Source organism: Eschrichtius robustus, chromosome 3 (assembly GCF_028021215.1).
Source record: "Eschrichtius robustus isolate mEscRob2 chromosome 3, mEscRob2.pri, whole genome shotgun sequence".
Taxonomy (NCBI): domain Eukaryota; kingdom Metazoa; phylum Chordata; class Mammalia; order Artiodactyla; family Eschrichtiidae; genus Eschrichtius; species Eschrichtius robustus.
This window is the reverse complement of record NC_090826.1, coordinates 18,980,112-19,050,300: the sequence shown is the minus strand read 5'-3', so window position 1 is coordinate 19,050,300 and position 70,189 is coordinate 18,980,112. Positions and strand designations below refer to the sequence as shown.

Below are 70,189 nucleotides of genomic sequence, written 5' to 3'. Positions count from 1 at the left end.
AGGGGCCCCAGGGAGGATGGAGAGGCCGAGGGGAGGGCACGGGCCCTGGGACCCCGGCTCTCCCTCATTTCTCCCTCCAGCCTAAAGATGTGGCTGGCAGCTCCCCCGGTGTACGGAAGAGAGCTAGGGATCAGGAAGAGAAGGCACGGAATAGAAAACCCACGTGGCTTTCAAGGGGACGCACACCCTGCCTGAACGGGCAGCCCAGGTACTGCCACCTGGGATTGCAGGCCCACTGTTGCCACATCTTCACATTTTTTCCAGCGAAGTCAGAATTTCAGATTGTAATGTGAAATCTCCCATGTTTCAAATCTTGGCAACTAGTTTTTTTAAACTAAGCCCTTGCAGACCATACACGTCACATCGGCGGCCCAAGTCTGGCCACCAGAGCCGCATCTTTGTTAAAGCAGCCACGGCCGCTGCAGCGCCTGCACAGTCTGGGGCTCGCAGAGACAGCTCATGCCCATCCACCCCTCCAAGTCAAAGGCCAGATGAGCCTCTTCCTGTAAAACTCTCCGGGCCTCCCCTGCCCCCCATTCTTCCCCACCTTTCTCCCCGCGTGAGGCCCCTGGGGACCCAGAGCTGAGGAGCAGTTGAGCCACCACCTCGAGAGCATTCCCCAAGGGCACCCCAAATCCGAGTCAGCTGCTTCCAGAGTGCCCGCCTCCTAGAGAAGTCACAGCCTACCCGCTCTCCCTAGACACCCAGACTCTGGAAGCGGCCCTCAGCTAACAGGCCGGGAGCCCTGTCCCTTCACAGAGGCTCCAGCACTTAGAGGAATCCCTGGGAAGGGATACGGGGCTCACACATCTTGGAAAAGCCCCCAGATGGTCTACCCCTTCCCCTCCACCCCCAGCCCTGTGGAGGACCGCGGCACGCACGGCACCCTCGGGGAGCTTGAATGCACTCTAATGGGCAAACTGTTCTCCCTGCACAGAATGTCCAGCACGTACTGACCTTCCAGCCTCTGCAGCTCATCCAGGAGCACATCTTAAGCCCTGTGTTTGACCTCAGTGGCCCGAGCGGCCTGGCCCAGCCTGTCCAGTACGCCCAAGTCAAGGTCTCCGGGCCCATCGAGCCTCCAGGAGCCCCACCGCGACACAGCCTGTCTGAGATCGCCTACCTTGGGCAGCCGGACCTCTCCATCCTCCAGCCCTCTGGCGGGCCACCTCTCCAGACACTCCCCCCACTGTCCTATGCCCCGCAGGCTGCCCCTGAGGGCAGGCCCCTGTCCTATGCACCTCAGGTAACCCCCAAAGCTAAACCTCCCTCCTACACTCCCCAGGCCATCTCGGAGGTCCAGACCCCTTCCTACACCCCTCAGGCCACTCCGGACAGCTGGCCTCCTTCCTACGGGATATGCGGGGAAGGTTCTGGCAGAGACCCCCCACCTATGACACTCTCTGGTCCCAAACACCTCGGAACTAAAGGTCAGCTCCAGAAAGAGGCACCAGCTGGAAGCTGCAGCCCAGGTGGCCTTTCTCTGCAGCAGGTGACCTCCTTGGCTATGCAGGACCCCCAAGAAGTAAAATCCTTCCACCAGCATCTGGGGGTTCACACGGACAGAGAACCTGACTCTGATGTCATACGCAGAGGGGAACCAAGGACACGAAGCTACGTAAAGGGCCAGCTGCCCCTCCTCTCCTCTGTCCAGATCGAGGGTCACCCCATGTCCCTCCCTTTGCAGACTCCTTCCCGCCCATGTTCCCCCACAGACAAGGGTCCAAGTCCCTGGGGCTTGCTGGAGTCCCTCGTGTGTCCCAGTGACGAGGGTCCAGCATCCGAGACTGAGGCCAAGAGCCCAGGCCCTCGGGCCCCAGACCTGGAGTCACCCACGGAGCTGGACTCTCTGTTCAGAGGCCTGGCCCTGACGGTGCAGTGGGAGTCCTGAGCAGGAACAGGGTGGGCCTGGGGCTTTCTCCTGTCCCCACCCTCACCTCGCATCCTTGGCCGTCACTCCCGCACCCAGCGGCGCTGTGCACTCTGCAGCCCAGCTCCGGGTGGAGGCCGTTGAGGAACCAGCGGAAGGAGGTTGCCGGACCCCTGCCGTGGCTGAGCTCCCTCTGGAGCAAAAAGACGTGAGAAGGGCTCCAGCCAGAGGAGTTACAGAAGTGCATCATATACAAACGAGCAAGTGCAAATGAGCATGTGCACGCCAAGTTCTGCAGGGCAGGACGGACAGTCAGGGTGCAGGAGTTAATGGGGGAGCCTCCCGGAGATCCAGGGCCCTGGATCCTAATACGCTGGATGCAAAGTTCTCCATGAGCCTTCCTCTCTTCAGTCCTGGCCACTTTCATAATCTAGTTCAGCAGAGTGAGGCCTCTGCCTCCTCTGTGGTTCCCCAAAGGTGAGAAAAGGAGCCTGAAAAAGGACCCCTCATAGCAGACTGGGCAGAACCAGAACAACCTGCACTTCTGCCAAGTTCAGAGGCAGCCTGATGGCAAGACTCCAGGGAGGGGTGCGGCCTGCGGCTCATCCCCAACCAGGGCTACTGCCTGGAATTGCACCATTTCAGCTTCATTCCTCTGCTAGAGGCTTTACTCCAAGTGAAATGCAGGTCCACCAGGGACGGAGAACACAGAAGCCTTTTCTGTCAGCAGGAGTTTCAGACCCTATCCTGGCAGCAGGGTTTGAAAGGAACATGGGGCCATGGGGCAACTGAAGGAGACACAACTACAAACTGTACCTACTTCACAACTTTGGAAACTCAGCCTTGGATTCAACCCACCTGGGTTCAAATTCCGGACTCAGTACTTACCAGCCATGTGACTTCAAGCAAATGAATCACGGCTCAAGATCTCAGTTTCCTCATCTGTGTCATGGGGATAATAACACTGACCTCACAGGGTTGTGGTGAGGATGAAATTAGATAATGTCTGCAAAGTGTTTCATAGTGCCTGACTCATGGGCAGTGCCCAATAAACAGTAGTATTTCCTGTCGTGATTTTTTAAAAATAGGACAGTACAGGAGTGACCCACTCCCCCAATTCAGCCTGATTTTGGATCGGGCATTTTCTCATGGGCTTAAATTATCCTGATTTCCTCAGGATGCTCCAGGCCGAGCTGGAGGAGCTGGACTATCTAGGAGGGGGCGAGGGAAGGGATTGCAGGAAACAGGGTCCAGGGACAAATGGAACCTTCTCCTTGAGTTCACAGGTGGAAGCTGCTTTGGGGGTGGCAGCAGCATTCTCAGAGGACCTTCCTCCCCGACACCCCACCAGAGGCAGCACAGGGCTACCCTGTCCTCCTGCCCTTGCACAGGGTCCTTGTCCGAGCTTTCAGCACGCTGTCACATCCTTTGTATCATTGCATCTCACGTGACCCCTATGATGAGGAAACCGAGACCCAGAGAGGAGAAGGGGCTCCCCCCACAGGCCCCCACGGAGGCCGTGACACAGTTGGAGCTCAAACCTAGTGATTTTTGTCTTCATCAAGAGAAGGAACTTTCCACACCAGTTTGGATTCTTGTAGGATGAGACTCCTGGGGCATAAGGAGGGGAGGGCCCCCATGGGGTCCCCGAGGGGCAAGCGCCCCCGACCCCATCCTGTCCCAAAGCCCTGTCTGAACATTTCTGAGGAACAGCAGCAAAGTCCAGTTGCCCCGGTGAGACCCTTTCCGGAGCGTGCAACGCCCTCCCTCCTCTGTACCCAGTATGTGTCCCCTCCTCTTCCTCACCCCTCCCCTCCCTGCGACACAGCACCAGGGAACACTGTCCTTATCTGTTTGTAATTAATATTTAACATCTCTTCAGGGTCACTGGTTTAGACCCAATAGCTCCATAGCAGAGGGGTGGACCGCCCTCTCCAACACCCGCAAGCCCTTTCTCCTCCCGGCAGCTGCTACGTTGGCCCTAATGACTGCTCCCTTCCCCCCAAACTGCAAACAAGTCTGCTTCCTGTCACTCGGGGTGAACTTGGCCAAAGGTTGACTGTCTCACCTTGTTTAGTCATGAAAAACAGCTTAACAGCTGGACTCTTCTCACCAGGTGAGTGGGCCAGGGTGTCAGAGGATTTTTTACTAAAAGCCATAAACATCTCTTCCAACTCACAAGGCCACAAAGCTCTCTAAGCTCCTTGGGGTGACAGTCGTTCCTACGGTCCATGACTCTCTGGGTCCTGTGACCCTCGTCAGGCTGGCCCTGTCCCCACCAGGCTGCATACCCCCTCAGGTCTCTGGCCTCCCAGGCAGGCAGCTCAGGCTACCAGCTAGGGGACAGCGTGTCCAAGGCCCCAGAGCTGGGCTGGGACGTTAGCATTCCTGAGGGTCCTAGGCTTTGACTCCACCACCAGGACTCTCCACAGCCTGGCCCCACGCAGTCCAGAGAAAGGTGAGTCTGCGAGGTGTCACCTGCCTCTAAGGCAGGCAGAGTCCAGCCCAGGAGCAAACGAATAGTAGTCCAGCAGTGGCTGCACGAAGAGAAGTAAGAGGAGGAGGAACTCAGCCCCGCTGCTGGGAGGTTCCTGCCCTCGATGGCTCATTCCTCCATTAACCTGCCATGATAGGTCGCATTACTGATATTTTGCAAAGGAGGAAAATGTGGCTCAGAGGGGTTTCTTGCCCAAGACGGTTTCCTAAACTTGCCTCACCATGAGAATCCCCTGAGAAGCTTACTAAAAATACAGCTTCCTCAGCCCTAGCCCAGACCTCCTGAATCCATAGCGACTAGGGAATCCAGATTCTTAGTAAACTCCTTTGATGATTCCTCTTAGGCAAGTGGAGGGAACCATGCTCTTATACCAATAGTTTTCCTATCCTTTGGCCTCAAATCATCCCCCTAGAGCCACCCCCATCTCCTCCCCTGTATGGGAGTTGGGGAGCTGCAACAAGGGGTGGTATTTCAATCTGGGATGGCTACAGATCCCTGGCCTCCCAAACCCCCGGCCCCAAGAACACACAGGGGTTGCCTGAATTTCCACCCAGAGAATAGGGCCATCGGGGACGAGGGCTCCTCCAGAGTCCTGGAGGGCAAGGCTGGATCCCTCTGTGCCCATCCCCAGTCTGAGTGTCAGCCTGGACAGAGGGACACAGCTCTGAGACCCCATCCCCACACCCTCAGCCCCTCAGCTGATTTTCCCTTCCCACTCTAAGGAGGAAGGGGCATAAGGAAGATGCGTTTTGACCTGCTAGTATGAGAGGAACAGTAACTGGAATTAACTGAAGTGTGAGAGCAGCAGAGGGAGGGGAGACTAAAGCAGGGAGAAAGGAGGTAGTGGGAGAACGCATTGGACCAGACAGTTCTCCACTTGACCACCAGGTGGAGCCATCAGCCAAAGACAGTTTGGTTGCTGTCAGAAAATGGTGTGGAGGTTCAGGATGGGTGGCAGGTGGAATAGGGTTCAAATGACTGTCCGTAATATTCATAAGTCCAGGGAGGGCAACGAAAGGGGAAAAGAGGGGAGAAAGAATGAAATATTTAAGAAGTACTAGCCAAGAGTTAAGTACTATACCAGGCATTTCACGCATTTTAACCTCACTTGAATCTCATAAACATTCTGCAAGATAGGTATTCATTCATTCATTTTTGACAAGCATACACGGGGAATTCCCTGGCGGCCCAGTGGTTAGGACTCTGCACTTCCACTGCAGGGGCCACGCACGGGTTCCATCCCTGGTCGGGGCACTAAGATCCCGCATGGCATGGCCAAAAAAAAGAAAGAAAGAAAGAAAGAAAGAAAGAAAGAAAGAAAGAAAGAAAGAAAGAAAAAAAGAAAAAAAGCATATATCAAGGACCCAGTTGTATGCCAGGCACTGTTCCTGGGGCTAGGGATACAGTGAACAAGACAGGCAGGCAAGTTCCCTGTTGTCTTAGAGCTTGTATACAATTTGCAGATAAACAAACAGCCCAGAAAAGAGGCCAAGATCCCCTCATTAGTGAGTACAAGTGCCAGAGGTTGGGATTTTTTTTTTTTTTAATATTTATTTATTTATTTATCTGGCTGCACCGGGTCTTAGTTGCAGCATGAGGGATCTTCGTTGCAGCATTCAGGCTCTTAGTTGTGACATGCGGGATCTAGTTCCCCGACCAGGGATCGAACCCAGGCCCCCTGCATTGGGTGTGCAGATTCTTAACCACTGGACCACCAGGGAAGTCCTGAGGTTGGGATTTAAACCAAGGTTCATATAGCTCCAAGTCTGACCTCTGCTCAGCCTCATGGCCTGAGGGCTAGCTGTGCTCACATTAAGGCACATCAGGAGGAGGGAGGGCATCATTGGGTTAGGGTACATGGAGTACATGGGAATCCCACACCCAGAAGGAGGGGTGGAGAAAGCTCTCAGCACGCCTAGAGTCGTGCAGTTATTGGTGGAGCTCTCACTTAGCAAATGTTGCTGGGTGCCAGACATTGCGCCACAGGCTCCACATTCCCTAATTGAATCTTTGCAATCAGACTGCAAGGCAGGCATCATTGACCCCACTGCACAGGTGATAAAACCAAAATGGCTAAGTGACTTGCCCAAGGTCATAGAGCTAGTAAGCGGGGGCACCTCCATCAGGCTGCTTTGGGGGGAAGGGGTTATAGAACCAGTTTAAATGTCTGTCTCGTGCTGGATTGGAAGCCCACACCTCTTGGCTGTAAAACAGATTCACACTCACTCTTCACAATGAATGTATAAATGTGGGTCTTGGAAATCCCTTCCTAGGTTGGGTCAGTATAAAATGGGAGAGAGGGCTTCCCTGGTGGCGCAGTGGTTAAGAATCCACCTGCCAATGCAGGAGACACGGGTTCAAGCCCTGGTCCAGGAAGATCCCACATGCCACAGAACAACTAAGCCCGTGTGCCACAACTACTGAGCCTGCGCTCTAGAGTCCGTGAGCCACAACTACTGAGCCCATGTGCCACAACTACTGAAGCCCACATGCCTAGAGCCCATGCTCCGCAACAAGAGAAGCCACCGCAATGAGAAGCCTGCATACCACAACGAAGAGTAGCACCCCACTCACCACAACTAGAGAAAAGCCCGCGTGCAACAACGAAGACCCAATGCAGCCAAAAATAAATAAATTTATAAATTAAAAAAAAAAAAATAGGAGAGAGCCATCAAATGTTCTCTGCCCAAAGATGCTCTTAACCCTGCAGCCAGGGAGGAAGGGAGATGCTTAGGAAGGGGATTTCAAATAGGGCAGGAGACTGAGATTTTTTTTTTTTGTCAATATTATGACATAGTATGAGTGTGTTTCATGTTTGGTAATTGCAATCATTGTTGCTCTTGTTGTGGTCATCCATGTACAATGCTTGGTGTCAGTCTATTTATCTCTTGTAAAAATAAAATACAGTGTGTGTGTGTGTGTGTGTGTGTGAAAAAAATAAAAATAAAAAATAAAAAAATTAAAATAAATAAATAAAAATCAAAAAACAAAAAATTTTTTATTGAGGTATATTTGATGTACAATATTACATAAGTTTCAGGTGTACAACATAGTGATTAACAACTTTAAAGGTTATATTCCATTTATAGTTATTATAAAATATTGCATATTCCCTGTGTTATACAATATACCTTTGTAGCTTATTTATTTTATACACAGTAGTTTTTACCTCTTAATCCCCTGTCTTTATCTTCCCCCTCCCCCCTTCTCTCTCCCCACTGGTAACCACTAGTTTGTTCTCTATATGTGTGAGTCTGTTTCTTTTTTGTTATATTCACTAGTTTGTTTTATTTTTTAGATTCCACATATAAGTGATATCATTCAGTATTTTTCTTTCTCTGTTTGACTTATTTCACTTAGCATAATGCCCTCCAAGTCCATCCATGTTGCTGCAAATGGCAAAATTTCATTCTTTGTTATGGCTGAGTAGTATTCCATTGTATGTATACACCACATCTTCTTTATCCAGTCATCTGTTGATGGACACTTAGGTTGCTCCCATATCTTGGCAATTGTAAATAATGCTGCTATGAACACTGGGGTGCATGTATCTTTTCGAATTAATGTTTTCATTTTTTAAATATATTCCCAGGAGTGGAATTGCTGGATCACATGGTAGTTCTATTGAATTTTTCGAGGAACCTCCATACAGTTTTCCATAGTGGCGGCACCAATTTGCATTCTTACCAGTAGTGCGCGAGGGTTCCCTTTTAGGAGACTGAGATTTTGTCTGAAGAGCTCACTTGTGTATTCTCTCCCCAACACCCTCTCCTGAGGGGTCCCCAAGGCACTAGGAAGAATGACAGGCACAGTGCTGCTGGGCCCCCTGAGGCCCCAGGAGGAGGCCAGGAGGGAAGCTGTGTCTCTGCACTGGGGCACAGCCTCCCCCAAATCTGCTCACCCCCCGAGACCTGGCTCAGGTGTCTCTTCCTCATCACGTCCTGTTGTAACTGCCTGTCTCCCCGTCTAGATTAGGGCTTATTTCCTAACGTCAGGCATCTTATCTTTTTCCTTCTGCATCCTCAGTGCCCACCAGGCCTAGGTATGAATGAACATGAGGGGAAAAAATTGAGATGGAAGCAGGGGGAGCAAAGGTGGGGAAGAAAGTTCCCACAGTGGCCACTCAGGAAGCCTGAGAACTTTGGACAGTGAAGGAGGAAAAGGCTTCCCCTCCTGTCCTGGCTGTGCCACACCCCTGCACACACCCTCGCACATACCCCACTGTGGCCGGGCGGGGCTGGTCAGTAGCTGCTGGAGGGGGCTATGTAGAGAGATGAGAAGGAACCCACTTCCATTTTCACCAGTGATCACTTACGAGCACTAAAGACTCATTTGTAGGTCACATCCCCTCCATGTCTTCACAAAGTCTGGGGGCCCAGCCTCACTATCTCCATTTTCAGAAGGGGAATCAGATGAGAGAAGCTGAGGGTCTTCCCCAAAGCACCTGTCACTGTGGTGGGCGGGGGGAGGTAGAATTCAGATCAGAGCTCCCAGCAGCTGAGAAAACCTCCCCTGATCTGTTTTCCATGCAGCCAGGCCTGAGCTATGAGCTCCTTTCCACTGCAGCGGTGGGGCTAGAGCTGGATTGGAAGGGATGGAGCCGAGGGGAGGAGCTCTCTTTGGGAGGAGGTGGGGGTGGGGACAGCTCCACCTGTTGCCGTCTTGGCAATGCTGGACCCAGGGAACGGCCCCTCCCTCTGTCGCCCCCCCACCCACCCAACGTTCTCATCCGTTGTCATCACACTGCCTCAGAGCTGCTATATTTAAGGCCCATGCAGGCTCCAAGATCACATTCTTCTCCCGGTCCCCGCTGAGTCCAGGGCAAGAAGAAATCAAGGACCCTCTCATCCTCTGGAATCTTCTCCCCAGAGACACCTAAGTGGGCACGGCTGCTTCCGTGAGTCACCTCCAGGGATCAGGGGTGGGGAGGGAGACCTCCAGATAATGAGACCCTCAGCTTTCCATTGGCAAGTGGAGTGTGTGTGTGTGTGTGTGTGTGTGTGTGTGTGTGTGTGTGTTGGGAAAGGATCCTGGGAGATTTGGAAAGAAAAAGTATACATATGCTTAGGTATCACCCCAAGTGGAAATGAGAGGGGATTCTAGAAAAAATCTCTGCGCCATCACACTGTTCTGTGTGGCCCTGGGTCTTCTGAGCTGAGCCTTCTGTGATGTGAAAGCTACAAAACACACGCACACACACGTCATTTGGGGATGCCCTGAGAAGTGAAGTGGAGGCTTTCCTGCAGGAATCAGGCATCAGCAAGGACCGGGGTGGGCCGGCAGGTCCAGCAAACCTAGAGCAGTCCTGGCGGAGCCCTGCTTGGCCGGCCCGGCAGGCAGGGGATGAGAGCAAGCCCGGAGGGCCCGCATGGCAAGGCTGGGAGGACGTTCATCCAGCCTGGGCTCACTGGTACGAAACCGAGGCCAGCACTCCAGCCTCGGAAGCTGGTGGGGAGCATTAGGAGCACATCCCAGCCTGGGCAGGCGGTGTCTCTGCTCCCACCCACAGGACCCAGCTTTCTGCCATCAGGGCTCTGAGTCACTGTGGCTCGGTGCGCTTCTCTTCCACTCCTGAGGAATAAGAGAGGCCTCCTTGCCCCTTCTCACCGAGGGATGCCGTCAGGGGACCGGGCGGGGCAGGGCTGGGGGTGGGCGGCAGACAGACTGAGGCTTGGGAGGAAAGTGGAGTGGGTGGGGAAAGCCACACAGCAGGCTTTGCACCCTCTGGGGCTTTGCACCCTCTGGGGAGGGCAAGGGGGACGATTTCCCTTCCTGGCCAACCACACACTGCTGACCCCTCCGCAGCAGGCACACACAGCACTCTGGAGACAGGACTAGGAAGCTGCGATCGCCTCCTTGCTGCCTAATCCTTGGCCTCAGTCAGTGCTTTAAAAAGAATCGATGGCTCATCCACTAAAGCCAGGGGTCTGGTTGCAGGCGGCCCTGGAGGTCAGGGATGAGCGCCAGGCCCGCCCTGCTGCGCTAATCAGGAACAGAGCATTCGGGGAAGGGAGCCAGCAGCTGATGCCAGGGAACGTTAACCCTCAGCTGCTGGGGCCAGGGCCGTGTGTCCCAGGAAAGCCGGGAGCCTCCCTGCGCAGGGTGGTACCCAGCGGCTCTCTCCTTGGGCCGTGAGGAGGAAGGAACACAAAGAGCAGGCCAGTCATTCTCTGGGTGCAGGCAGACCCTCCTCCTCAGGAGGAGCCGGATGCGAAGCCCAAGGGGTGACTGTCCCGTTGTGTTCAGCCGAGGTCACTGCAGGAGGCCAAAGAAGCCTCACGGGCAGCCCTTGGTCCCGGAGAACACTCTGCAGTAACCCAGTCTGCCTTGGGTGTCCTTTGTGGATACCCAAAGGGAGCAAACTTTTAGGAACCGGAAGGATCAAATCCCACTAAAATTGACCCTTGGCAGCCTGAGCCCCCTGACACCCCAAAACAGGCCCTTTTAGGCCAAGGATCTCTGATGAGGTCAGCGGGCCCACCTCACACCTCATGGACTTAGAGAAATGGTCCCCCACGGGCGAGTTCACACCCCGGTCAGAACACAGACCGCACGTACACACTCCGCCGCGGCCTGCAGGCCCCGAGGGAGAGGCAGGGACAGGGCAGAGCCGGACCTCATAGAAGCAGACAGGAGAGGGCTGAGGGGGTGGTCCCCCCTTCTGCTTCCGCCTTCATGCCCAGGGTCTACATCAGGGCCTCCCAGGTCAGAGGCCTGCCCCCGAATTCCCACCTGGAGAAGGTTTGGAAGCCATTCCAGGGGTTCCACCAGGCATCCTAGAGCTTCAGTATCAGAGGGCCCTCAGAGGCCTGGTGGTGACACCGCACCCCAGATCTGGGAAAGAATTTAGTGCAAGAACCCAGAGCTAGCTAGCTGGGGGTCCCCCACTCTCCTCGCCTGCCTCTCCATGTCCTGGACATCAGAGTGCCCAATCCCTCACCGTCTGGGAAGCTGAGACCCGGAGAAGGGAGGGCCTTGCCCAGGTCATGCAGGGGAGGGGGGCAGGTGCCGGTGGAAGCCGGGGGCCGCTGGGGCAGCGCATGGAGTGGTGGACAAGCCAGGCTGAGAGCGCAAAGCCTGCCTCTGTCACCTGGGGCGGGCCCCCCCGCATCGGGCCTGAGCTCCCCCGTCTGCCCACGGGAGAGAGAACCCCTACCAGCAAACCTCCAGAGATGCTGGCGGACCCCACGGGGAAGGGCTGGGTGGACGCCTGGTGGAGTGACCGTGCACCTTGGCTCAGCAGGTTGTCGCTCTTGCAGCCATAACTCTGCCCCAGAGCCCGGGAGGTATGGGGGAGCCCCGGGCACCCGAGGCCGTGGCAGTGCACAGGCTAGAACACCGCCGGGAAGAAGAACAGAAGGAGGCGCGGCAACACAGCCTGCAGATGGGCTCCTCCACGCGGAAATGGACCTTCCGCAGCAGGTGGGAGCCTCGGGGACCCACCCCAGCCCCTGCCCTTCCCCCAGGGCCCTCGGTCTGACGGGGAGGCACAGCCCTGCTCTCTGGAGGCCCCAGTCTGCGGGGGGAGGCGTAGCCTTGACCTCTGTATACTTCAGTTTGAGGAGACAGGCACAGCCCTGCTTTCTGAGACCCGGTGTGAGGAGAGAGGCACAGCTGTGCCTGCTAGTGCCCTGAGGTAGGCAGGTGGATCCCCCAGCCAGACCCCCAGCCAAACCTGCAGGAGCCATGAACTCTCTTTTCCCGGGGGCAGCGAGGAAGAGGATCAGTTCAGCGCGGCAGACTACGCCCTCGCAGCTGCCCTGGCTCTGACGGCCTCCTCAGAGACATCGTGGTAAGTCAGGTGACCTTTCCAGAGAGCCCTGGGCTGGGAAGAGGTCATCCTGTCCAGTCCTCTGCCTCCCCACTGGGCTCCCACACTCAGCTTGAAGAACCTGCCCGAAGTTACACATCTAGAGTAAGCGGCTAGTCAGGGGTTTAAGCCCGGGGCTGACCGACCACAAAGCCCGCTGCACCACCCTCTGGATGAGCCCGCAGGCAGTAGTGAGGGACCATCCCCGAGGGAGAGGCTGGTGGGGGTCTGTACTCCACCATCCGGCTTCCATGGTGGGGAAGGAGGCTGGGGATGGGGAGAGGAGGAGCAAGGAAACCAGCCCAAATTTTGGACACGAGTCCCGAGATGGGAAGGCCTCTGAGCCCTAGAGCATCAGGAGGCCTGGGTCCTGGTCCTGGCTGGCCTGGAGCAAGTTACCCAGCCTCAGGTCCCTACCCTGTAGAATGGGGAGACTAAGACCTGTCCACCTGCTTGTAGTGAAAACAAGAGGAACAATGGTTTGTGAAAGAGCCTTATGAACTGTATCAATAATATTCATTACGCACCTTCTAAAAGCCGGACCCACTCAGGGTATTTTGGAGGCAAGAGAGGATTAGAAGTTGCCCTTGTCCTCAAGAAGCTTTAAGTGTGGCCGGCAGTGCTGGGCTTGGGGAAGGCAGGGCCAGGGCATCCCCACATCACCACCCCCAGGGTCTCCACCCCTGACAGCCTCCGTCACCGCAGGGAGGCCCAGCTGAGGCGCCAGACCAGCACCGTGGAGCTGGAGGAGCGAGGGCAGAAGCGGGTGGGCTTCGGCAATGAGTGGGAGAAGATGGAGATCGCCTTCCTACGGACCCGGTGGCTGCTGCGCCAGAGGCGAGACCGGAAGGCGCTGAGATGGCAGGTGAGAGGGATGGGCTGGGGCCTCCAGGGCCCTGGAAACTGAGACCCATCACATGCCATCCAACTCGACCTACCCCCTTCGCAAGAAGTGCTGGACATCCCAGTGCCCCTACCCTCTAGCTGCGTGACCTTGGTCAAGCAATAATTCTAACTGAGCCTCGGTTTTCTCATCTGTGAAATGGGTGTATGTGGTACCAATGCTTGGTGTCGAGGTGGGACGTAAATGAGATCAGGCTGATAAAGTCACTTTCCCAGTGCCTAGAACACAGAAGACCCTCAGGGAATGCTACTCCTGACAAATGTCAGGGATCTGAAGCCACTTCCATACCCCCTCCCTGGGCAGGACAACAATAGTTGTAATACTTACATGGGTGTTATCAGTGCCTATGTTTTTCGCATATTAACTCATTTAATCCTCACTGTAACCCCACAGGCGGGTGGGGGAATATTATTATCATCCCCATTTTGCAGATAAGGAAATGGAGGTCTGGCCTACGGTCTCACAGCTAGTAAGTGGCAGCGTTTGGCCTTGACCCCACGCCCTGCGCTCTGTAGCACGCTGCCTCTCAGCCGCTGGTGGGGGAGGGGCTCTAGCCCATGTGGGCCCGACTCCAGAGCCTGGGTGTGGGTGTTCGGGGGTGGGGGGGAGGTAACAGCAAAGACGGGGGAGAGGTGGTGCCCCGGCTCATAGAAGTCACAGGCCCCCTCCCGCCTCCAGACAGAGAAGAAGGTCCGGGAGGCCAAGGAGCTGAGGGAGCTGTGTTCCGGACGCGGGCCCTGGTTCTGTATCCCGCTGCGTTCCCACGCGGTCTGGGAGCGCACCACGGTCCTACTGACCTGCACCGTGCAGGCCTCGCCTCCACCCCAGGTCACCTGGTAAGCCCCCGGGGGCAGGAGAGAAGGGGTCCTTGCCCTGCCCCCACGCTCTGGGCCTCTGGGGGTTCCCTGAGTGTGAGTTCCTTACACCCAACACCTCCCTTCCAGGGACCCGGCCCCTCCCCTAGAAGTTCCTGCCGCCTTAGAAAAGCTGCAGACCCACAGACCCTGAGCTCTGCCCGCCCCAAACAGAGCAGCAGCTGCTGGGGAGGCTCAGGAGGGGTTATTCTTAGCTGCCTCCCAGCCAGCCTGGGGCTAGAAGTCTGGGCTGCCCGGGGAGTCAGCGCTTATAAAAATACGATTCTGGTGGCATGTGAAGGCAGCTGCTCTGAGCTGGACATCTCTGGGGCTGCAGGAAGATGGGAGGAGGCAGGGAGGTGGGGGCCCTGCAGTGAGAAGGAGCCCAGGCCTCGCTCTCTCTCTGCCAACTTGGTGTGTGGTCTCAACTATGGCTCTTAACCTCTCTGGTCCTGCCTCCATTTCCTGTTCTGTAAAATGGGTTGAAGACCTCCTGTCTGGCTTGCACGTGGTGAGGATTTAATGCCACGACAACGTGGAAGCCCTCAGAACTTGAAAGGTGCTGGGAAAGCAGGAGGTGCCTTTCCTGGGAATGAACACGTAACAGAACCACAGAGTCGAAGCCTTGCTGGCAGAGGCGGGCAGAGGCAGGAGCCTCCTGAATGGGCCTGGTGGAAGTGGGGGTGGAGAGTAGGAGAAAGTAGGAAAGTGATCATTACAGTTGGTTTTTCTTTTTTTTTTTCCTTAAAGCATATATAATGCCTCAGAAGTCAGAGAAAGAAAAAGAGCTTAGGCCAAGAGCAATCAAGAAAAGTGTTCTGAGGGAGGTGGCCTTGGGGCTGGTCATTGCCAGGTGGCATTCATTCAAATTCCTTGGGGACCAAGGCAGTCCGGTAGGAGGACTGCTCCCAACAGCCAGCCTGGGCTAAGTGGGGGTCAGCTGCTCAGCTGGCCTGGCCTGGCAGCCAAGCCCTGCCCTGCCTTGGCACTGAGGCCCACATCTAAGGCATTGCATGGGAGCCTCCTGGGAGGGAGTCTTGTTTCCACCCTTGCCAGCAAGGTTGCCACAACAAGGAGCTGAGCATTTCTTGTAAGTGGCAGAGGCCAAGGCCAGGCCCACCTCCAGCCAGAGGGACTCAGGTGGCCCCCGGGGCTCCTGGCTTTGGGATCTGGTTTCCCATCATCAATCACCTCCGGCAGGGCCACACATCATCCTGGGATTGGCCTCCAGAGCTCTGCCCAGGCCCTGGTAGAGACCCAGCCCGCCGGTCAGCAGGAAGATCCTGGCTGCCCAGGCTTGTCAGGCGAGTCCATTCATTCAGCAATATTGAGCACTTCCTGAATGCAGGAGCAACTTCAGGGCGAGTTAGGCAAGGCCCAGGCTGGCTGTGTTTACACTGCAGAAGTGGGCCCTGGCCACAATTCATTAATGTCAGAATCACTCTCCCAGGCCAAGTAGCCTTCAAAAGTAAAATCTCACACCAAAATATGGGGAATTCCCTGGCGGTCCACTGCCAGGGTCATAGGTTCGATCCCTGGTGGGGGAACTAAGATCCCACAAGCCGCATGGCCAAAAAATTAAAAATTAAAAAAATAAAGGGGGGGGGGAGGGGGAAAAAAACACCAGAATATGCAGGGGAAAAATAAACCTAGAAAAATAATAAAAATCTCACTCTTTTATGTGGGCCTCTCTGAGCCAGGCTCTAGGCTGGGTGCCTCGCCTTAGCTGTCTCACTTAATGCTGTTTTATGATTGGCTGCCATTCAGCCTCATCCTTCAAGGGCCTGCCGTTCAGGCAGGGGACTAGAGCCCAGAGAGAGGCAAAATGAGACCTCAGGTCTCTGGCTGTCCAGGTTGAGCCCAGAGCTGCAGCTGCTGCTTTTTCTGGGAAAGGCAGAAAGCTGGCCAGGCTGAGTTGTCTGGAATGTTCCTGACAGCTGGCGGGTGGGGGGGCTGACCTTGGCCCCCAGACCTGGGAGACGTGGAAAGATTGGGCATGCAGATTAGGCACCATCCTCCCCACAGGACACTTAGTTGGGCTCCTTTCAGAAGAGGTCACAGCCTGGGGGCTGTGTAGTGGGGCATGGGCACAGCACTGTTTGGTTGCTATGGAGACAAACGGGGCGGGGGCTGTCCAAGGAAGGTGATGTACTGAGGTTGGGGTGCCCTCTCTTGGCCAAGGCCTCCTCTTTGACCTCAACCAGCACTGGGGCTGACTTTTCATGCAAAGTTCTCATGGACACAGAGGCCCAGAGAGGGGGACTGATTTGCCCAAGGTCACACAGCAAGTTAACTTTCACAGACATTCACTCGCTAGCCCCGACTCCTCAGGCCTCCAGAACATACCCCAGTGGGCTGTGGACAGACACAAGGCCACCTCATTGTCCAGTGCCTGTGGCAGAGAAAACCAGACCCCAGAGTTCACAGAAAACAAAAGGAAGTATCCAGGGTACAGCCGGGCAGGGCGATCTGCGGGGCCATGCTCGGGAATCACCTGGGAAATTTTAAAAATTACTGATACCCAGGTCCCATGCCCAGGTGGCATTCATTCAAATTGAGCATTTCTTGTAAGTGAAATGTAAGCATTTCTTGTAAGTGAATCACTTAACATTTCTTGTAAGTGATTTCATTGATCTGGGCTTCAGACTGGGCATGGAGATTTTTTTAAAGGCTTAAATAAGATAGATCTTTTTTTTCTTTCATGTAAATGTCTGATGTAGACAGGGTAGGGCTGCTATGGCAACTCCACCCACAGATTCCTCAGGGACGCAGGCCTGTTCCCTCACACTGCTTCAGGGCACAGGCCTTCCTGGTTCGAGATGCAGCCCTCATGGCCATATTCTTGCCACAGAATGGAGGGAAAGATGATGGGAAAAGGGGCAAAGGATGTCATCAGAAGCTTGTACTTACTTTCTGCTGACAAGACTTAGTTTAGTCACATGGCCACACCTAGCAGAAAGAGAGGCTAAGAAACATGTTATATTTACTTTAGAATAAGAGGGAGAATGGCTACTGGAGAACAATGAGCAGTTTCTGGTGCAAATTCTCAAAGGCTTACGTTCAGACTCTGAGCATGGAGACTGTTAAAGCTTCCTCTGGTGATTTTAACAAGAACTGAGATCAAGAACTGCTGTCCTTGGGGTTGACAAGAAGGTAGGGATGGGGAACTTTCCTTGGTACCCCTTCAGAGAGGAAGGAAAAGCTGGGGCCTGGTCCTTGGGGGATACCACTGGTAGGGGGAGGGGCAGATACCCCTAATTACAGTTCCCTCTTCTCACCCTCCAGAAGAGAATGAACCCTTGAGCATCTACAGGAGGGGTTCCCAACCCCTGAACCATCCCCCTCCCCACCCCTCCCTGTCTGTGGAAAAATTGTCTTCCACAAAACCGGTCCCTGGTGCCAAAAAGGTTGGGGACCAGTGATATGTACTGCCTTCAAGCTTTACGTATCTTATCCCATTTAATCATCACAACAACCCTACAAGGTCAGTGCAATTATTATTCCCATTTCACAGATGAGGAAAACTGAGGTTCAGAGCAGTGAAAGTGCTGCCCTGGGTCACACAGGTAAGCAGCACAAAGCCGAGGTTGGAATCCAGGTCTGAGAGGCTCGGGATCCTTCCCACACAGAATCACACTGCCTTCCACAGACCACTGTGTCTCTACAGGTACAAAAATGACATGCGAATTGATCTCCGCCTCTTCCCTGCCGGAAAGTACCGAATCACCAATAACTATGGGCTGCTGACACTGGAGATTAGGAGGTAAGACCATGAGCCCTAGAGACCCACGGCCCCCAGTCCTAGCACTACCACAGCCAGAGCAATGAGTCCAAACCCTTCCTCGGAGCTATGAACCAAGTCAGCCTCATCTTCAGAAGTATCTGGGGCGCTTGTTAAAATACTGATTTGTGGGATGTACCCTCCTTTTGCCCCCAGAGAGTCAGGTTAAATTGGTCTGAAGTGGGGCCCAGGCATTTGTATTTAACAGACACCCCCATGTGATTCTAAAGCCTTGGAATATGCGGTGAGAAATTTGGACTCAGAGGCTAGCAGCAAGGACTGAATGAATGCTGAGCTAGGCATGCGGGGAGAGCTCCTTGCTGGAGGAGAGAAAACACATGTATACACACACACACACACACACACGTGCAAGGGGAAGCAGCTGGAAGGAGAGAATTAGGTAGGTCTTTCAGGAGGTGGTGAGTCTTAAGCATGGTTTTAAAAGAAGAGGCAGGATGTATGGAGGGAGAATATGAGTACCGTCTGCCCCGAAGTGTGCATTATTCGTATGAGCTGCCAGGTGCTGAATTCCTCCGGGTGCTAAGGCCTGTGCTTGCTGCTTTACACATATGGTTGATAATGCCCACCACCATTCTCAACAACGCAGGGAAGCATTGTTCTGTCCGTGTTACAGATGAGAAAACTGAGGCTCTGAAAGATTAAGTGTCTTGCGCAGCTTGTACAGGGCAGGGCCTGGGTCTGAGTCAGTTCTCTCCATCTGGGTTCTTTCCAATACACCAAACCCTCCACCTCAACCAGCTCGGGCTTCAGAGACACAAATGTGAACAGGACCCTCGAGAAACAAAGTGAGGCCACATGGACATAAATACCTGACCATCCAAGGCTACAAAGGGAGGTGCCCCGTGGGCTGCACAGTCGGGGAGAGCATGCAGGGCTGGGCAGCCTGGAGGGACACGTGGAACCGGCCCTTGAAACGAGAGGGATTCCTGCCCTGAGCAGCCAGGGGAGGTGAGGGGCACCAAGGGGCCTCTCTGCTTGCTGATGGGGCTGGATGTGTGACTTGTGTCCTACCATCTACCCTCTTTGCCACCATGGTGCCCCTGGGATGGAGCTGGCCCAAGCCTCCACTGGGAACAAGACAAGGCGGTCCTGGCTGGTGGTGAGACCCAGGCCTGCGGTTGAGAACCCCTGGGCATCCGGCCCAGTTCTGGCGCAGACTGGCAGTGTACCTGGGGCAACTACTGCTCCAGGTTTCTGCTCTGGAGGTGTTGATAGGGCCAGAGGCCGTGCCTGGGAGAGGGCTCGTCACCTCAAAGCTGGGTTGAGTTCCAGTTGCTCTGGGACTCTGGACAAGTCACTTAGCTTAAGTGTTCTGATAACAATCATATTTTCAAAGCACTTTCACCCGAGGTGGTTTAGGCTGGTGTTACGTCCCGAGATTTTCAGCGGAGGACTTGGAGGCGTGGAGAGGGACAGTGGCAGCCCAAAGGCCCCCAGCTTCTCAGAGGCAGGCCCTGACCTAGAGCCTAAAGCCCTCCCCCAGGCCTTCCTGTTAACCCCCGCCTTCCCCCCACACCCCACCTGCACGGGGACTTGAGTTTCCCGTGGAGCCCAGCCGTCTCGGGGGGAACATCTCCCTCCCTCCTTTCCAGATGCACCATTGAGGACGCAGCCACCTACACAGTGATGGTCAAGAACGCCTACGGCCAGGCCTCCTCCTTCGCCAAAGTCCTTGTCCGCAGTGAGTCCTGCCGTCCCCAACAGGCCAGAAAGCCCACAGCAAACCCCACATGAGCAGATGAGGACATGAGTCTGCGTCAGACTCGGGGAGGGACCCCCAGCCCAGGGGTATTTGGTCTGGGATCAGGTGACCAGGGCAGCCCCCGGGATTCCCGCTCCCCGGGGCCTTCAGAGCAAGTGAGAGTCTCCGCCCTCAGACTGTACAACCTACATTCCTGTTCAAGGGGACACCACCTGCCTGTCCCCAAAGACCATGCTCATCCCAGCGAGCTGGGCTTCGGTCCAGATCCAGCTCAGGGCCCCTGGGAGGGCGGCCTGGCTACCAGCGGTCCTCAGGGGCAAAGGCCGAGTCCTACCAACTCCCCTCCTGACCCCCACGGCCCCTTTTGGCTTCTGGTGCATGTTCTCCAGTTGGCTCAGGTGCCTCCTGGAGGTTAATCACAGCATGAAGCAGAGGAGACGCTCAGGAATCTGCCAGACCCCAGTCCACATGCTGCCTCTGGCGCTGACTGGCCGTGAGAGCCTGGGTGCCATCTCACTTACCTGACCTCCCCACCTGCAAAGGGGGAATCCTGCTGCCTCCCTCAGATACTCCTGTGGATTAAATGAGATGGTTTAGGTAAAACTTGGCTGGATCAGGCTCTTGGGGGAAGGCTAACCCTCCCTCCCCCGACCCCAAGGCCAGGGCCAAGCCCAACCCAGGAGGCCACACCTCTGAGCCCAAGGCCTTGCCCTCAGGGCCCCGAGAGAGAAGCTGCACGTGTGTGGGTTCGTGCACACACACACACACACACACACACAGGGCAGCAGACAGGCCGGAGTCTAGTTCCCATCTCCCAGCCTCTCATCGGACCTTGTTCAACTGTCCTTCACAGCCTCTCTACCCCTCTGCCCTGTTCCCCAAATAGCTCTTGGGAGGCAGCTGTCCCCGCTGCCAGGCCAGGCTCTCTGGGTGGAATCTGAGCCGTCCCTATAGGCAGTGCCCAGAGTCAATTGCAAGGTCAGGCATCGGGCCCTTGGGCCCTGCCTTCCTCTGTCTGCCCATCCTTCCCATCCTTCCATCCACATCCCCATCCCTCCTCCATCAAGGCCATCCCAGGGACCAGTGTCATGTCCTGGCTTCAGGCTGCTGGGGTGCTCGCTAGGTGATTATGCCTCAGTTTCCTCATTTGTATGAGAGGATAATAATGACAACAACAGACAAGGCTTCTGTGGATTAAATGAGTTAATAAGTGGCACGTGGTACACGCTATGTGAATAAAAACTGTTCTCACTATCCCCTGGTGGTCCGTGTCCACACCACCTTGGACTTCACCCTGAAGCCTCCAGGAGGCTCTCTTAGCGCTGCCCTGGACCCACCAGAAATCCCAGTCTGACCAGGCTCCACCTGCAGGACTGTGATTCTGCCGGTGGATTTGGGTAAAGGAAGGAAACCACCATTTATTGAGCACCGACTGTATGCCAGGCTCCTGCTGAGGGCTTTGTTCATGTGAACTCATGTATTCAGAACCCCACCACCACCACCATCAGGGAGGAATCAGGAAGGAACTGAGGCACAGAAAGGCTAGGAAACTTTCCCCAAGCCGAAGGGGGAGCCACTGCCAGATCAGGATTCAAACCCACGCCCAAAGGCCATGCCTCCAAAATCCAGTAGGAACGTGGGCTCTGAGCCTTCTCCAACTCCATTTGCTCTGGGTTTTCAGCTTACCTGGGGAAGGATGCAGGCTTCGATTCGGAGATCTTTAAAAGTAAGGAGGCTGGGGGAGGGATGGGCTTTCAGGGAGGAGGGTGTCTGGGGCTCCTCTTCAGGGCCCCCAACAGTCCCCTTTAGAATATAGCCATCCACTGCCCACAAAGGGATGTCCACGGGTGGTTTGCCTATAAACTGTTAATACTTGTAGACTGGTTTCTGGGGTCCCTAGGCACCCCAGAGCTGCCTCCAGCTGCTGCACTCTCAGTGGCCAAAACTGAATGAGAAAGGCAAATCCAAAAAGACAAACCAGTATTTGCCGTTTCAGCTCATCTGGTCCCACCTAAAGAAATCTCTTCCCCAACCCCGGCCCCCAGGATCAGGCCCCCTCTTCTCCTTGTTAACACCACCTGCAAAACTGTGAATCCTGACCCAGAGGAGTGGGGACACCCCAGAAGGGTCCTCACTCCCATCTAAGCCCCAGGCTAGGCTGGCCGCCTCAGAAGACTTCTGCCCTAAATTTCTGTTCCCGCCCAGGACTGATGTTTGGCCCCAATGTGGAATTCACGTCGGTGCTGAAACCAGTCTTCGCCCGTGAGAAGGAATCCTTCTCCCTGTCCTGCCTATTTTCGGAAGATGTGTTAGACGCCAAGCAGAACATCCAGTGGTTCCGAGATGGTGAGGACCCCTAGTCCTGGCCCCTAACCTTCAGAGGCAGAGGTGGAAGCCAGAGAGGGACTAGAGCCCTGGCTCCATCCCCACCTCTGGGGCCCCCGGTGGAGAGAGGAACTCAGCTATGCCCACCCCCTAACTGGTACAAGCTGGGCGATGGGTGCCAATGAGGTAGAGGGAAGCAGAGCACAGCCAGGTGGGTTCAGATCAAGTCACCCTGCAAAGTGTCACCGAGCACCCGTGGTGCCAGGCCCTGTGCTGGGTGCCAGGGCAGGGTTAGGAACAGACATGCATGAGCTCAAGGGGCTCTCCATCCGGGAGGGAGCAGGAAGCCAAAACACAATTGCACACTGCCCGTTGAGAGCCTGTGGTTGGCCAGGCACCAGCCCAGCCCTTTACATCTATGGGCTCGACATCAGCACCCTAGGGGTAGGTGATGACATTTGAAGCAACAAGAACAGAGGCCAAGGCCAGGAGCAGGTCAGCCTGAGGAGGGTCAGGGCAGGTTGTGACAACTGCCTTGGGCTTTTCAGAGTCAGGGTTGTAGGTGCAGGTACATAGCTGCTACTCGTGAGCTGGAAGATGCTTGGGGGGGGGGGGGTGGGCGGGTCATGGACCAGGGCTGGGGAAGGCCGGTCAGCCAGGGAGGAGAGGAACAGCTGGACCTCCTGCCCCATTCGTGACCAGGCCTGCAGCCAAAGGGCCAGGAGCACAGCCCCCTGACCCCCCAGAGCTTGAGCCTAGGGAAGCTGCCCCCGCTGGGGGCTGGGGCGGAGGAGTGGGAAAGCCACAAGCCCTGAGAAACAGCTGCGATAACAGGCCAAGAGGTTTCCCAGACCTGTAGGTCTTCCGGAACAGAGGTGCTGACAGGAGGGAGGGGCCTTCGCGTGGCACAAGGAGCAGGATGGTCCAACAGCAGGACCTCAGGGCGAGACCTAGAGCCCCAGAGCCCCTTCCCCTTGCCCTCACTAAGGTCCCACCTGCCCAGTCCCCACCTGCCTCACTGACACCCCAACTCTTTCAGTAAGTCCCCTACCCCTTTCCTGAGTCCCCACCGCCCCTCAACAGGCCCCCCTCCCTCCATTAAGCTCACAATCCCTCCCCACCGAGCCCCACCTCCTTTCTCAAGCCCCCAGCATCCCAAAGAGCCCCTGACCCTCACACAGGGCCCCATCTCTCTTGTTCCCACTTCTTCACAGGACCTCCAACTCCTTACCGAGCCGCTCACCGAGCCACCGACCACTTCCCTGAACCCTCATTACCTCACTGAAGCCCCAGCCCCTTCCCTGGGCCCGGCCCTGCCACCCCCCGCCCCGCCTCAAACCTTCTGCAGAGGAAAGTTCAGAGGCCACCTTGGTAGAGTCCTAGAGGTCACCACCCCCTCCCCAGCTCCCCAGCAGAGCCTCAGGCTCTAGCCAGGCCAAGCTCACCTCTGCCTAGACCCCCAGAGCATCTGTGGGTTCCCAGGTGAGGCCCAGATCCCCCACGAGCTCACCCTGGACCCCTCCCCCTGCAGGGAGGCTGCTGAAGTCCTCCAGCCGCCGGCAGATGCTCTACGCAGACCGCCAGGCGTCCCTGAAGGTGTCCTGTGCCTACAAGGAGGACGAGGGTCTCTACACGGTCCAGGTGCCCTCGCCCTCTGGGCTCCGGGAGCAGAGAGCCTATGTGTTTGTGAGAGGTGAGGCGGGGGGTGGAGGGACCGGGGCTCTGCCTTGACTGATTTGCTGTGGGACATTTGGGCAAGTCCCTGCTCCTTGAGGCCTCGGTTTCCATGCTATATATTGGGGGTGCTGGGGTAGAGTCTCTCTAAGAATCCCTGTGCATCCCATGACCCTCCAAAGGGACACAGCCTGAGAGTCTCAGACGCGGAGACAGCTGGAGAGGGAGGGCTGATCGTGGGCTGGGATCATTCTAGTCCTGGTTGATTTCTGTCTCCTGGCTTTGCCACTTCACTAGCTGGGTGATTTGGGGTAATTCACTTCTCCTCTATGAGACTCAGTTTTCCCACCTGCAAGATGGGGGGTTGCGCCAGAACTCAGAGATTAATTATGCCAATTGTTCAGGTGTGTGGCGTAGAATGGACCCCTAATAAACAGTCCTCCTACCCCCTACCCCCAGATGCTGTTGTTTGAAAGGAAGAGGCTGTTATTCAGGTCCTGCTCCTCAAGATCAAACTGAGCCCCTGGGGGGTGGTTAATGAGAAGAGGACGAGGGGTGAGAACGGGAGGGGGTCTGTTGCCAAGTGGGCATTGACTGGAAGAGCCTCCCCCCAACTCTCTTCCCACCCCCGCCCACCCCGGGCTTCAGATGCTGCAGCCGAGAAGCCAGGGGCTCCAGGCTCCCCCCTGAATGTTCGATGCCTGAACGTGAACAGAGACTGCCTCACCCTGACGTGGACCCCGCCCAGCGACACCCGTGGCAACGCCATCACCAGCTACTCCATTGAGCTGTGAGTCGGTCTCTTCAGTGGCAGAGCCCATGGGGGTAGATGGCTCTGTGAGGATAAGAGTGGGGGCCACAGGAAAGAGGGACCCCCATGCCTGTCCTTGGAATAGGGCAGGAGGTAGATGTGTTATTTAGGGGCAATAGAAGGGTGTCCGCCCCTGGAGTCAGCCGCTGCCCTCTAGACCCTTTACAGCAGGAGCTGACACTGGGAGGGGCAAACATCAGTGCTTGAAACCTGAGCACATGTGGAGGCTGTCCTCCCTGAGTGACGGAGACGGAGTAGCGGGAGGGAGACGGAGTAGCACTGACGCGGGAGGGAGGGGGCACACCAGGAAAGGGAAGGCCCAGAACATGCCACCTCCTTCACCTGCCGCCGGCTCCGAGGCCCTAGCTGGAGGGAACCTAATCCAGCCACTCGGATCCTTACAACAATCCCTACGTAAGGGGGAGGGGGACTCTCTAGTGCCCCATTCTACAGATGAGGAAACTGAGGTACGCGGCCCCATCCAGCCAGTACTGAGGACAGTGGCACCCCGGGGGGCGCAGAGACCCCAGACTCCGAGGGTCACTCTGGAATGCACTCCGACAGGGAGTGGACAGCCCTCGGGGGAAAGGCTAACTCGCCCACTCACAAGCCATGTGACCTTGGGCAAGTCATCTCACTCTCTAAACGCGGATCCTGTTGGTAGAGTGAAGGTAATCACACCTAACCGTGAGGACCGTCAGGATTAAACGAGATAACGGGTGTGGAGGGACACAGCACAGCTCCAGGCACGCAGGAAAGCTCCATGAAAGGCACTAGCTATTTTGATTAGCACCGTGCTTGGTGGAGGATGGTGAGAAGGCCTCCTGGGGCCCGAGGTTGGAGCCGGGCTTTTAAATGGAGAGAGATGAGCTGGGCCGGCAGCCCAGGGGTGGGGAAGGGACCTGGAAGAGGCTCAAACTGGGGAGATGTGAGTCGTGGGCAGGGGCTGCAGCCGGGGCCTCTCTCCCACAGGTGCCAGGGCGAGTCCGAACAATGGGTGCTCTGCCACCAGACCCCCGGCGGGACCTGTCGGTGCCCAATCCAAGGCCTCGCCGAAGGCCAGAGCTATCGGTTCCGGGTGAGAGCCATCAGCAGAGCCGGCGGCAGCATTCCCTCCAAGGCTTCAGAACCGGTTGCCATGGGCGACCCTGAGGAAGCCCGGAGGAAGACAGGTGGGCACAGAGGCCCTGCAGGGACATTCCAGAGCATCAGTCAGGGCATACTCAGGACTGCCTCACGCAGCAGACAGGCGCACAGCCCCCATGCCAAGCCCTGATCCAGGAGGGGAGACACAGCCCCGCCCTCAGGAACCCCTAATCTGATGGAGGAGACACAGTGCTGTCCTTAGCAACCCCTAGCTGGAGGGGGAACGAACAGCTCGTCTGATGTAAGAAACACAAACCTGTCCACACAAGATGCTAATCTGGGGTAAAACCACAGCACCCTCTTCAGATGCCCTTAATCTGAAGGAGGAAAACCGTCCTGCCTCAGAAGCCCCCAGCCTGGACGGCGGGGGGGACACAGCCCTCTCAGCCCTGAGGAGCCAGCCTGATCTGGGTTTGCTGTGCCCTAGGGATCTGACCCCATCACTTCTCTCTGTCCCTCTTTGTCCCAAGAGGACAGAGCATCTTTGGGGTCCAAGAGCAGCGGTGCTGCACGTTGGACCCCTGAGATCGCTGGGGCCCAGATGGACCTGCTTGAGTGCCCACAGTGAGGGGCCGGAAGGCCAGGGCCAGGAGCCGGGGAGGAATCAGCACCCAGAGTGGGGCAGGCCCTTCCCTGTCGCCTGCTGACCCCGCCCACCACACACACCCTGCACCCCTTAGTTCTCCCCTAACATGTTCCCTTCTCCCCACTAGAGATCCCCTTTGATATAGGAAAAACGATCACGGTCAGCACAGATGATTCTGAAGGTACGTGTGAACCTCCTGACACTTTGTCTCAAGACTCCAGCCCCCTTTGCAGTTCTGGAAACTCTGGGCCACAAACTGAACCCAGAGGCAGAAGCTGTCGTGTGCAGGGTGTGGGGAGGCGAGCGCGGGTAGGATCCGGGCTGAGGGGCCAGACTCTCTGGTGGGCAACTGCGCCCCTCGCCGAGGAATTAGACGTCGGGGAAAGTCCCGGCAGGACGTGGGGAGACCTGGGTTCTGGCCCTGGCTCTGCCTGGCCTTGCTGGGCGACTGGAGCAAGTTTCTGCCCCTCTCTGGGCCCCAGTTCCCTCCTCAGTGAAGTGAGGGGCTGAGATTCGGGGTCTATGATGGCCCACACATCTCCGCCCCTGGATGGCTCTGCTTCCAGACTTCGTGACCATTCCCTCGCCCCCGACCAATGTCCACGCCAGCGAGATCCGCGAGGCCTATGTGGTTCTGGGCTGGGAGGAGCCAAGACCCCGGGGCAAAGCCCCACTGACGTACTTCCTGGAGAAGGTACGGAGACCCCAAGGGCCCCAGCCCCAGGCCGGCCTGAGAAATAGACACGCTGTGTTACCAGGACGTGGGGGGGTGTTCAGGGAGGCGCTGGGAGACCCCGGCAGTGTCCCCTGGGGAGGCCTGAAGAGAAGAGAATTTCCTGCCTGGAAGGCTTGAGCATAGCCCTGCACAGAGGCAGGGGGGGTGGATTAAACGACCTTTCGAGGTTACCTCCAGCCCCAAGAGGCCAGTTACTGATAGTTCCGGAAGCTGTTCACGGAAATACACAAAATTAAGAGACACAGACAGTAACAACAGTAAGATCCACCATTTCCTGCGTACACCCCCAACCCAAGTCTGTCTGGCATCTGGTCACACATTGGGTCGAACACCTAACCTTGGCCAGGGCCAGGGTGGGAGGGAAGCCAGGATGGTGCCCACCTGCCAGGGTCGTTGACGGACAGCACATACAGGGCATGGGGGCTGGAGGCGGGTAGCACCAGGAGGCAGTTCTCCCTGGGGGCAGAGTAGGGGCGGGAGACTGGGGAGAGGGGCAGCTCATGTGAACTGGATTTCACAGTGGAGGGGAGGTATCGCGGCAGAGTAAAAAACAGCATGGTGTTCAGATCCATTCCAATCCTGACTTCCGCTGTGTGAGCTACTGTACTAAGTTCTCTGAGCCTCAGTTCCCTCCAGCATAGAATGGAGACCCTACCCCGTGAGGACGAAATAAAAGCAGCACATAGCCAGGGCCCGCAGCCCTGGGACTGTAAACCCTTCCCAAGGAGATGCTCTTGCCTATGAGCCCCCTAAAGGAAGACACCAGGTTTACCTTCTCATTACTCGCTGGGTCCAGCACGGTGCCTGGCACATGGCAGGTGGACAGTACAGGTTTAGTGAATCAAGGAATAAAAATGTTCCAGGAAAGAGTCTCTGGCTCTCGTTGTCCAGATGGGCCTCTCTGCACATTCACAGGTGATCCTATTTCTCTGACATGGGAACGCTATGGATAATGGAGGATTTGTTTTGTGAGGCTATAGAGTATAATGGTTAAGACCTTGGAGTCAGACTGCCTGGGTTCTAGTCTTGTCTCTGCTACTTACTAGCTGTGTGACCTTGGGCAAGAAATTTAATCTCTCTGTGCCTCAGTTTCTTCTTCCATAAAATAGACATAATAATTGTACATCTTATAGGGTTGATGTGAGAATCAAATTAACTAAAGCACGTCAAGACTTAGAACAGAACTTGGCACACAGTGGGTGGTGCTCAGCCATGTTCCTTGGTTTTTGTAGCGATTTCTTAGCCTACCTGGGTTCTAGGCTACTGACAGCCAGGTGGGCCTCGGGAGGGAAAAGCATAGAGAGGGCAGGGTCAGTGGGTCCCCCCAGGGCTTCTAGGTTTTAACTCTCACACCCAGACTCAGCAGAAGTGGCCTCTGGGTGCCTTATTAACCTGCATCACCCTCGGCTCTTCACCCTCTATCTACCCAGAGACACAGGATTTATGGCTGCCTTTGGGGCCCCGATGCTGTGTAGAGTAGCAGGTTTGGGGGGTACCCACGCCTGAGCTTAAATACCAACTATGCCAACTATTAGACGCGTGACTTTTGGCCAAGTTACCAAAACTTCCTGAACCTGAATTTCCTCATTGGTGGGGAAGTTAACCCTCACTTTGCAGAGGTATTGTGAGAATTCATCCATTTACTCATGTATTCATCCCACAAACATAGACTGAGCACCTCTCACGCATCAGTACTGTTCTCAGTGGTGGATAAAACAGACAAACTCCTGCCTCCAGAGCTGAGATTGGAGTATCCGAAAAGTATTTGGCACATTTGCTAATGGTAGGAGCTTAGGAGAAAGACAGAAAGCATGGAGGGGATTTGAAGTGTTGAGGGAGGGGCTGCTGACCTTTCACATGGGGGGGGGGGCGGTGCTGGGGAGGCCACCCTGAGAAGGTGAGTTTTGAGTAAAGACCCAAAGGAAATAAAGGGCAAACCAGAGATTTCTGGGGGAAGAGCATTCCAAGAAAAGGGACCAGCAAGTGCAAAGGCCCAGAGGCAGGGATTGGGCCTGGCACCATCAAGGAACCGCAGGGGGACACAGAGCCTGGTGAGTGGGCAAAGGGGGGCATGGAATGTGGCCAGACAGGTGGCAGGAGTCAAGCCATGGAGAACTTCGCTCTGAGGGAGATGCGGGGCTTGGGAGGGTTCTGGGCAGACACGGATGTAATCTGACTTGTGTTGTAAAAGGATGCCTCTGCCTGTCATTTGGAGAAAAGACCGAAGGGAGTTAAAGGTAGAAACAGGCAGACCAGTTAGGAGGCTATTGAGATAACTCAGGCGAGAGACGATGCTGGCTTGGATCAGGGTTGTGGAGGGGAGCATGGGGGTGATAAGCCATGGTTGGACTCTGGATAAACTTTGAAGGTAGAGCCAACTGGGTTTGTTGACAGAGCATCTTCGGGGGATGAGAAATGAGAGAAAGAGTCCAGAATGGCTCCCAGGGTTCTGGCCTGAGCAGCTGAAAGGACGGGTGCCACTAACTCGATGTGGGCTGCATTGGCATGGGGGCAAGTTCCAGGGTCAGTTCTGTTGAATGTGAGATGCTCGAAGGGCATCCAGGTAGAGACGTCACGGAGGCAGGTGGATCCAGAGTTCAGGTGTTGAGGGGCAGCCTGGGCCAAGGATAGAAGTTAGTGAGAGCACATGTGGGAAGGCAACCACTTAACCAAAGGCAAGTTTCTCTCCCTTGTCACAGTCGGTCATAGGTAGTGGCACCTGGGAGGCCATCAACTCAGAAACGCCTGTGAAATCCCCGAGATTCGCCCTTTTGGATCTGGAGAAAGGGAAGTCGTATGTCTTCAGAGTGCGAGCGATAAACCAGCACGGCATGAGCGATCCCTCGGAGCCCAGCGAGCCCATCGCCTTGAGGGGGAAGCCAGGTACCTGTGTGACGCAGGAGATGGGGCCAGGCCAGGCCAGGCTGTCAGCGTCCAGGGCTCGGGACCCCATGGCTGCAGGGACAGAGCCGTGCCCATTTCTCTGTCCTTGACCACTTCTACCTATCACGAAGCTGAAAAGCAACATGATCACAGGCCTGTAAAGTTTTAGACCATCAAGAATTATTCATACATTTCTCTGGGCAGGAGGCTCTTGAAAGTATAGACATTTTTTCTAGATCAACAATTCACAGGTTGCAGAATCCAGCCAGGTCCAGCACAGGATCTGAGTGTGACCAAGTGGTCCCTCAGTTCTAAACGTCTCCAACCAGGGCCTGACCCCACCTTGTGCAGCCAGGAGTGAGCCCCTGGGCAGGCCTCCGGCCCTCTCCCTGGTCCCACCCCAAGCTCCGCCTCACCAGGTGGGACCCCTCTCATCTGCAGCACAGCGCGGGCCTGGGTAGGTCATTTCTGAGCTGAGAACCTTGGTGTCCTCACCTGCCAAACCCATTGTTCTGAAGCCCCCACCTGTGGCTCCTTCCTGAGTCTCCCAGCGGCAGCTCCATCCTGGTCCTGACTTCCCGGGGTTCCCTCTCTCCTCTGAGGCCTCTGGATTCTGATAAGATCAGAAGGTTCCCTGCAGCTGCCATCACCAACTAGTCCTTTAAGGAACCCAGCTGCAGCACTGCCCGTCCGAGAAGAGCCTGATATGCTGCAAGGCCTGTTTGGGGAAGATTTCAAAGTCCTAGATTTGTACTATTTCAATAATGTAGAGAAAAGAAATACATATATATATATATATATATATATATATATATATATATATATATATATATATATAAATAGGTTGGTGGGCAAATGGAGTTTTTCTTTAATTCTGGTCTGGTTAACATTTAGTCTTGACTCAGGGGCCTGGCCAGTGAGTGGTTTGTGATTGGATGTGGGCAGTCTCTGGACCACAAGGCAGCCTTAGGGCAAGGTTCTGGTACAGTTTGGAGAAGGAAAGGAGAGGAAAAGAAGAGAGAGGAGGGGAGGAGAGGAAAAAAGAAAAGGCATTTACTTGTATTATGAAAGTGAAATTATTGTACAAAAATGGGAAAATACAAAAGAAGCGAGAGAGCGAGAGAGAGAAAGAAGAAGGGAGGGAGGGAGGGAGGCAAGAGAATTCCCTCCACCCCAGGATTCCGCTGACCAAGGGTAACCACTGTGAGCATCTAGGTGCTTGGGCCTCTGGCCTTTGACACATGCATGCTAATGCATCTTTCTGAAAGTCCAATCAAACCACAAGTAGAGCTTTGCATTCTACCTTTTAAAATTAACATTATACCACAAACATATCCTCAGGTCTTGAAATCATGATTTTAGTGGGTGAGTACTACTCCATACATGGATGCCCTCAGCTCAAGTTCTTGCCTACGGGTAGAATCAGGTCTCTTGGACACGTGGGGCCTCTGAGTGCCCTCCTTCTACCCTCTCCCGCCACCCAGCCTTCATCCACTGTCACACTGTCTTCAAGCTGAGAGGCTGAAGTTGCTGACAGGACCTTCCTGAGCCCAGGACCCCAAGTCTGTTTCTCAGTACTTCCCCTGGGCCAAATGCAGAGCCTGACTCAGAGTAGGCACTCAATAGTTACTGGATTTATGTTGGATGGATGCTGAGTTCAGCCTTTGCCTGTTGACTTTGAGGCACCACCAGAACACAAGGAGAGGTGTCCAGGGAAAAATGGAAGATGAGGCTCTAGAATTCAGGAGAGAGAGCAGGCCTGGAGGTAAAGCCTGGGGAGTCACCTGCAGAGAGGTGAGGGTTGAAGACATGGGAATAGGTGGACACTTGAGATGAGAAAAGAGGAGAAAAATGGAGCAAGTCAAGGAACAGACACTTGGAGGAGTCCCACATTTGGGGACAAAAGAAAGAGGGGGAGCCACAAAAGGATGTGTAAGGAGTTTGAGAAGTAAAAAGAGAACTAGGCAGGTCCTGTATCTGCCATCCATCCATCCATCCTTTCGTCCATCTATCCATCTATTCATCGACCTATCCATCCATTAGTCTATTGATCCATTCATCCATCCCCATCCATCCATCCATCCATCCATCCATCCATCCATCCATCCATTCTTCCATCCATCCATCCATCCATCCATCCATCCATTCTTCCATCCATCCATCCAGATCTGTCCATTTAACACATCATGGCAAACCCTACCTCAAGGAGCATAGTCTCAGGGAGCCATGAAAGTTAAAGTTTCAAGGCAAATAAAATGAAGTTTCCTAGAGATCAAAGATAAGGCTGAGGAAAATTGTCAGATCTGGTGACTTCTAAGAGAGAGAGAGCGATAGTAAGGATTAATGAATGGGGATTTTAGTGAGGAAGCGGAGATGTTTGGAGGTAAGATGAGAGAAGACTTTCAGAATACAAGAGTCTGGAGCACACCTCTGGGACTAGGAAAGAGCTGCCCAAAGCCCCAGGGCATGTCTGGAACGCACGTGCCCCCCGTGATTGCCATGTGCGCACCTCCCCGCCTCTCCCACACGCCTCCCCCTCCCCAGCCGTGTAACTCAGCATCTTCACTCAGTCCACACTTCTGATTTTCAGCCACTCTCCCTCCTCCAACTCAAGTTCAAGCTTTCCGAGACACACAGACCTCTGTCTCCCTGAACTGGGATCCTGTGAAAGACAGCCCAGAGCTCCTGGGTTATTACATCTACTCCCGGGAGGCAGGATCATCCGAGTGGAAAACAGTTAACAACAAACCCATCCAGGGCAACAGGTGAGTCTGCCCCCACCCCCTTCCTGCACTAGGGCAGGGCCGTAATAATAATGAAGCCTGCCATTCATGGTATGGTTGGGCGCTGGGCACTGTTCTAAGTTCTTTTCATATATTAGGTCATTTAGTTCTGGCTGCAATCCTATGAACTTAGGACTATTGTTTCTGTTATCATTGTACAGATGAAGAAACCGAGGCACAGAGCAGTTTAAGTGGAGTTTGCCAAAGCTCACTTAGCTAGTAAGTGGACTTGACCCAGACAGCCTCTTTTCTGGCAAGCACTCACCAGCAGCGTGCTGTTTGCAGGTAGTGATGACTGGCTAGGTCTTGTCCTTCCAGGAGCTTAGAGACAGAGAGGCGGAGAGTGCAGCCAGGGCGGCTGGGGTTCAGGCTCCACACCCGCCCCTCCCTCGCCGGGCAGCCCTGCACTGAGACTCGCCCTCTCTGAACCTCGGCTCGGTGCTCTTGCCTATCCCACTCTCACTCCCCTCTGAGTCGCCCTCCTCACGCGGTGGCCCTGGTCCTTGCAGGCAGAAGCCTCGAGGCTTCTGGACTCATGACTTCTCTCCGTTTTGAGGCTCTGTGGGGTCAGGGGCTCAGGTGGTGACACCCACCCCCTTCCCTTTCCATCAGACGACCGGCTGGGCCCTGAGCACACCTGTGGGCTCCCCTCACCCTGGGCTGCGAGCCCCAAGATTATCTCACCCAGAAAAGGGGACAGGACCTGGTGCCCCTCTGGCATGCGGTGCCTCACGGTCACTCATGCTTTGTCACTGCTAAAGTTCTCCAGCTGGAGAATAATCGGGTTTTGGACCAATGAGCTCAGAGTCCAGGTTATCCCTAGGATGACATCTCTCCCCTGACTTGCATTCAGATGTGCGTCCCTGGAGGGGAGGACAGGGGCTGAGGGAGAGTCATGTGATGAAAGTGGCGTGTCGGAAGAACGTGTCACACGTGGGGCGTGGCGTGGTCCTCTGGTACATCCAGAGACCTCGTCACATGTGTGCATGCCATCGGTTACATGTGTCAGGGCTGGAAAGAGGCTAAACACTGCTGCCCAGGAGTGCTGCCTGGGGTGATGGTGTGAAGGGAGCTCAGCTGGGAGGCAGGGTCTGGTCCACCACCATTCCACGAGCTCCTTCGAGCCTGGCTCACAGGAGATGCTCAAAAAAGACCTCAATGAATGAATACTGAACGGGCAGGCGCTGCGCTGGGATTCAGGAGACCCGGGCTCGGTCCAGGTTGTGTTCCTAACTGGCTGTGTGCTCTTGGCTCACCCCATTCCTTCTGGGGGAGCCCTTCGCTACCTGTAAAATGAAGAAACTGGATGGTCTGATCCATGAAGGCCCCTCTGACATTCCAACATTCAACTCCTCGGGGTCAACTGGCCGAGGGAAGCTCCCTGTAGAACGAGATTTGCTACAGGAAAATGTTGATAAGTGAAAAGGGAAAAAAGAGGTTCACAATTTGGGTCTTATCAAGAAGAGACAGGACGGGAGGACATTTTTCTCTAAGCCAGAGTGTCCTTGTATGTCTCTGGCTGATAATTCAGAGGTCTTTAAAAGGACTCTGTGCTTTAGTCACAGCATCCGGACAGATAAGAAGAGCCATTTGTTGTGTTTCCAGGACGAGGCCCAAAGTCCTAGAGATGTACGAGGTTGCTCAGTTTAGGGGTTGGCTACCTGGGCCTTCAACTGGTAACTTTCCCAGCGTATTTGCGTCTTAATGATAGGCTCTGGAAGCTACATCCTTTAAAACCTTAAGGACCTCATCCACCAGGGGGCAGGCATCACTTTGGGGGCAGGGGCAAGGTCTTTAGGCAAGAACTGAGGCCTCAAATCCTACCACGCTGGTGGCCACTTATCGCCGCAAGGTTGTTCTAGAAAGTTCAGGAATGTCTCCATGCTGTTGGTTTGGCCTTTCCTGAAGGCTGTACATTTCTCTCCCAGGTTCACGGTTCCCGGGCTGAGGACAGGGCAGGAGTATGAGTTTTGTATCAGGTCAGTCAGCGAGGCTGGAGTTGGGGAGAGCTCAGCCGCCACCGAACCCATCAAGGTCAAGCAGGCTCTTGGTAAGTCCAAGGGGCAGGTGCAGCCTACACACCTCTGGGGACAGACCTGGGCTGAGCAGAGAGCAGGGGGCCTATCGACCACCTCTTGGAGGGTCCAACTCCAGAGGCCATGAGGCAGAAGCCTTCTCAGGGGATCTGGTGCTGACCCCGACCACCCCTTCCTTTGGGGAGGAAGTAGCAACGGCCTGAGGCCATGGGGTGAAGTCTGACCAGCTCGGAGGCCCAGGTGCCCTGCACGTAGCTGAGTCAGCATTACCAGTGGACGCTACTGGCTAAGTCCGTGCCCCAGAGCAGGGTGGGCACCCACTGGGGGAGGCTCGCTGCCTCCCTCGGGCCCCACTGCCCAGTCCGGCCGCCCCTCGGGAGCAGTGGCCCTCACCCCCTTGCCTCCCCGTAGCTATACCATCTGCCCCATATGACTTCGCCCTCCTGAACTGTGGGGAAAATGATATGGTCATCGGGTGGAAACCCCCCAAGCGGCGTGGAGGGGGCAAGATCCTGGGCTACTTCCTGGACCAACATGACTCGGAGGAGCTGAACTGGCGCTCAGTCAACCAGCAGCCCATCCCCACCCAGATCTGCAAGGTGAGGCTGGAGTGCGGCCACTGGCCTGCTGTCCTGATTTGTGTGGGTGGAGAGCGGGGGTCAGGGTTGGAGGTCCCGAGGCTGAGAGGGGCCTCAGGTTTGGTGCCTCGATAATCCAGCTGATTGTCAAGTGCAGACCAATCTTATCTGAAGCTCCTATAGACCTCCTGCTGTGAACCTCGTCCCCTGCCTCCCCAGCCTCCGCCTTCACGGTCTGTGTTTTTGCTTTTCAAGGTCAGTGACCTTCATGAAGGCCATTTCTATGAGTTCCGTGCCCGGGCGGTAAACTGGGCTGGTGTTGGAGAGCTGTCGGCGCCCAGCAGCCTGTTTGAGTGCAAAAAGTGGACGATGCCTCAGCCAGGTGAGCGGCTGGGAGGTGCCAAAGCCCAGCACCTCCCCTCCCCTCCCCCCCCCCCCCCAAACTAACAAACAAGATGACCGCTACCGCCGGGCTTGCTGTGCATTCAAGCTTGCTCTGTCGGTCCCAAACCCCAGACCCCTGCCCCCTGTAACCTCTGACACAGTCTTAACTCTGCCAAGTCAAGAGCCCTGACCTTGGCCATTGACTGGCCCTGTACCCCCATCCAAATTATCCTCTAGCTCAACACCCCATCTGAGCTCCGATTCTCAACACAGACCAATCTCACACCCCAAAGGCACACTGCTAGGTGACCAACTCGTCCCAGTTTGCTCAGGACTTTCCCAGTATTACCACCGCAAGTCCTGTGTCCCAATCCTGGACAAACAGGGCAGGTTGGTCACCCTCTGCACCACTCCCGCAGCCCCATCAGCCTTCTCACAAACTAGCCCTTCATCTCCCCCTTAGGAAGGAAGGATGACGACCTTCCATCATGCTGTTCAGCTCAGCTCTGTTTTCCGCACAAAACCTTTACCTGAATGGCAGATCATCACTACGCGTGATGCTTTAGACAACGACAGTTACAAACAACTGATATTTGTTGGGTGCTTACTATGTATTGACACTTTCCATAAATTATGTCATTAATGCTCACGACAGCACTATTTTATAAGAACTATTATTATCCCCATTTTACCGATGAGGAGGCAGGAACATAGAGGCTAAGTAACTTGCCCAGAGTCCCCATATTCTGAAAAAGGGCGTTCGCTGGGACATGAACCCCGGTGATCTGACTCTGGAGTCCACACCCTGAGCTTCTACGTTGAACACTGAAATGGCAAAGAGATTAGAAAGATTAATGCTGTCTGGGACAGGGATGGGGAGGGTCAAGGATGTTTCCCAGAGGAAGTGATACTGAGCATGCTTTGAAGAGTTAACTCTATTGCAGACACAGACCAAGCTTTGCCATGAAGCCAAGGCCGGCCAGGTCCCCACCATGTCCAGAGCAGGCACTTCCAGGCCTGGCTGGGACTGAAAGATTGACAAGCTTGCTGACTCGCCACCCACCCACTGCCTGACTGGCTGGCCGGCCATTTGGCTATCCATCTCCTTCCCTACCCCGTCTTCCCACAGGACCCCCGTATGGCGTGCGGGTGTTTGAAGTGCGGGCCACCTCCTTGATGCTGACGTGGGAGCCCCCACTGTACCAAGGGGCCGGACCGGTCACAGGCTACTGCATCAGTGTCCAGGAGGAAGGCTCTGAGCAGTGGAAGCCGGTCACTCCAGACCCCATCTCTGACACCCACCTGAGGGTGAGTCCCTGCCCCTTCATCCTCTGACCCGCCCTAAGCCTTCCCTGCCACAGGATATGGCAGGACTACAGAACATCAAAGCTGGAACGACCCTCAGAGATCACTGCCCTCACTTCATGGCAGCAGAGGACCAGAGAGGGGGAGTGGCTTAGCCAGGGTCACGCAGCGAGTCGGTAGTAGGTCTGGCCGGCGGGTTGGTCTTAACCCGCTCCATGCTGTTCAGACTCCTCCCTAAAACCTCACTTATAATCAGCAAGGTAGATTAGCATTGGATATGCACATCCCTTGAGCTAGGAATTCTGCTTCTAGGATTGAACTGTAGAGAAATAATTAGTCAAGTGTGCAAAAACCTAAGGACAGTGACGCTCGTTGTAGCGTTGTTTATAAAGGCAAAATTTGGAAACAACTTAAATGTCCATCAGTAGGGGGTTGGCTCAAATAAATCACAGTGTATCCTTAATGTGGACTCAATGTCAGTGAGTGTAAAGGCTACGGTAGCTGAAGGAGTGGCAATAATATAAAGAATGAGGTAGAGCTAAAAAAATAAAAAATAAAAAAATAAAAATTTTAAAATTTTTAAAAAAAGAGTGAGGTAGAGCTACTTGTATGTTGTGACATAGAAACATATCCACCATATGTGGCTAAGAAAAAAAAAGCACAATACAGAGCAGGATATTTATATGTTAGATAACATTTAGAACATGTATATCATACTGTACATTAATGAACACAGAGGCATATATGCGTTTCTTAATTTAAATGATAAGCAAACTCTAAACTCTTTGGATAAATAAGAAATCTAGCAGAATCGTTGGTTTTATGCACCTGTGGTGGTTGTTTTCACTTGCACTCGTGTAGAAGGGAAAGCGCAAACAATGCTCTCCTGGCATAACAAACACGACTCACACATATTTGTCATGTCAGGAAACAAAGGTGTCCGCTGAAGCATTCTTAGCAGACACAAATTACTAACAGACAATCCATCAGGATCGCAGACTTCACAGAATCCATCTCTGAAGCCAGCATGTCTCACGGGCCTTCTTTGTTTAAGGAAAGTTTGTAAGGAAAGTTCCGTGATGTGTATTAGATTTTATCTTCTGCAGCTCTAGGGAGAGAGGGAGTATTTTCTCCAGCTCCTTTTCCTGAGGCATCTTTCACCAGCAGGCAGGAGGGTGTGTGGGTTTCAAGACCACACGTTAGCACTCTGTTAGCACCAAGAGGAAAGAAACCAGGCTTGAGAGGCCCGAAACCATGTGGAAAGAAGATACTCGCAAGCAGAATATGCCGCATGTCACGCTTCTGCATGGTTTACGTGCATTTGCAAGTCTAAATGGATTGTTACAAAATTGTCAGTTCTGGGCATCTCTGGGAATGGGGCTGCCAGGAGAGCCTTACCCCTTCATTTTATATTCTTTTCTATTGCTTTAATATTTCCTCCAACAAACATGAATTTCTTTCATAATCAGAAAAAAATAAAAATATTTCCTTTTGAAACAATAACATTAAGGCTATCTAAGACCAAATGAAGAAGGGCAAGCGTCAGCCCGTGGAAGGCTCTGAGATTGTGCAGTTTCCGCCCCCATGGGGCCCGGGTCCCTGCCGTAGAGTCGGCCAGTGCTGGACAGCTGGCCCGAGAGAGCCCCGCAAGACGGATGGCCCCTCTGCTCCCCAGGCAGGCTGGCCCAGGGTCGGGGAGCCTCGGTGACTTGGCACCGTTTCTGCATGTGGATGGTTGGCCGGCATTCACTCACTCAGTCATTCACTCGACACTTCTGGACCCCTACTTAGTGCCAGATCTGGAACTAGATCGTAGATGTAAAAAGCTACAGTAACAGTCCTTAGGGAACAGGCAATTACAATACTGTGTGTCGTACAATCAAGGAGGGTCCGAGGGATTCTGGGAGCTCCCAAGGAGGAAGGTAAGAGACCTCTCCTGGCCTCGTCCCATCTGTCCAAGCTGAGTGGCCAAGGGTGAGCTCTTGTTGCTAGACCAAGAGAAGGGGAGGGCGTTCCAGGCAGAGGGCTCAGCAAGGGCAAAGGCAGGGAGGCGTGAAGCGACGTGATGCATGGGGGACCCTGAGGAGTCAGGGAGTGAAGGGGGCGCAGAGAAGAGGACAGAAGGCTGAGGATGGATGGATGAGGAAGGCTTTAGGTACCAAGCCTCGAAATCTGAACTTTACCCCGAAGGCCACTGAAAGAGTTAAGCGTACTCAGACTGGCATCTTGGAAACATTGGCAGAGGGAAAGATAGACCGGGAAGAAGGGTCTAGAGGCAGAGGCACCATTTAGGAAACTGTTGGACTAATCCAGGAGAGGAGAAATAAAGCTGCAGTCAAAGGCGTGGCTGGGACACAGAGAGGCCACATTCAAGAAACGTTAGGGAAATAAAATGGGAACTTCGGTGTTTAGATGTGTAGGGCTCAAGAAAAAGATGTCAAAGATGATGATCCCCAAGCTTCTTTCTAGGGTGACAGATGGAGGAGAGGCAGGGGGCGCAGGAAGAGAAAGGGTTTCCTTGTTGAGAGGCTGATGATGAGTTAAGCTCCGAGCAGGTGGAGTTCCAGGCGTCACAAGCGTGGGAGGTAATCTCAGGGGAGAGGCTCACCTGAAGCTGGAACTCAGGAGACCAATGTGCCCCTAGCCTGCCCCCCACCCCCAGGGCAGCCTGGCCCTCCTGGGGGTCCCCTGCAGCCCGTGGCCAGGGCTGCAGGAAGGGTGGGTCTTTGCCATCCTCGGTGCTCACTCTTGCCCCCTCCCTTCCCCCAGATTTCTGACTTACAGCCGGGGAAGACCTACGTGTTCCATGTACAGGCTGTGAATTCAGCGGGCCCAGGGCAGCCGTCCATGCCCACCGACCCCGTACTCCTGGAGGACAAGCCAGGTAGGGGCAGGGGGAGGGCGCTGGTCTGCAGCAGGAGGACAGAACCTGCTGGGCCCTCACCCCGCCACACCTTCCTGCCCCTCATTCCTTCCTGCCTGTTTCTCTCCCGTCCACACTCTCGTTTATTTCTGTGGGATCCCAAGATATGAACATATGGTTTCCTTCCATGTGATGGGTCTTCCATTCTTTATATGCCACATTCTTAAACTCATACAACTCTTTGTGGATATTTAAAAGAATAGCCAACTTTATTTCAGATATGCCGTGTGGCTTTGCCTGCCTTGCAGTCACGGCTCCCGAGGTCCGCTCCTACCACACACGCCAGGTGCTGCGCTGGGTCCTTACACTGTCTGGCCCTCCCAATGAGCCCCTGAGGGAGCTGTCACTGTCCCCACTTTAGAACTGATTTTATTGTAGCTCAGAGAAGTTAAATGACCAGGTCACGCAGCTAGTATACGATGGAATCACTCAGCTCTCCTCACTATAAAGTGCGTTCTTTTTCCATTCTTTTAATTATTTATTCATTCAGCAAGTATTTGGTGGCACCCACACTGCACTGGGGACATGGCAGTGATGAGAAAGCAAGGTCCCTGCGCTGGTGGGGGGAGGGGCAGGACGAATGGACAGTAAACACGTAAATGATGAAAAAGTCAGTGATAAGTGCTATAAAGGAAGTGAAACAGGGTGATGGGGTGGGGTGGGCTTTACTGTAGCCTCAGTAGTCTGAGGAGGTGACATTTGAGCTGAGAAGGAGCCTGATCATACGAGGCCTTGGAGGCCACAGCAAAGAGTCTGGGGTTTATTATTCTATTCAAGAGCAATGGGCAGCCACTGGAGGGGTTAAGCAGGGGAGGGACCTGACCCGGTTTATTGTTCCTAAATGCCTGGTGCCCTCCGTTGGATCCTGCCCTCAGATGCTCGTGAGATCGAGGTCGGTGTGGATGATGAGGGCTTTATCTACATGGCTTTCGAAGCCCCCGAGGCCCCCGACTCCTCGGAGTTTCAGTGGTCCAAGGACTACAAGGGCCCGCCGGACCCACAGAGGGTCAAGGTCGAGGAGGGAGTTAACAAGTAAGTGAGGGGAGGGGGCAGCCCGACTCGTCCACAGGTCCCAGACGTTGTCAGATGGGTGGGCAGAAGCTCGTGGGTGAGACCATCCGGCAGGACCCCCAGATAGCGAGCTTGAGAGGACTGCTTGGTCTCTCATGAAGGATGCTGACTGCCACCTCGGGGAGAAGTGAGGGAGAGTGCACTGGAGAGGCTGAAACGGTGCCATTCATTTGGAGGTCCTTTTGCTGTAAGGAATGTGTGTGCCTCTGTGCGGGTGCCTCCGAGGAGACGCTCAGGACTTGGTTTCTAGCCTGAGAGCCAGTGACTTGGTCTTGCAAGTTCTCTGGGCTCAGCTTCCTCATCAGTAAAAGAGGGGTTAGGATGTCAAGTGCCCCCAGGTCTCCCTCCTCCACCCCCAGCAGCTCTGGCCTTGGCCCTGTCCAGCAGGAGACAAAGCTGATGACTTGAGCCCTGTGGAGAGAGGCAGGCCTGGGGGATGTGGCCAGTATGAAGACTGTTCCAGAGAGCCTGGCTAGTGAGGACCATTGAAGGTGGCAGGCCAGACGTGCCCTGGGCAGGGGACCCCAAAGAGGTGTAAGGAGGCTGCCACCCCTGCTTACTGGCTTGGCCGGGGTCTGGGCTGGGGTGCAGGGCTTGCAAAGCCGACCGAGACTCCCCAGCTCCCAGGCCTCCAGGGCACACGGCCCCTCTCAGAGCCTCTGCCCTCCTGTCTCTGCAGGTCCAAGATCATCCTGAAAGAACCTGGCCTCGAGGATTTGGGCACCTACTCGGTGGTGGTCACCGATGCTGACGAAGAAATCTCAGCAAGCCACACGCTGACGGAGGAAGGTGATGCCCCCTGTTCCACTGCCACCTCCCCAGAGAGACGACCCAGACACGGAGTCCCAAACACAAATACCCCAGAGGCCAGCAAGAAGCAGTAAAAATGAGTAAAGCAGAGATTTCCAGGGAAGTAGGCCCTCACCCACCCATTCAGTCAGTCAGCCAGTGAATAAGCATCTGCTGAGCACCGACCGTATGCCAGAGACTGTCCTAGGCACTGAATTACATCAGTGAACTCAACAGGCAGAAATCCCTGCCTGATGGAGTTCACGCTCTTCTTGTCTCTCTCTTTACTTTATCTACTTTTGATAAAAAGCAAAGGTACCACTGAATTATTTCACTTCCTTCTGTAGCCTAAGAAAAACAACAGCATAAGTAGAATGATGAACTGCAAATGGCAGTCGGTCTGAGGAATGAGGATGGCAAAAGGGAGCAGTGGGGACTGTGGTAAACCAGAGAGGGAATGCCGGGCCTCAGCGGTCATCTATGAGACTCACCCTCTGCTGTCTCCATAGCAACTGGGGCAGCCCATTGTCCTCCCTGATGATTGCACTGGAGGCCCTTTGATTTTGTTAAGAAGCAGAAGCCAGGCAGGTCCAGATTGCAATTCCAGTTCCACAATTTCCTGGCTGCTTGACCTTGGATAAGTCATGACACCTCTCTGGGCCTCAGTTTCCTCATCTGTAAAGGGGGATTATAATCCCTGCTGTCCTAAGTGAAACAATATTGTTATGCAGATATACTTAGATGATTCCATGCAAACTAAAGCCATCCACAAAAGTAATGGGGTTTGCTTTTTGTTTTTGGACTGGATGCTTGCCATGTGTCCAGACTCATCATGCTAAGGACTCTGGAGCTTATAAGAGGAAATGAGATATGAGCCCTGCCCCTGCCAATTCATTCATGCAACATGTATTTATTGAGCACATACTGTGTGCCAGATACCATGTAGGTCCAGAGCGCAGCTTAACAGAAGAGACAAACCTAACACAAAGAAGCAGTTAGCAGTGAGACAGCACTCTACCAACCTGCCCTAGACACATGTAGACTGAAATGCTCAGTGGGGAGAGCAGACCCTCAGATTTGGACAGTGTGGCTCAGTGGGGTAACAAGGGGCCTCAGGAGGCAGACAGTAATGCTCACCCCACAGCATGGTGTGAGGACTGCTGAGATCATGCAGAGCCTGGCACACAGTAGGTGCTTCTCTGGGGAGGTGGCACTTGATCAGGTCTTGAAGGACAGGAGAATAAGCAACCTCAGGGTAGCCTGCGGCAGCCCCCGCAGCCCCCTCAGAGCCCCAGAGCCAAGGCCCACAGTGGTCATCATCAACCCCTCAGTAGCCAAGTGACCCCAAGCTGAGTCTCTCAGGACTTTCACCCAGTGTGGATGCTAGGACGGCTTCCACGGACCCCACTGGCCTGGGTATGTCATTCTCTTTGGTTTCTTCCTTGCTTCTCCCTGTCCCAGAGCTGAACAAGCTGAAGAAGTTGAGCCATGAGATTAGAAACCCAGGTAAGCGGTCCAAGCCACCAGCCTTGGGCAGTCCCGCCAGGCCCACTGGGGTGTTCTGAGCAGGACTGAGTCAGCCAAGAGCCAGAAACTAGCCGGGGGGCGGCGGGCAAAGGATGGGGACGTCTTGGGGCTGGAAGGTCATAGACCCAGGGAGTCCTCAGTCCATGAAGGGAACAGAGCGGCCAGCAGAGAGCACATGGGATGCAAGGGAGGGCAGAGTGGCTGGTTTCTTCTTCTTCTTGGACTGTGGATCATCTAAACCCCTGCTGCCCTCCATTGGCCAGGAGTAGCTTTTGCAGTCCCTGGGGCAGGGGTCACAAACGGGTGCATATTGGAATCACCCCCGGAGCTTTTCAAAATCCCAATGCCCAGGCCACACCCCAAACAAATTAGAACCTCTGGGTCTGGAACCAGACACTGGTGTTTTTGAAAGTCCTTGGGGATCCAGTGTCCAGCCAGGGTGAGAAGCACGACCTCCAAGCTGTGGGAGGAGGATGAATTCCCTGAGATGAATTCAATCTAGGGGGACTGAATGCGGGAAACCCTCCCTAGCCCCTCGCCCCAGTCGTGTCTGCGTCAGACTCTGAAACATTTTGCACATTAAATGCCCACAGTGTGCTCAAGGTGGGGCTGTCGGGAGTGGGGAGGGGAGAAGGGTTCCCTGCCCACCCTTTCCTGTCCTCTGCCACCCAGTGATCAAGCTGATCTCCGGCTGGAACGTTGACATCCTCGAGCAAGGAGAGGTGCGGCTTTGGCTGGAAGTAGAAAAGTTGTCTCCAGCCGCTGAGCTGCATCTAATCTTCAACGAGCAGGAAATCTTCAGCTCACCGGTAACTGGGGGCTCAGAATCCCTAAGTGAGGTTCCTGGCCCAGGAGGTGGCCTCACAGGCAGTGGTCTCCACTGGCTGCACCTTCCCCTAGCAGACATTTCAGAAACAGCCACCAGCTTTGGCTGTCACAGTGATAGGGTGGGGGGCGGGGACACCTGGATTTTAGTACCTGGGGTGCGGGTGGCAGGGATGCTAGACACTTGCCAGCACAAGGAACACTCCCACAAAGAACTTCCCATGCCTCCCACAATTTTTCACTGTCCTGTCAAACATTTGTAAGATGAAAAACCTACATTCACGCTTATAATTATCCAAGCCTAGACCCTAACTCTCAGAAAGACAAATAATTTTTTTTTGCAGTGTTAATATACACTGAATAGAGAGTTTTTATTCTATTAGCCACATTACCTATGCTCTTTCATTCATTTTCCTGTTCTTCTTGTACTCATGAGAAGATCTTATTTGTGAATTTCATCTCCAGATGGCCATCAAAAAATATGTGTTATAAAGAGGGGAGCTGGTTCTGACAGAGGAGAAAGAGCTCAGGGCTAGATGTCAGAAGACATATTCATCTCCTGTGGGTTGTGTGCCCTTGGGCAGGTCTCTTCACCTCTCTGTGCCTCAGTTTCTACATCGGTACAATGGGGTTGGTTGCCCCAGGAACAGGAGGAGCAACTGGAAAAAAAATAGATTTGAAAGTTCTGCATAGAGATTAAGCATGACCTTGGCTCATGGTAGAGGCAGGGTAACAAAGTCTGGACTCTTGGTACACAGCGCTGATACTAGCAGGTGCCGCTATAGAAAAATCAAACTAGACGATTCTCTCAAATCATACATACACCCTAAATGTGGAAAATAAAACGTTTGAAAACTGTTAGAATGTGACAAAATGTAAATACGTGCTAATTCTGGGTAGCAGGTACACAGGCTTTTTTATATTATCCTTTATAGTTTTATGGGGGATTTTTTTTATATTAAATTGCAAAAGAAGTAGAAAATAACCAAAAAACATGGCGCAGTAGGAGATTGGGGATTATTATTAATTGCAACTGATACAAGCATGCAAGACTCTTTCCAGTGTCTGCCAGGCCCCAGGGTGTTCTCAGGGGCCGGGTGTGGGAAAAGTCCAGTCTATACACAGTACAGGGGTACCTAGGGCCCCCTCCCCAGTCTCTGAAGGCTTCTAACTCTGCATATATTACCCCCAAGTCCAACCACGCCCCGATCTGCACGCCACAGCACAAATTCCCTGGGATTGGAAAAGGGCAGAAAGACTTTCGGGTTTTGTTCTCCCCAGAACCGCAAAATCAATTTTGTCCGAGAGAAGGGCCTGGTGGAAGTCATCATCCAAAACTTGACTGAGGACGACAAAGGGTCGTATACTGCTCAGCTCCAAGACGGAAAAGCCAAGAACCAGATCACCCTGGCTCTGGTGGATGACGGTCAGCTGTGCCCTGACCCCCGCCCTGCCCCATGCACCCGGCCTCAGCTCGCAGCCTGGGCGTCTCTATCCATGCTGACGCCCTCCTCTGGACCTGCGCTCCTCCTGGTTCACGCCCGTTCCCCCCTCTGTGTCCACAGAGTTCGACAAACTTCTAAGGGAGGCAGGTGCTAAGAGAAGAGACTGGAAGAGAAAGCAGGGTAAGAACTGCTGGGGCGAAGTTCAAACACCTCGGCCAGCAGGCCAGCAGGCCAGCAGACAGCGCCGGGGAACCGCTGGGCAAGTGGATTAATAGATCCCTCCGCCCTGCTGGACCCCCCGAGGGAGGGCCACTGCCATCTGATCCAGTGCTGTCCCCGTGCCAGAACGAAGCAGCACTTGCCCAACCCCGAGAGTGAGCGCCTTAAACTTTGCACCCTAGATGCCTCCCAGATGCCTCACCCCAGTCCCCTCCCTCGTGGGGGCGAATTCCCAGAATCCGAGGGGCCAGTAGTCATTAGGTGCCCCTCCCCAGCTGCCTTCCCCTGTCTCGCCACCAGGTGGCGCCCGGGCCGAGCCCGGCGCTCTGACCGCTGGGCGTGCTGTTTTGCCCTCATAGGTCCGCATTTCGAGGAGCCTTTGCAGTGGAAGGTCACCGAGGACTGCCAAGTGCTGCTGACGTGCAAGGCAAAGCCCCGCCCCCGCCTCCAGCCCTGCCCCCAGGCCCCGTGGGGCAAGACCTGTGGTTGTCCCCAAGCCCTGTGGCTGTCTTTTGCCCCACTCCCTGCAACTCCACACCCTGTGCTGGTGTGATCCAAGCAGAGGAAGTAGCCCCAGGGGTTTTGCATTTAACTGGAAAACAAAAGCCCAGGGAGCAGAGTTAGTGTCAATTAGTGTGCGCTGAGTCAGCCTTGAGCTAGATCTCCCAGCTGCTCTGGGAGGGGTTCTGGGGGTCAGGGGTCTGGGAGCAAGTGAGGGCTCTGTATGTTGAGCGGTAGTCCCTGTGCCTGTTAGTAGCCCTGCCAGACACTGTTCTCAGCACTTCAGAGCATTATTTTATTTCATCTGCCTCACAATCATCTGTGAGAGAGGTGTCACAATCCCCACTTCAGGATGAAAAACCAAGTGGGGAACTAGCGCAAGACTCCATGGTAACAAGCAGAGTCTAGAACCCAGGTTTTAACCGGATGTGCCTGACTCCAAAGCGGGTGTTCTTTCTCAGCACCCTGCAAGCCTTTTAGATAACTGGGGGAGGGCAGGGGAGGGGAGGGTGCACTCCCAGAAGCCTATCCATTCAGCAAACCTAAGTACCTACTCTGTGTTACACACTCTGCAAGCACTGGGCGTACAAGGATGAAGAAGTGGTCTCCTTAGGCCTGTAAGATCCCACAGTCCAAAGCAAGATCGTGGGGAAAACAGTGTAGCTCCTGCTGTGATGGAGACATGCAGGAAATTGATTCCTCATGATGGGGCACACTCTGGGGTGCATAAAAGAAGGCTTCCTGGAGAAGGTGACACAGGCATTTACAAGAAAAAGTAGGGTAGGAAAGGGATCAAGAAGCAGAGGGAATAGCATTAGCAAAAGTCCAGAGTCCAGAAACCATCAGAGGAGACATATGGTGTGAGGAAGGGGTTGGCTGAGATTTAGCCTGGGGGTGAGGGGGGGGAGTCATATTTGTAAAAAAAAAAAAAAGGGTTCTGATGAACTGAGTCTTCACATAAAAGAGAAAGCCTGAAGGAGTCTCCTCACTCCCCACCTTCCTCAGGTGGCCAACACCAAGAAAGAAACCCGCTTCCAGTGGTTCTTCCAGAAGAAAGAGTTCCCAGATGGTCAGTACGACCCGCAGACTGGAGCAGGGCTTCTCTGCATCGAAGAGGTAAGTGCAGCTCTGACTTCAGGGCTCACAGCCTCCAGGCAGTGCCAGGAGCACTGGGCAGGGAGTCAGGACCAAGGTGAGGCAAGTGAGGCACTGACCTCACGCACAAACTTTAAGGAAGCACTGAAAGGCTCAGTACTCAAGATAAATAATATTTCATGCAATATTTTCAAGAATCAAAATTCACGCCAAAAAAAAAAAGACCATGAGGGAAAACAATACCAAAACTTTAAATAAAGACAGGCTCAGTAATACCGATTTTTCCTTTTAGTTGGATTCCAGTCCTGGCCCTGCCACTGACTGCGTGGCCTTGGGCTCGTCACTGTGCCTCTCTGACCTCAGTTTTCATCTGTTACACGAGCGGGTCAGAGGGATGCTCTCTCAGAGATTCCTTCCTGCCCCAGCAGCCTGAGATTCAGGACAGGAAGACGGTCTCCGTGTGAGGCAGGTCTGGGCAGAGGAAAACAGGGCCTGGAGCTCGCTTCTCCCACCCACGACCTCCCCGTGGCCCTCGGAGGAGTGTGACCTGGTTAAGGTAGAAATGCAAGGCTTATCCTTAAATATTCAATGTTTTTCTGCCTTGCCCCTGATTTCTGTGGCCTCACCATGTGCCAAGGAGGACTGCGGCAGACGCAGGTTTGCAGACTAGGAAGGAAATAATGATTTCAGGGTCCTCTCCCAAATCCTGGCCAAGACGATGGCAAGTTGGCCTTTGTCATCACAGTGCAAACTCCTCACACAGGGCTTGGCATCAAGTAGGTGCTTAATAGCTACTGAGTCTTGTCATAATCATCCAGCCTATTGGTGCAGAACTTTCTGGCTTCCGAAGAGTTATCTCCCTTGATCCTCACAGCAACTATAGTACGTAGCCAGGGCAAGGATTATGCCACCATTTTACAGATGAGTAAACTGAGGCTCAGAGGGTTTAAATACCAAGATACAAAGCTTGAGAGTGGGGCCGGAAGTTTCTGCAATCACTCTCACCAGAATTTGGCTGGGACTTTGGAGGCTTCACTGAGGGAGGGGGCAGGGGACATGGGAGAAGACTGTTGGGGTTTTCAGCCCTTTGATGCTCCAGTTAAGAGATGCTTCTGCCTTGAATCCTGCCTCAAAGCACACTATGTAGAGATGGTTGGGGTGAGAGGGGCCCTTTGAGGGGACAGGGAGGCAGATATCACACCCCCGCCCCCGCAGCCCCTGGAGGAGACGCTGTGTAATGAGAGGGCACAGCTGACTTCTGACCTTGCTTTCAAAGCATGACCCAAGTTCTTGCTTTGCTGAGTGTTGACCCAGGCTTCACTTGGGGCTGACAAGCATGTGCCTGTAAGGACCCCCTTGTCCTGAGCCAAAGAAAGCACACTTCCTTCTGAGAGATGCAGAGAGGTCCCTCTATCCAGGGCCCCTGGGAAGCAGGGCAGCGCTGGTGGAGGGTGCGCCCTGCTCGGCCCAGCTCTGCTACGAGGGCTCGCTTTGCTCTGCTCAGAGCAGCTGCCTGAGAATCACACGCGGGGCGTCTGTTTCTGCCCTCAGTTCCCCCTCTCGCCCCACCTCCAGGCCCAGACAAGCCCTGGGCTTGGGATCAAAGGGCTCTGGAGCTGGAAAGAGCCTCAGAGATCACCCATCGCAGGGGGTAAACTGAGGCCCAGGGAGGAGAGTTAGGGGCAGGCCTAGAGCCCAGGCCTCCTGATTTGCTGTCCATCGCTCCTTCTGGAATTCATGCCGACACCACCTTCTCACATCCTTCTTTCCAGCTTTCCAAAGAGGACAAGGGCATTTACAGAGCAGAGGTTTCGGATGAGCGAGGGGAGGACGACACCATCCTGGACCTCACAGGTGAAGGTGGGAGCCGGCGACATCAGAGACGGGCCAGGAGGGCCTCACACTGAACCAAGAGATGCAGTGTGACCTGTGGGGAAACTGTCTGGGATCCTCACCTGGGGCAACTGAGGCCCAGGGGAGTTAAGTGACCTGCCCACGGCTGCACAGCTGGTCAGTGGCAGGGCCTGGTCTGTGTGACACTGGTGCCCATGTTCACTGCACTATCCCACAGCGAGCCCAGGCTTCAAGACCCGGAGCCTGAGTTCTCTGCTCTGCCCCCCCAGCGGGCCCCAGGCTCCTCACCAGGCTGGTCGTCTCAGCCTGCAGGAAAACTGTCACGTCGGCCCGTTCGTCCTCCATCTGTGTTGCCCCCCTGCCCCATCAGTCACGCAGTGCCCCGGATCCCCTCCCCACCCCTAAGCCTGTGTTCTGAGAGCTGCTCATAAGGTCCACCAGCCTTTTCCAAGGACGGCCCCACCTGGTGCATCCCTAGGGGAGCCCTTCATCAGCTGACCACTCCCTCTGTCTCCCTCCAGCCCTGGATGCCGTCTTCACTGAGCTGGGCAGGATTGGTGGTAAGCAACCCCCTCTCTGCTCAGCACTGCCGTGCTGCCGCATAACCTCCGGGGGACCTCTAGCCATCCTTGGCTGCCGGGGGTGGGTTTAGTTTCCCGCCTCAAAGACTGGGGGAGACGCTCCTGCCTCTTCACCACACTGTTCTCCCCACCACACCCCAGAGCAGGGGCGAGCTGGCTGCCCCCCAGATGTGCTGCCCAAAGGGCCTTGGGGAAGACTCACCCTTCTCCCATGCCTCCCCAGCCCTCTCTGCGACCCCACTGAAAATCCAGGGGACCGAGGAGGGGATCCGGCTCTTCAGCAGGGTCAAGTACTACAACGTGAACTACATGAAAACCAGCTGGTTCCACAAGTAGGTTGGCCTTGCCCTGGAGCCCTAGCCAGGCTGGAGGGGGCCCAGCACCCGCCTCAGAGCCCAGTCCCAAGGGCTTGGCAGAGACAGGGTCTCTCACCGGTCCTGCTGTCCACAGAGGGAGTCTGGGACAGGGAACAGCCGTGGGAGGAACAGAAGGGAGTCTCCCCAGGAAAGGTGGGAACCCTGGTGCTAAGATCACTTTCCCAGAACATCCATGGCCACAGAAGGACCATTGTCTTAGAGCACCATCTGGGAACTGGGGGAGAGATGGATGCAGGAACGATGGAGAACCAGATGGTCAAGTGGGTCATGGTGCCCTTGTGGGTCTTTGCAGCCTTAGCAAACTCAGGCAGCCAGGCTGAGGGGAGAGGTGCAGGCAGAGGGACCTGGGGGGCTGACGACTAACTGAGGGCCAGGCCTTGAAGGCAGTATCAGGTATCAGAGACTCAGCCAGGAGCTAAGTGACCCCAGAGAGTTTGGGAGCAGGATATTCCCAGTGCTTCTTACTTGCAAACCTCAGCCTTGTGGAGCAGACATTACTGCACCCGTTCTATGGAGAAGGCTAGACGGACTTAGTCACATTTGTCATGTGAGTGAGACCAAGGCCAAGCTGAATTTCAGAACAGTGAAGCTCCTCCTCTAGATTTTCTGAGCCCTGTGACTAAGCCCAGAGGTGTCACTTCTGTGACAAAACACTGACACGGGCCAGGTGTCTTTAGGAATGAAATTTAGGTAAAGAAGGAAAGGAGTTTATATAGTTTATAAGAATTACGTAAGAGTGATTGTGGGAAGAAATCCTGGGAGGTTTTAAGATGAGGAAAAGGATGAAGTGAGGAAGTGACTCCCACTGGTGGGGTGGGGGGAGGTGGTCACTGACCCTGGAGCACCATTTCCTCAAAGTCCCAGCCTGCAGGACATGTCACAAATATAGATTCAGCGCTGGCACAAGGTTTGGTGAATGAATGAATGATGAATGGATGAGTGGATAGATATTTATCAGATATCTCATGGATGGTCACCACTTTCAGCTCACACATCTGGGAACAAAACCCCGGGAGAGGAGTTTGGGGCAGGGGTGCCTGTAGATGGGCAGACAGACAGCCCATCCCGGGCTGAGCTGTGTTAACCGTTTCTTTGCCCTCACGTTCAGAGAGAAACGCCTGGAGAGTGGTGATCGGGTGAGGGCTGGCACCACCCTGGATGAGATCTGGCTCCACATCCTGGACCCCAAAGACTCAGACAAGGGCAGATACACCCTAGAGATAGCGGCCGGGAAAGAAGTCCGGCAGCTCTCAGCTGATCTCTCGGGACAAGGTGAGCTCTCTGCCTGTCTGTCCTCAGTGAAACCTGTTTAGAAAACCCCATGGTCTTTTGGGGGGGCTCCCATCTCCCCACCCAATCCTAGCACTGCCCCAAGAGAATGCTGGAACAGAGTGGAGGAACAGTCAGCACTGAGCTCTATACCTGTGGGTTGCAGGAGGGGGGAGACTGGGGGTAGATGCCCTGACGCACCTTTTCCCCTTTTCCTTCTCGTAGCTTTTGAGGACGCCCTGGCTGAGCACCAGAGACTGAAGTAAGTTTCCTTGGCGTTTCTCAGTGTGATCAAGGCCCCTGGGGTGCACGAGCACAGGACCCTTCCTGGGAGGCCGGACAGTTCCACCTTTCCCCCGTCACCCCCTCCCCCCTACCCGGGCAGGACTGTCCTTTAACAAATGAAACACCAAGGCTTTTTCCCATTTCCGTTTTTCAGAGCCTTGGCCATCATCGAGAAGAGTAAGTCCAGCCATATTTCTCTTGTTTCCACTTCTGAGTTTGGGGCGGCTTCCCAGCTGCTCACGCCTCCTGGCAGGTAGCTGGAGTCCCAGTTCCCCATGCGGTCTGTGTGGCTCTGGGCTGTCACAGAGCTGCCGGGAGACCCGGATGGTGGCAGCGTGAAGACAGGTGGATGAGGAGTCCGAGGATACCTGAGACCGTGGATGTGGACGCACCTGGTGCGGGCCTGGTGGCGAGTAGGCACACGGCCGATGTCGGTGGGACTCCAAAGGCAGGGGCAGACGGGACCGAGGCTGGGCTGATCTTTCCAAGCGAGGCCTGGGAGGGGACGGCTTTAAAGCTGAAGCTGGTTCTGGCTGTCGGGGCACTAGGGCCTCATCTAATCCAGGACACAGCCTCTGAGTTGCCCAGGGGGACCACCAGGTCCATGCACTGGAGCTTCTCCGGGTCCCCGCAACCAGTTCTACCCAGTTCCAGGAGGCTGGCTTTCTGGTCTCAGTGAGCCAGCCGGTCAGTGTAGGACTTTCCATGAGGGGAAGCATCCTGGCAGCAGAGCAAAGCAGCCCCGTTCAACCTGACAGTGAGGAGGGAAACTGACCGTCTGGGGCCATTGGTAGGAAGGGGCATTAGCCCTATGTGGCGTCTTGTCCCTGAGTGTCCCCGCCTGGTGGGAAATGCAGGCCGTTCATAAGTGCCATCAGGAAGGGGGCCATCTGGGGTGTAAGAGCAGTGAGGAACCCTTGCAGCGGGCGGCCACCTTGGTGGGAGGAGCGCAGCCTGGAGACCCGACTCAGCCCTTCACGCCTCCGTCTAATCACCCGCCCCCCCCCCCATCCTGGAATGCCGAGTCTCTCCACAGGACACCCCGCTCCAGGACCCTAACAGAGGGGCCTGAACTCACCACCTGTGGTTGTTAGGGCTGGCCGAGTTGAGAGTCAAGGAAAGTGGATTGTTTCGCCCGCCATGATGGGCCTGGTGAACGATCCTCCCACAACAGTGTCCATCTCTGGGGCCATCCTTCCCCTCCCCCCTCAACCCTGATTCAGGCTCCTTCTCCCCTACATCCGTTGCACAGACACCAGCCACTTTAGGCTCTTGGCACATCCCTGATCGTGGTCTAGGGTCCGTTCCCACAGCCTCGACTGCGACGTGTTGGCTTTCTGCTTAGTGATTTACAACCACAGTCTCTTCCTGCCCAGCCGCCATGGCCACCAGGTCCCCTCCCTTGACCAGAATCAGTGTCCCGAAAGCTTCCTTCCTATTCACTGCCTGAGCTGGTTCGTCACACCTGTTGTGTGCATTTTGCCAGTTTAGGGTCAGAGCAATCTTACCACCTTCTCTCCCAGTCCTCAGGGGAGGGGCACCTCACTGTCACCTCCAGGTACCACCAGCCACGATAATAACCTCAAGTCAATGACAGAAACACATTACGTCCCCTATCTAATGTTTATAAAGGCAAGGAAATAATGTAATACAAGTTTAAGGATGTCCACCCAAAATGATGCAAATAAGAAAAAGAAGCATTGCTTAAAAATAAACCTCAACTGCGTGGAACCTGCTGCTGGGAAGCAGCTGGCAGAAAAACATTCATCACTGGGGGTCTCGTTTTTCCCTTCCAGATCGTGCCAAAGTGGTGAGGGGCCTGCCGGACGTGGCCACGATCATGGAAGATAAGGTACTGACTGTCCCCCAGCCCACGGCCGGCAGTCCCACCCTGGGTTCCCTCCTGTATCCATCAAAGGGCACGAAGCAACGAAGCACCGTGGATTCCAGAGCCGAAGGGGCTGGATGCGCCGGAGTCTGGCCGAGTGACCAGACCTCACTGGTCACATGTAGTATAAAGGAAAGACACTGAGCCTGGTGTCAGGCCCGTGGTGGGGGTGACAGGCCTGTGCTCACCCCGGTTCTACCCCATCTCTCCAGGTGGCCCTGGGTGTCACGGACTTCTCCGTGTGAACTTCAGTTTCCCCAGGAGTTTGACTAGATGATACCTAAAAAGCCCTTTCAGGACTGAAGTTACGCAAGTCTAACGTTCTAGAAACTGATAGCTAACGTTTTCATGTTGCTTACTTTGTGCCAGGCACTATTCCATTATTTAAACGTCAAGGCAACCACATGAAATAGTGTGTTATTACTAGTCATACTTTATAGCTGAGGAAACTGAGGCCCAGAAAGGTTAAGGGACTTACCTAAGGTCATACAGCTTAAAGGAGCCGAGCTGAGATTCACAGCCTGGCAGCCCAGCTCCAGAATCTGAGTGTCTGGCCATTACACTAGAGTGCCTCTGCAGTGAGAGTTGCTCTGTTGAGAATTTTCAAACTCAATTCTTAAATCTTTATGTTAAAGCAATCTAGCCTTATTTGCATGGTAAAATCATAATGAAATATACAATAAAAAGCAATAAAGCAAAGTCCAGGCCATTCTGGGGCAGGTAATTGCTAAAGTAATAACGACCTGACAGTCTAACTAGTTAAGTGTTCCCATAGAAATGTTGAGAATGGAGGATGTGGGGTTAGAGTAAAACATCTCCCTTTACTGTTATTACTTTATGGGTCACAATAAAACACACATAATGAACTTACCACAAGGAGCAGCTTGCACTGGGAGCTCCCTGGGAGTGTGAAGGTGATACCAAGGGTTATTCCAAGCGGGTGGACTGAGCGTTCCCTTCCTGTCCTTTCAAACAGACCCTGTGCCTGACCTGCGTCATCTCAGGAGATCCTTTCCCTGAAATCTCTTGGCTGAAGAACGACCAGCCCATCACCTTCCTTGACCGCTACCACATGGAGGTGAGGGGGTCGGAGGTCACCATCACCATCGAGAGGGTCAACAGTGAGGACAGCGGGCGCTACGGTGTCTTCGTCAAGAACAAGTATGGCTCCGAGACGGGCCAGGTCACCATCAGCGTGTTCAAGCACGGGGAGGAGGGCAAGGTGCTGAAGGTGTGACGGTCGGATCCAGGCACAGCCTGAGGTCTAGTCTGCACGGACTAGGAGGGTCAACCAGCGGCTCACAGCCTGGCACAAGCCACGGAGGCGGGGCAGGGGGGATTGGACATTGTGGAACCCGGGACATGGGAGAGGAGTAGCTACACCAAAGTGGAGAAGCAGAGACCTTGCTGGGGTCCTGGGAGGCCTCCAGGATAACGGGATCAGCACTGGACTTGGAATGGGAGACCTACGTGCAAAACTGTTTCAGCTCTAAACCCTCCATGAGCTTTGCCTTCCTCATCTATCACATGGGAATTCCTACTCCTAGGGATTGTTTATGAAAACCCTTGAAACCACACACCAGTGATTCTCAACAGGAGGCAGTTTTGTCCCCCAGGAGACATTTGGCAGTGTCCAAATTTTGGGTTGTCACAGCTGGGGATGTCCGCTGGCGTCTAGTAGGTAGCAGCCTACTAAACACAACAGCACATAGAATTCAACCCCAAATGACAATAGTGCCGAGGTTGATGCACCGCCCACCCCCCCCCCGTAAACGGATTTATCACAGTACCCCCTTTTGGATACTGTATTTTCAATTCACTTAAGTTCAACGAACATTCATTTGAAGTCTAGCGTGTGCCAGGCTGCAGATGGCATCGGGAGCACAAAGATACATAATATGCAGGCCCCGCCCTCAAGGACACCTCAGCCCAGGAGGAGAGTCAGACCTGGGTGCAAATGACTCCAGGACAAGTCAGATGATCAGGATTATAAAACAGGTCCACCTAAAGTTCCACTGGTGGTCAGAGGAGGGAGACAGGCGTTCATCCCAACTAGGGAAGGTGAGCTTTAAAACACCTTCATGGAACTAGCAGAATTGGTGGTTGGGCCCTGAAAAAACAAGTTGGATTTGGTGATGGTCATGGGAAGAGATTTCAGGAGCAGGGGATGGTGAGAGCAAAGGTGAGGCGTGGGGGTGATGCTGCCTGGGTGGCCTTGGATGCCAGGCTGGAGAGTTGGATGACCTTCCGGACTTCCAGCTCAGGGCCTCTGCCTGGCGGGACAGATGCTGGTTGGCCTTGCTTGCTGGACCTCAGTACGGAGCTGGGCATTTCACCACCCTCCAGTTTCCTTCTTTTTTCAAATCAGATTGGGAGGGGTGGGGTTTATAAAGTTAGAGATGTTTGTTGTAAAAATTTTGGAAAACCTTGAAAACGTTGAAGGAGAAAATAAAACTCATCTGTACTCCCAACACCAAAACATAACACCCACCTCTGATTTCTGAAATGATTTCTGAATTTAAAGGTAAAATGAATCACTCCTACATTTACCACCTACACGCGCATCAAGGCATGATGGGTAACTTATACCCCCAGCAGCTACAGGTGCAGTCAGGTCAGGTGTTCAGTGAGGGGGGCGAGGGGGCCAGGTGTCCCGCCGTGCCCTGGCTGGGAACGAGTATGGAGGATTATGCAGGTCTTGGAGGCAAACACACCCAGGCTTGAAGCCAAGCACTCACTGTGGGATCTTGGGCATTGTTTTTTTCCTTTGTCTGGGCCTCAATTTCCCATCTATAAAGCAAGAAGTCTGAAAGGTCATTTTTGAGGGTCCTTTCAGCTGACACTACCTCCTACCTAGGAAGACTGTGGACAGGGCAGGTCCAGGGTGGGGCAGTGGGGATGGAGGTCCCTGAGACCTTTCGCTGTTTTCTGTCTTAGCTCCTCCCACTTAATCCCAAGTAAACCCCAAGTGCCACTCAAGTGGGAGAAAGGACCTTGCTAAAGGATATTGTGATAAAATTTAAAAATTTTTTATCTGGACTTTGTTCTTGGTTTGGGACACACAGCTCCTAAAACCCTTGGGATCGCCAGGGTGAAAAGAGCATCTTCTGCATGCTAATAAGACGGCTGGTGACTGGGGGCCCTTAGATAGCTTCAGGATGGAAGCTGGTCACCAGAAAGACCAAGGCAGGACTAGAGGGTTGGAACTTTCTGCCCCCAGCCACCTCCACTTCCCTCTGGAGAGGAGAGAGAGACTAGAGATTGAGTTAATCACCAATGGCCAATGATTTAATGAATCATGCCTAAGTACTGAACGCTCCATTAAAACTTGCTAAGCAACAGGATTCCGAGGGCTTCTGGGTTTGTGGACACATCAAGGTGCTGGGAGCGTGGTGCACTTAGAGACGGCGTGGGAGCTCCCTCCACACTCTCCGGCTCCTTGCCCTGTGGACCTCTTCATCTGATTGTCCATTTGTATCCTTCATAATAGACCAGAAACCGTAAGTAAAATGTTTCCCTGAGTTTTGTGAGCCATTCCAGCAAATTATCGACTCTGAGGAGGGAGTCATGGGAACCCTCGACTTATTGCCAGTTGGTCAGAAGTACAGGTGACAACCTTGTGGAGTCTGACTCTACCTCTGGGTGGTTAGTGTCAAAATTGAATTGAATTGTAGGACCCCCAGTTGGTGTCTGGATATTTGGAGAACTGGTTGTTGGTGTTAAAATAACCCACGCATTTGGTGTCCGAAGTGTTGTGAGCCAAACCAGCTCAGAGTTATGAATCAACCACCTCCCCAGGGGTCTTTCCCATCTTCATCTAGTCTATATTCCCTGAGCCCAGGGTAGGTAGCAGTGGCACACCGTCATCCAACGAAGCCAGACTCCGCAGCTCCACGTCTTTCACACTCTGCAGCCTGAACCACTGGCCTTGACTTTATTCTCCTCTCCTCAGCCTGTTCCCAATGGCCTCCACTCCTGCCCCTGGCCTGGGCTGCTTCCAGCATCCCAATTTCTGAACCCCTCTGATTCTTCCATCTTTACAGTTCCCACTTGCTCCTTGTGTTATTCTTTACTGGCTCATCCTGGAAAGCATCTCAGTTGGTCCAGCCTGATCCCTGGTACCCTGCATGGGACTCAGAAAGTCAGAAACTTTGTCTCTTATCTGGTGAAACCCATCAGCGAACACATGGTCCTGGCATTCTCCAGGAACCCTCCGTGGATCTCCTGGCACGCTGGACTTCCAGGGAGCCAGGCAGGGCGTGCAGGCTGAAGGAAGGCCAGCCAGCCAGCGTGTTCCCCCTTTATCATAGCAGCGGCCCCCTCCCCACACCCGTTCTGCCACCTTTCACATACCAACCCCAGTGCCATCCTTGACCTAAAGAATTGAGAGCCGTGTAAACAGGAAGCGCATGAGGAATAAGAACCCTGATGGGAAATGCCTGGCCTGTGTAATAATTAACCTCTACCCACTTGGCCTCAGGCACCGCTCATCAGATGCTTTCAATACCTCAAAACTTCCAAATCACTTCCAGCAGCTCCGGGTGACATTTTCATGCCAAAAATAGTTTCAGAAGCAACACTTCCCAGATGTCTCTAGCTAGAAGCCAGATAGTTTATTTTCAGCATTTGAGAAAAGTTTCAATTCTGAGGCGGGAGGAGTTTCAGCCAAGAAGTGCCCTGGGTTGAGAGCAAAACAAATTGCACAGCCTGTGAGGAATGTGCCCCTCCTCTCCTGGGCCTCCCAGAAACCCTTGTGTCCCTGGGCTGACTTTTATATCACCGCTTCCTGTGCTATAGCAGATCTAAAGAAAGAGAAACACGGGGCCACACAAAAGCCTTTTCATTCCAATTATAGAAATGTTCTTGGCGAAATGAGACTTTGGGTTTGCTTGAAAATACTCCAGTTTAAAAAAAAAAAAAAAAAGTAAGAGGAAGAGAAATAAATGAAATAAAGAGAAGTAAATGAAAAAGTTAGCAAAACATTGATGATTCTTGAACCTGGGTGATGGGTATGTGGGTACCATGCTCTCTACTTTCGTATATGTTTGGAATTTTTTCATAATAAAAATATTTAAAGACTCCACGGGAGACAAACCCTTGGCCGTCTTTTCATCTAGAGTCATATGAGTTACTTAGCCAGCAATTAGTCAAGGACATTAGTTACAGGCGAGTGAGCACAGGGTTCCTCTCTGCCAGGCAATGTACACAGCCTGCTATTTTTCAATCACACTAATTAAAATTAATGGTAACAGAGATGTTCTACAAGAAATAATTATCAAGTCATAGCTGTAGTTTAAAAAAAACATTATGCATCCTATTGATTCGTTGACTCTGCATTCATTCAGCACAAGTTTGCTGAGCTTACTATGTGGCAGGAATATACAGATTTAAAGCTTGGTGCTATAATCTGAGATCCAGCTTTGCTTTACTTGATGTGTGTGCCTTAATTAAGTAATTTAAAGTTCCTGTGTCTCGTCTGTAAAGGAGGGCTGCTGTGAAAATTAAATGAGGGGATGCTTGCCGAGTAACTAGCGTGGTGCCTGAGAGGATCAAAATAAATGACAGATTTCCCCACCCACCCATTCCCTGTAGTCTCAGTTGCTGGGGAAGATAGACGGGCTAATCCAGCTCCCACAGAATTCAACAGTTCCTTCTGTACTTTTTTGACTGATGACAGTACAGACACTTCCAGAGACGGGAGTCCACAACCTCACAAGGGATTTTTAAAGTAGCATCTGTTGTATTCTTCCAATGATAGAAATGATAAATGGTTGCTGTAGAAAAATTGGACGAGACAGAAAAGAACCAAGAAGAAAAGTAAAAATATCCATAAGCCGAACAGACTTGTGGTTGCCTGGGAGGGGAAGGAAGGATTGGGAGTTTGGGATTAGCAGACAGAAACTATTATATATAGGATGGATAAACAACAAGGTCCTGCTGTATAGCACAGGGAACTATATTCAATATCCTGTGATAAACTATAATGGAAAAGAACGTGAAAAATAATATATACATGTATAACTGAATCACTTTGCTGTACAGCAGAAATTAACACAACATTGTAAGTCAACTATACTTCAATAAAATTTTTAAAAAATATATCCATAAGCCCTCCAACCAGAAATAAATACAATGGAAGACACTGTTTATTAACTAGCCTAACAGATATTCCCACCCCTTCCCCATTGCCACCTCCACTCTCAAGACTGGAAAGCAAAATATTCACTTTCCCAGGCTCCCTTGTAGCTGGGGGCAGCCACAGGACACAGTTCTGGTCAAAGAGACATAACCAGAAATCTGCTGGGGCTCTTTGGTAGGCTCATGTTCCCCATAGAAGGGACAGACACTGCAGGCACCAGACTACCCCCCTTCCTCCTTCCTGCCTCAAATGTGGATGTGGTGCCTGGAGCTGGGCAGCCATCTTGTGACCATAAAAAGCAGATTGCAGAGATGCCAGCCCAACATCACCAAGCTGCTGATGCCAGGCCTTCAGACCCCCAGACAACTTATGAGAGAAAAATAAATCCCTCTATGCTTAAGGCACCATAAGTCAGGTTTTCTGATCCTTTGAGCTAAAAGCATTCCCAATTCACACACCACTTGCTAACATTTTTTTTGATGTATTTCCTACCAGTCTTAACAGAATTGAGAAGTCTTACATATAATTTTACATTCTGAGTTTTTTTCCTATGATATGACGTCATAAAAATTTTCTCACATCACCAAAAAGCATTCCAAAACCCTATGTTAGTGTTTATCTATCATGTAACTATATATCATTTCCATGTTCCCAGAAATAGTTTCCAATTTTTCACTAGTAAATGAGACTGGGATGAACATCCTTATATATAAATCTTTGCTTGCATCTCTGAAAAATTCGCTTGTATCGATTCTAGAAGAGGAATTACTGAGTCAAAGGACATGAATTACTAGGTCAAAAGCAGACTAGCTACATGGCAGGAGCGGAAGGGAACTAACTGATAGTACCCTGGCCTTCCCCTCAGGGACACAAATCAGAAGTTAGTCAATCATCCAACACATATTTATTGAGTAGCTATTTCACTCCAGGTACTATGCTAGATGCTGGCGATACAATGATGACTGAAACAGACATGGGCCCTGCCCACATGGGAAATACCATTTCTCAGATGGCCACCCAGAAAGATGGTGACTGGTTTTTATTGAACCATGGCCAACGGATGAAAGGAGAGGCTCACCATAAAGCTAAAAAGCAAAAACCAAATGAGAAAAATATTTGTGATCTCTATGGAAAATATAAGGCTAATATGCTTAATATACAATTACGATCCAATCATATCATGACTGGTATGCTATCATCAAAAATGATGCCAAAAAAAATATTTAGAGGCATGGAAAGATGTTCAGGATAGGTTTTAAAACTCAAAAGGCAGGGCTTCCCTGGTGGCGCAGTGGTTAAGAATCCGCCTGCAAACGCAGGGGACGTGGGTTCGAGCCGTGGTCTGGGAAGATCCCACATGCCGCGGAGCAGCTAAGCCTGTGCACCACAACTACTGAGCCTGCACTCTAGAGCCCACGAGCCACAACTACTGAAGCCCGTGTGCCTAGAGCCCATGCTCTGCAACAAGAGAAGCCACCACAATGAGAAGCCCAAGCACCGCAACAAAGGGAGCCCCCACTCGCCTCAACTAGAGAAAGCCTGTGGGCAGCAACGAAGACTCAAAGCAGCCAAAAATAAATAAATTAAATTAAATTAATTTTTTAAAAATCAAAAGGCAGATTTCAAACAGTATATAAAGTGTAAGCTTATTTAATGAAAATTAAAATTGTATATATTTTAGAGGACTAGAAGAATAAACATCAAAATATTGACAGTGAATTCTCTAGTGGTGGGATTATAATTGATGTTTATTTTCTCATCTGCATTTTCAAAATCTCTATAAACTTGCATTATATTTTAAACAGAAGAGAGAAAAAAAATTATTTGAATGTTTTAAAAGCTACCACAGATATGCACCCTGTCTCTGCCAAACTAGTCTCTTATTCTCTGTTTTCCTGGTTCCAAGATCCTGTTTATTTTGCTTTTGTAATTCACTCATCAATGTTACCTAACACCCTCACTTCATGATCCTTTGAGACTTAAGCCTACCCAATGCCTTTCTAAATTTCAGATATTGAATTTTACAGTTTTGGAATTTCCATTTGGTTCTTTTTTTATAGTTTCTATTTCTCTATCAAGCTTTTCCTATCTTTTCCTTCATTATGAGCATACTTTCCTTTACAGCAAAAAGCACAGCTATAATAGCTACTTTAAAATCATTAACCAGTCACCTCAGGGTCAGTCTCTTTTGACTATCTTTTCTCTTGAAAAGGGATCACATCTTCCTTTCCTTTGCATGTCAAATAACTTTGGATTTTGTTTTGAATATTATGTTATGAAGACCCTGGATTATGTTATACTTCCACTACAGAGTGTTGATTTTTGTTCTCGTTTTGTCAGGTAATTAACTTGGTTGGACTAAAAATACAAACATTGTCTTTCGGCAAGCAGCTCAAATGTCACTTCACTTCTTTTATCCTTAGCTGATCTGCTTGTAGTCTGTCCTATGTATGTGTAATTTAGAGGTTGGCCAGAGATTTGTACAGAGTTTATAAAGAAGTCTTCCCTCTGACTCTCACCTTTCCAGGATTTCCACCTCACTTTCCAGTGGCTATGATTGCCCTCAACTCTGTCCTCTTGAGTTTTCAGGCCAGAAATACTGCAGGTGTTCTACCGAACACCTCAAATGGTGCTGACTGCAGTATACTGAAAGGCATTTAAAAAATGAGAAACTCATCCTGTGCCATTCCCTTCCTCCAGGTGTTGACTCCTCTCTGGAATCTGTCTGCCTTTGTTTATTCTCCAGTGCTGCAGGTAAGATTTTTAGTTTATTGTTTATTTTTTTTAATTTTTTTTATCTTTTTATTTTTTGTCCAGAGGTTAATAGCTGCAGTCTGCAGGAGGATCAGTCTAGTTGGAGCTTACTTGGGCGTACTGTAAGTGGAACTCCTCATTGTGACTTACTCTCCGGGCTTCAATATTCAGTAGCCCCTTCTAGGTGAGGAGTCCCCATGGCCAAGAGGATGTGCTGCTCAGAGCATCCCTTCCTCCTGGGAAATGCCTCAGCGATTTCTGGCATCTGCCTCTGATCAGATTTTGGATAGGGTTGGGCACCCTTTGCCCTGGCACTCCAGAGACTGTCGGCAGGTTTGACCCTTAAGTGGTCGCCCGCAACCGGACAGTCAGAACTCAAGTTACATTTTTTTGAATCATCTCAGTGGTAGCAAATCACTGAGCTTTGAGGATGAGTTTACTTTCAAAAGCTGTTAAAAGCCACTTGGAGGGACTTCCCTGGTGGTACAGTGGTTAAGAATCCGCCTGCCAACGCAGGGGAATGGGTTCAATCCCTGGCCCAGGAAGATTCCCACATGCTATGGAGCAACTAAGCCCGTGTGCCACAACAAGAGAAGCCACTGCAATGAGAAGCCCGAGCGCCGCAACGAAGAGTAGCCACCAATCACTGCAACTAGAGAAAGCCCGAGTGCAGCAACAAAGACCCAACACAGCCAAAAATAAAAATAAATAAATAAAATAAAATAAAAACCACTTGGAGAAAACAGTATTGGCCTTAGACCCAGGCCAGAGGGTCTTCTTCTCTGGGCCCCCTGCTTTAGTGGGCACTGTGCTGGCTGCACCCCTCTCCACGGGCCAAAGAGTCTTTGGAACCAAGGGAACGTGGTAACACAGTCTGTGACATCTCCCCTTTCCAAACTATGCATGCAATACCCAGCACCCAGAACTCTCTGGCCAAATGGTCCCAACTCACTTCCAGGACCTGCATGGACCTCTTCCACAGATGTGGAAGGCAAAATAATGGCCCTTCAAACATGCCCATTTAAAATAAATTTTAATAGTTGGACCAGAAAGATGTGGTCAAAATGTAAAGAAACAGATCTAAATTAGAACAGGGGAGCAATACACAGAGTGAGTAAGGAGCTAGAATGGATTAGGAATGTGGTGAAGATGACCCCTGTCCCTTTTGAGAAGAGTATAGTAGTTAAGCGTGTGGACATGGGCACCAGGCAGAGGCTGCATTAAACCCCAGCTCCACCACCTAACCTCTCTGTGGTTCAATTTCCTTGTCCATAAAATGGGGATACTCTTGTACTTTCCTCTTTGGGTAGCTGTAAGGATTAAATTAATTATTATGTGTAAATCACTCTGTAATGTGCCCAGCATGTGGCAGTTGCTCAAAAAAGATTAGCAATTTTTATTAGCTTCTCCCAACTTCGAGGCTCAGAAATGCCAGGGGAGGGGGAGGAATTGTATGGGAAAGACATAATCCAAAAATAAAATATTTCATGATTTTAAAGAATCAGTGATGTGTATTAAAGAAGAATCCATTTGAAATTGACTCTGGGGGCATTCTCCTTGAATGGCATTGAATGAGCAAAGAAGAAAATGCCATCTTAGCACATTACTTGGCTCTATTTACATAATGATAAATATGTAAACTCTGTTTCTTGGAGATCAAAAGATAACTGTGGAAAGTTGACAGAAAAGAAAAGATATTTATGAAGCTCAAATGCACGTAACGTATCCAAACTTTGTTTTACAGCAGAAACTAACACAACATTGTAAAGCAATTATACTCCAATAAAGATGTTAAAAAAAAATAATGAGAACAGGAAGAGGCTGGAGGTTGTATAACCCACAATGAGAAGTCAGTAGAAATGTCTAAAATCAATGCATTGAGAAGTAACCACACAAATCTATCTTTAGAGGTGTAGGGTGACCACTAGAAGAACTAAAAACAGAACCATTTCAAGTGGTAGATTCCAGATTGCTTTCTGAAGATGGGAAGGCAATTAACAGCATTTAGTTTACTTGGTGTTTTTCCAATAACAATCTCTAGTCCCTAAAGCAGCCTCAGGGGGCAGGCTATGTGGGTTCAAATCTCAGCTCACTTATCTTGGCCCAATCACTTCACCTTTCCAGAATTCAGTTTTTCCATCTGCCAAGTGATGAAAACAAGTGTGCCTACCTACCCAGGTGATTGTGAGCCTCTCCATTCTCAAAGGATTGGTTGGAGCTGGGTTTTGAGGCAATTCAGCTTCCAGCAGAGCCTCTGCCTATTTAATTCCGACTCCGAAATTGAAGTGAATATGTTAACAGAGCAGATTACAAAAGCATGCAGCTTGCTGGCCAAAGAGCTCAGATCTCCCCAGCAGCTGTCAGCTGGGGTCGGGCCCCATGGGCAAAGGGACTGGCGACTCAGCAAGGTTTGCTCCTCCTGACTTTGACCAGATGAGCTGGCTTTCCCACCTCTGACATCCTGTAACATCTTTAGTGGCTTCCCACTTGCTTTTGTACCAATCTCACAGGATACTAAACATGCTTAATAAAGTTGTCTCACCCATCTGGTGCTCAGCACATGACAATATTTCCAAATCATTTGTATTCTCAGGAAATAAGAATAATACTTTGAGTACCAGATGCTATACTAGCAAATCATTTTCATACATACATACATGTACATATATTACATCCATATATATCTACATATAATTCATAAATATATTTTATATATTCTGCTCAGCTGATCTCTACAACTGCCCTTTGGTAGATGTAAACCAAAGGAAGATCAAGGAGGTTAGTTGATTTGCCAGAAACTACAGTTAGTAAATGGTGGAACCAAGATTCAAAGCCCAGGCTGCCAACTCTAAGACTCTTTTGACTGTAAACCATGATGTCTGTATGACACCTTTCACATTCTTCAAGATTTCCCCTGAAAATCTGGCACATAAATCATTCAATTCAAAGAGCCAGCTGGCCCTGGTCAATACAGCAGTCACCAGCCACATGTGACCAGTGAACCCTTGAAATGTGGCCAGTCCAAATTGAAATGTGCTGAAGTATAAAATATACACCAATTTCTAAGACTTAGTACAATGAGAAAAATGTGAAATAGCTCATTAATAATTTTCATATTGCCTACATGATGAAGTCATAATATTCCAGATATACTGAGTTAAATGCAATGTTATTAGAATTAATTTCACCTGTTTCTTTTTGTTTTTTCAATGTGACTACTAGAAATTTTTTAATTCTATGTGTGGTTCATGTTATAGAATTTTATCTGTCTATTGGACAAAGCCAAGCTAGACTGTTCAATTAACAGAGACACCTGTGGATCAATAGAAAAAACACTGGTGGAGAAGTCAGGAAACCTGAGTTCAAGTCCTAGCTTTGACATCATCTAGCTGTGTGGTCTTAAGCAAACCCCTCACCCTCTCTGAGCCTCAGTTTCTCCTCTCTAAAATGAGGGACTAGATCAGATTATTTCCATGAGCCCTTCCACCCTGACAGTCTAAGTTTGTACCAGCAAATCTCTCAGCTCTCGGCACTTACTAACATCTTTGTCTTGTGGGAATTTCTCAACTAGGAGTTCTATCTGCCCCATCTTGCTCATAAACTCCTTGAGGATAGAACAACAGTAAATTATCACCTCTCTGTTCCCCAGCCCCAGTCTCACTGCACTGTAGCAAGCACACAGTGGGCACTTAATCATAACTTGTTGGTTTGAAACTTATTTAAAGTCTATTATTAACAGTCCCTGCTTCCTTTTCCTTCATCTCTCCATTCCCCCCTCCCCCTGCCACCCAGGATTTCCCCAAAGATTCACATATTACAATTCCAAGGAGCGTGAAATAAGAGTGTAGTTTGGCAAAAGTTTAAGCAACTTCTTGTCACCCTATATGCATCGGCGAAGTGTAAAGCTGAAGGGTGGGTGTCACCTTCCAGCCCAGGACTTGGGATTCTACTAGGATCATCAGAGGTTGCAGAATACAAACAGTGGACAACTTTTTGTTCTGAGACTGTTTTCACCCATGTTGAATAGGCCTCCCAAGTCACATTGTTAATTATGAAACTAATTTGATTAAAATTAAAACGCAAGTGAATTCACTTCCTGAGCAGTTCCTCTAGTTTCTGCTTTTAAGACTATGTTCTGAACTTAGTTAGATTATGAATTGCCTGAGAACAGGTGCAGGGCCTTGAGCATCTTGATATTTGGTGCCCTCATGGCATTGGGCAAATTGGAGAATGTCCAAAAAAAAAAATCTTTGCTGGCAACAGAGAGTTAAATAGAAGCCGTCATCAACTTCAGGAACTTGGGCTGAGTGAAGTCTTCATTTAGAGCTAATGTAAACTGAACTGTGACCAAATGCTAGCACCCTGTGCTGGGACATGTGGCATTTAATCCTCTTAACCATGACGCAGGTTACTATTATAATGCTCTGTTCAGTTTACCTGGGAAGTTCGTTCATTTCAAAAAAAAAAAAAAAAAAATGTGTTTTGAGCTCCTACTGTGAGTCAGACACTTCTAGGCATTGGGGTCTGTAGTCTAATGAAAGGGAGATAATAAACAAATGAACAAAAAAACAATATCAATTCCACTCCTAGATATATACCCAAAACAATAGAAAACAAGGACCCAAACAGAAACTTGTACACTTCATAGCAACACTATTCAAAATAGCCAAATGGTAGAAACAACTCTGAAGTGCCCATCAACCAATGAATGGATAAGCAAAATGTAGTACCTACGTACAATGGAGTGTTATTTATCCTTTAAAAAGGATGAAATTCTGACACATGCTGCAACATAAATGTATCCTGAAAGCCAGACACAAAAGGACAAATGTTATATGATTCCACTTATATGAGGAACCTAGAAATAGGCAAATTCATAGAAACAAAAAGTGGGGGGGCTTCCCTGGTGGCGCAGTGGTTGAGAATCTGTCTGCCAATCCAGGGGACACGGGTTCGAGCCCTGGTCTGGGAAGATCCCACATGCCGCGGAGCAACTGGGCCCGTGAGCCACAATTACTGAGCCTGCGCGTCTGGAGCCTGTGCTCCGCAACAGGAGAGGCCACGATAGTGAGAGGCCCGCGCACCGCGATGAAGAGTGGCCCCCACTTGCTGCAACTGGAGAAAGCCCTCGCACAGAAACGAAGACCCAACACATCCAAAAATAAATAAATAAGCAAATATGGTTAAGAAAAATATATTAAAAAGGCCTTAAAAATAATTGTTAAAAAAAAAAAAAAGTGGGATAGATGGACTTCCCTGGCGGCCCAGTAGTTAAGACTCTGCGTTTCCACTGCAGGACCCATGGATTCAATCCCTGGTCAGGGAACTAAGATCCTGCATGCCAAATGGCACGGCCAGAAAAGAAAAGGTGAGATAGAGGTTACCCAGGGCTGAGAGGAGGAGGGAAGGGGGAGTTACTATTTAATGGGTGTAGAGTTTCTGTGTGGGATGACAAAAAGTTCTGGAAATAGATAGTAGTGACGGTTACACAACACTGTGAATGCACAATGGCACTGCATCATACACTTAAAAGTGGTCAAAATGGTAAATTTTACGTTATGCATATATTTACCACAATAAAAAAATCAATTAAAAAAACTAACAATTTCAGATAGCAGCATGTAAATGGGGTGAGGTGGTAGAGATTAAGGGTGAAGATGGAGCTATTTTAGGTGGCATTATCAAGGCAAGTCTCTTTGAGAAGCTGACATTTGAACTGAGACTTGAAATGTGAGAAGGGGCCAGCCATGTAGAGAATGTCCCTGGGGAAGGACGCTGCAGGCAGAGACAACAGCCAGGGAGGGGCTCCCCAGCAGTTGAAGGAGCCCAGTGTAGCAGACTTGTTCAAAAATATTCATATCTGGGGCTTCCCTGATGGCGCAGTGGTTGAGAATCTGCCTGCCAATGCAGGGTACAGGGGTTCGAGCCCTGGTCTGGGAAGATCCCACATGCCGTGGAGCGGCTGGGCCCGTGAGCCACAACTGCTGAGCCTGCGCGTCTGGAGCCTGTGCTCCGCAACAAGAGAGGCCGCGACAATGAGAGGCCCGTGCACCGCGATGAAGAGTGGCCCCCGCTTGCCGCAACTGGAGAAAGCCCTCGCACAGAAATGAAGACCCAACACAGACAAAAATAAATAAATAAATACTGCTTTAAAAAAAAAAAAATATCCATATCTATGGACTTGAGGATATGGGGAGGGGGAGGGGTGAGATGTGACAGGGTGAGAGAGTGTCATGGACATATATACACTACCAAATGTAAAATAGATAGCTAGTGGGAAGCAGCCGCATAGCACAGGGTGATCAGCTCGGTGCTTTGTGACCACCTAGAGGGGTGGGATAGGGAGGGTGGGAGGGAGGGAGATGCAAGAGGGAAGAGATGTGGGAACATATGTATAACTGATTCACTTTGTTATAAAGCAGAAACTAACACACCATTGTAAAGCAATTATACTCCAATAAAGATGTTTAAAAAAAATATTCATATCTACATGGTTCATTATAGCTAAAAACTTTGAACAACTCTGTTGCCCATCACCAGTAAGATGGATACATTAGATGTTATACGTTCACACAGTGAAGTGCTGTACAGCAATAAGTTAGGACTATACACAATGACATGGATGAATCTCACAAACATAAGTTAGAAAAAACACATCCAGGGAATTCCCTGGCGGTCCAGTGGTTAGGACTTGGCGCTTTCACTGCCAAGGGCGCGGGTCCAATCCCTGGTTGGGGAACTAAGATTCTGTAAACCTCGCGGGGGCAGCCAAAAAAAAAAAAAAAAAAAAGAACACATCCAGTAAGACTGTATTCATATAGAACTAAAAATAAACATAATTACATTGTTTGAGGATGCATACTGTTGGAGGACGAAGAGAATGAAAAGCGCCCACTGAACTGAGAGTATCTTGAGACTGAAAAACGAGGCAGGCAGCTCCATATACTCAATGGGTCAGCTTATTATAGGGTAACTTGCTCACAGAGTGGGATCAGGCAGATGACAATCTGGAAGCATTCACGGCTGCGCTCTACAGCACAGAGGGGCCATTGGGACAATTTTATAGTTAACCTAGCGTACGGGGGTACATGCTTGGAAACACAGAGTGCTCTCCTAAGTCAAGCTTTATGAATGAGTAACTAGTCTCCTGAGCACTGGGAGTAAGTCAGCCAAGGTCTTCATCATTGTTTGGGAACTAAGAGCATAGAGGCCACCTGGACCTAACAATCATTAAACATTATCTATTAACTACAAAGCCCTCCACAGAGAAGAGTTGTGCTACATAGTACAGCCCAAGGTAGGGTCAGTGGAAGGACAGGAGGAACCAAACGGGGCCCAAGATTGTGTCAGTTATGCTAACATCCAGACACATACAGATGTACTAAAACTCTAAAGTAAAGCAAGGATAGTGTTATTATAAAAGCCAGGATAGTAGTTATCTGGAGTGGGAGGAGGGGAGATGAAGATGGAATTGTGATTGGCGGTTGGGGGGTGGGCGTGCTGGGACTTGCAGGGTGTTTACAGTGCTCTACTTCTTGACCTTGGGAGGGAGAATACATAAGTGTCCTCTTTATAATTATTAGTTAAATTCTACGTACGTGTACTTTTTAAAAAATATTCATTTTGGCTGCGCCGGGTTTTAGTCACGGCAGGCGGGATCTTTTAGTTGCGGCATGCAGACTCTTAGTTGTCGCATGCATGCAGGATCTAGTTCCCCAACCAGCGATCCAACCTGGCCCCCCCACCCCGCATCGGAAGCCCGGAGTGTTACCCCCTGGACCCCAGGGAAGTCCCCATATGTGTACTTTTTATATAAGTAAGAGTCTGGGGAAAGATATGTAACGAATACATAACAAAGTATTAAGATTCAGAATATACAAAGAATTACCAAAAATCAATAAGAAAAAGACAAATGTATTAGTCAAGGTCCAGTCAGGTGACAGAAACCACACAGTAATTTG

General features: G+C 52.1%; 2 protein-coding genes across 2 annotated transcripts in view; both read left to right on the top strand.

The window, feature by feature from the left end:
- The window catches only part of IL22RA1 (interleukin 22 receptor subunit alpha 1), a 17,831-nt gene extending 15,940 nt beyond the window's left edge, over positions 1 to 1,891 (top strand). Inside the window, exon 7 of the mRNA XM_068537788.1 lies at positions 938 to 1,891. Coding sequence (XP_068393889.1) covers positions 938 to 1,891 — 954 coding nt within the window. The remainder of the gene's footprint in view (positions 1 to 937) is intronic.
- Positions 1,892 to 11,634: 9,743 nt separating this feature from the next.
- MYOM3 (myomesin 3) lies at positions 11,635 to 54,572 on the top strand. Its single transcript, XM_068537787.1, has 36 exons — positions 11,635 to 11,789; positions 12,079 to 12,159; positions 12,883 to 13,042; positions 13,760 to 13,917; positions 17,603 to 17,698; positions 19,330 to 19,418; positions 21,121 to 21,165; positions 21,645 to 21,785; positions 23,296 to 23,457; positions 24,087 to 24,228; positions 25,222 to 25,421; positions 26,109 to 26,162; positions 26,548 to 26,675; positions 29,417 to 29,600; positions 32,191 to 32,365; positions 34,312 to 34,433; positions 34,831 to 35,018; positions 35,253 to 35,379; positions 36,511 to 36,689; positions 39,456 to 39,570; positions 40,485 to 40,641; positions 41,360 to 41,469; positions 42,931 to 42,975; positions 43,669 to 43,805; positions 45,103 to 45,247; positions 45,387 to 45,446; positions 45,845 to 45,912; positions 46,992 to 47,102; positions 48,854 to 48,941; positions 49,457 to 49,495; positions 49,740 to 49,848; positions 51,002 to 51,165; positions 51,388 to 51,424; positions 51,602 to 51,624; positions 53,244 to 53,299; positions 54,312 to 54,572. Exons 1-36 carry the CDS (start codon positions 11,656 to 11,658, stop codon positions 54,570 to 54,572), a joined length of 4,290 nt encoding a protein of 1,429 aa, XP_068393888.1. The 5' UTR covers positions 11,635 to 11,655.
- The last annotated feature ends 15,617 nt before the right edge of the window (positions 54,573 to 70,189 follow it).

What these genes read in the sequence shown, in the direction of transcription:
- MYOM3 (XM_068537787.1), top strand. Translation starts at nt 11,656, where the DNA reads ATGGGGGAGCCCCGGGCACCCGAGGCCGTGGCAGTGCACAGGCTAGAA. An exon ending in GCCTCCTCAGAGACATCGTG is followed by an intron (nt 12,160 to 12,882) that starts GTAAGTCAGGTG and finishes CCGTCACCGCAG; the next exon opens with GGAGGCCCAGCTGAGGCGCC. An exon ending in CCTGGCTCTGGTGGATGACG is followed by an intron (nt 45,248 to 45,386) that starts GTCAGCTGTGCC and finishes CTGTGTCCACAG; the next exon opens with AGTTCGACAAACTTCTAAGG.